The sequence below is a fragment of the Henckelia pumila genome, chromosome 1 (genome assembly GCF_033568475.1).
Source record: "Henckelia pumila isolate YLH828 chromosome 1, ASM3356847v2, whole genome shotgun sequence".
Lineage (NCBI taxonomy): Eukaryota > Viridiplantae > Streptophyta > Magnoliopsida > Lamiales > Gesneriaceae > Henckelia > Henckelia pumila.
Window position 1 is genome coordinate 134,945,019 of NC_133120.1, and position 72,089 is coordinate 135,017,107.

The 72,089-nt window shown below is 37.5% G+C and overlaps 3 protein-coding genes across 3 annotated transcripts in view; 2 read left to right on the plus strand and 1 right to left on the minus strand.

Moving 5' to 3' along the window:
- LOC140888628 (peptidyl-prolyl cis-trans isomerase CYP71) overlaps nucleotides 1-2,614 on the plus strand; it is a 9,062-nt gene extending 6,448 nt beyond the window's left edge. The window contains exons 9-13 of the mRNA XM_073296329.1: nucleotides 71-288; nucleotides 487-619; nucleotides 802-1,025; nucleotides 1,859-2,012; nucleotides 2,266-2,614. Of these exons, the coding sequence (XP_073152430.1) occupies nucleotides 71-288; nucleotides 487-619; nucleotides 802-1,025; nucleotides 1,859-2,012; nucleotides 2,266-2,349 (813 nt within the window). The 3' untranslated portion in view covers nucleotides 2,350-2,614. The remainder of the gene's footprint in view (nucleotides 1-70; nucleotides 289-486; nucleotides 620-801; nucleotides 1,026-1,858; nucleotides 2,013-2,265) is intronic.
- An 18,841-nt stretch (nucleotides 2,615-21,455) lies between these two features.
- Nucleotides 21,456-27,194, plus strand: LOC140875183 (UDP-xylose transporter 1). Its single transcript, XM_073278777.1, has 8 exons — nucleotides 21,456-21,667; nucleotides 22,037-22,158; nucleotides 23,989-24,173; nucleotides 24,742-24,809; nucleotides 24,926-25,058; nucleotides 25,167-25,328; nucleotides 26,581-26,853; nucleotides 27,058-27,194. The coding sequence occupies exons 2-8, from the start codon at nucleotides 22,038-22,040 to the stop codon at nucleotides 27,133-27,135; spliced, it is 1,020 nt and encodes a 339-aa protein (XP_073134878.1). The 5' UTR covers nucleotides 21,456-21,667; nucleotide 22,037; the 3' UTR covers nucleotides 27,136-27,194.
- Nucleotides 27,195-38,653: 11,459 nt separating this feature from the next.
- On the minus strand, nucleotides 38,654-39,160 carry LOC140874051 (uncharacterized). The gene has a single exon (XM_073277327.1). The coding sequence runs from the start codon at nucleotides 39,158-39,160 to the stop codon at nucleotides 38,654-38,656; it is 507 nt and encodes a 168-aa protein (XP_073133428.1).
- Nucleotides 39,161-72,089: the final 32,929 nt, after the last annotated feature.

Genomic DNA, 72,089 nt, shown 5'->3' on the forward strand with positions numbered 1-72,089 from the left:
ATCTGAAATAACATGTAAGGCCATTAAGTTTCACATCTTATACCTCTGTCTCTTCATGTTGGGTATTTAGGTTGTAAATCTACATACCAACAAAGTTGCTCGGATCCTTGGAAAAGTGGAGAACAATGATAGATTCTTAAGAATTTCCTTGTATCAAGGTGATCGAAGTAATAAAAAAGTACGAAAAATTCCTGCTGCTGCGGCGAATGCCAATGAAAGCAAAGAACCTCTGGTAGATCCTACTCTATTGTGCTGTGCTTTTAAAAAGCATAGAATTTACTTATTCAGGTAATCAATTCTTGTTATGCGTGAAAAGAATAGATAGAGTTGTAAAGAGGAAACTATCTGAGGATTTAGGAGCCTCAGAAGGAAACACGCCGCAAAGAGTATAAAAAGTTTTGCTTTTATCATATCTCTGCTTGAATTACACAATTTTTTTTTAAATTTCGGATCCCTGGTGCAAATGCTTATCCCGCTGTTTTTCAGTCGGAGAGAACCTGAGGAACCTGAAGACGCGTCTAAGGGCAGAGACGTGTTTAATGAAAAACCGCCCGCTGATGAACTCTTGGCTGTATCAGATATTGGAAAATCTGTGACGACGTCGCTCCCAGATAATGTGGTAAATGTCCTCATTCTTTGCAGTTCTTGTTGCCTCTACATTATTGTCCCTCTTAATGTAAATTATCCAGTGAAGTGCCAGATCAATGAAAGGCCTCAATCATTGGTTAGGAATTTGGTTTTCTGTTTTACCTCGTATAAAATAATTATGAAAATGCGGCCATGGCAATATATCTGTTTCAGATCTTGCACACGACCATGGGTGATATTCATTTGAGGCTATATCCTGAAGAATGCCCAAAAACAGTGGAAAATTTTACGACTCACTGCCGGAATGGTTATTATGACAATCTGATCTTTCACCGGGTCATTAAAGGATTTATGATACAGACAGGAGACCCATTGGGAGATGGCACTGGTGGACAATCTATTTGGGGAAGGGAATTTGAAGACGAGTTTCATAAGAGGTAAGATTGATTTATGCTTCTTTGCTAAGGTAATCGGCTTTAATCTCGGTCTTTCGTTTCTTGTGAGATACATACTCCCTGATGACTGATCTGAGGCTTTGATCACCTTAAAATTGTTGCAACTGGCTCCAGTCGTGAAGATGTATGTTTTGCTCCACGGAATATAACATATGGCTGACCTCGCTTTGTATTTAGCTTTGTGACTGGTGGATCTCACATTCAAATATGTACACTTATGTGTCGAATGAACAGTACTCCAGCTCCTAGACATTCGCAGTTGCTTAAAGCTTTAATGAACTTGCCTAATATTTAACTTGTCCTAAAGAGTGTTGACGGGTATTTTTCCCCATTGACCAATGCAACCTTCACCGAATCTGTATGGGTTACTTGTTAAAGCTCGAGAATAGTTGTATAATGAAATTTTCAGATTCAGTTGGTAGATCAAATAAATCCTTTAGCAAATGAAAGCCAATTGGAGTATTTTTTGCACAGAAATAAAGTGGCATCTATTTTTTTTTTTAATTTATGATGTGGGAATCAGCAGCTGTTACCTTTTGGTGTACACTGGGTAAACCCCCAGACTAACGCAATAGCCTGCAAACCCGCTAGTAGAGAGAATCGAACACCTGACCACTGACCAAGTGCTTACCCACTCCACCAACTTGGACACCCTCTTGGGGGCAATAAAGTGGCATCTATTGGTTCACCGTACACGTTACATTATTATTATAATTATTATTATCATTTGTTCTGATGGTAGGATTTTGGTTCCTCGATTTATCTTGGCCGTTGAGAAATCACTTTTTATCAGCTTGCTTGTTCACTTTCTGCAGTTTGCGGCATGATAGACCGTTCACACTTTCGATGGCTAATGCTGGTCCTGGGACCAATGGGTCACAATTCTTCATTACAACTGTTGCCACTCCATGGCTGGACAATAAGCACACTGTTTTTGGCAGAGTTGTCAAAGGAATGGATGTTGTACAGGTATTATGCCTTCACTAGTTTACCTATTTTGAATATTTGTGTAGTGTTGTGGTGCCTTGAATGGACGAGGATCGGACGGTCCTACTCGAAAGAATATTTATCAAATCGTTGGACCTGTTTCTTTGATTTGTCAGATCTTTCGAACCAGACCACCCTCACCATCTTTTAGAAAGGATTTTTATTTATTTATATTTATTTTTTGTATGAAGTGCATATTCAGTTTGATCATAATACAATTACAAATCTTGAACAGGTTATAGAGAAAGTGAAGACAGACAAGTCAGACAAGCCATACCAAGATGTGAAAATCTTAAACGTGACTATTCCAAAGTTGTAGATCAATTTTAGCAGATGTGGTTTTTCGGAAGCCAAGAGGGGAAGAAACGAAGGGACAAGAGCGAGTTTGAAGTTGGAGAAATGCCTAAAAGGTTGAATTATTCGAAATTGGACAACATTTGGCTAAACTTATTTTAAATAGCATATTTTTTGTGTTTGTCATCTGTAAGAATTATTTAAAAGTGAGGCGTTAACTTAGGAAATTAGATGACGAGGTTTAAGTGTTGATATATTTTTTTATTAATGAGATCTTTTTATTCTAGTGATACCCGAGAGAGCATGTTATTATTAAAATAATATAAATAGTTGATTTTGGGTCATTTTATGTATAATAAAAATAGTGTTTAGAATATTATCAACAATTATAGTGACCAGTTTATAGAATTTACTTTTGAAAGTTTAATATATTATTTTTTTTTGAATAAATATGCAAATAATGGTAAATTTTTATATTATTTTAAATAATTTGAGTGAAAATTACTAAAAATAATTGTGGATAATAATTTACTCGTGAAACATTGCAATGCACAAGCAAATGATTTTAAAATCCCTATCAACCATCCAATTTTTATTTTAATTTTCTACCCAAAATTTTCTTTGTTACAACTCCATAGTAGTCCCTAATTTTTTATTTAATAATACAATTAGTAACTAATTCTTTGTACGTGACATTATTTTTACCTATCGAACCAGTCAATGTCATGCACGAGTAACGATTACGCAAGATTTACAGCCGATATACTCTGGATTAGGGTCCAACATGCTTCCGTATCATGAATTTATCTTAGATACCTGTTTGACCAAAATGTCTTCGGGTCATATCTGCCAAGTTTTACGAAGTGTTCCTCACACTCCAATCACGCAGTCGCAATATATGGTTTCTGACACAAGCTCCTTCAATAACACTCAACACAGTCTTACTTCGTTTTCTACCTTAAGGCGTAGGGTATAAAAGCTTAATTATAAAATATGACCATAGAAGAACAAGAGATTTAGAAAAATTCATTCAGACATAATATTATTACATAAATCTACTCTTTTGAAGAGGAGAAGACAACTTGCTTAGTTATTCATAGTAGCCTATTTCTTGAAATACATAAAAAGAAAATTTATTACAATAGAGAGAGAAATATTACAATAATTTATTTGTAAGAAACGAAAGGGAATGATCGATGTCTTTAGCTTCCTTGAATGCTTGTATTTATAGTTATGGTTCCACTCGTTTCACCGAGAAACTTCAGGAAATCTTACAGTTATTTTTCTTGTCTTTTTTTTATGACATTATTGATGACATTTTTTGCTAGCGGATGAGTCACATGCCTGCCTTTTTCTTTTGGATTTATTCTCCTCACATGCTGAACTTTTGTCCGTCCCGAGCAAAACTAACCAACACAAAATCCAAGAAGTCATAACACTTATGCAAGCAACAAAAATCATCAAGAAGTACTATGGAGTAATGGCTTCAGCATTGATTTCAAAAAAACTTTCAAATCCAATCATATCAAACCTACTAACACTTGAAAATTTTAATACAAAACTAGCTTAACCGCACAAACTTATAAACTCCGCAACTCACATTTTAAAATACTCTTATCCAAATTTAATTCACACATTCACAGATCATGAGGACTTTTCAAGGTATCACGGGATCAAAGTTAAGAAACATTCAATCAATAACACTCACAATCGGTTTAATGCAAAGAATACAAGTGTGTGCGTGTTTTGATAAAAAATTCATACTCATTAAAAGTGTCTATCGATAGTCCATAGGCTAAATTTTCGCAACTCTTCTCCACTAGTATTGAAACGACCTCATAATTACTAATAATTAATTATTGAATAAAATACGAATTTTTCAAAAATTTTAAAAATTTCGGCATGACCTATTTGTTTATATAAAAATCCGCTTATCCCAAACAGCAAATAGAATAAAATAAAATAAAAATAAATACAACCGACAACACAAGTAAACTAGACCGAGCAAAGAACGAGAAGACCTAAGAAAGAGATTCGACATTCAAACATCCAAATGTTTAAAAAAAATCTAATATTTACATGACAAAGAACAAATCAAACAAAATATTACATATACATTTGAAAAATAAGCAAAATAAATGCTTCATAACATTTAAATTCGAGTAACTATGCGGAAAACTGGCATAGGTCGGAGGGAGGTGTCGTGCCTGCATCACAGTCCGCTCGATAGTCCTGCCCCTCACAATATCAATGATAACATATATCTGCACCAAGTAGATGTAGTGAGCCTAGGGGCCTAACAAGAATATGGTGAAAATAACAAGTAATATATACATACATGCACACGGAATTAAAAATAACTTGTACTAAAAATACTTTTGTGTCCTTATCTTTAAACAAAAAGACTTCTGAAAAGAAAGAGAACATGAATATAATATATGCATGGCTAAGTCGAACATAATCAATGTAACTGCATAAACTGTACTGAAACATAGTCTTATAAATTTTGAACTTAGATCCTTGAATTGTGACTCTGTACTTTCGATCTCGATCATGGCTGCAGTATATTATGCCGCAAGGAGGTCAGGATATCTCCCAACCCATCTTGCCCTATACTTGGTAAGGGAGACCAAGATTTCTCCCAGCCCCACACAAACACATACGGTGCTAAGGAAAGCCAAGATTTCTTCCAGTCCGTCCAAACCCATAAATTTTGGTAAGGAAGGCCAAAACGTCTCCCAGCCCCACACAAACACATACTTTACTATAGTCGCAACCATCTCACTTCGTACATAAAAATATTTTCTTTCATTTTTTATTCAGGGACTTAGCATGAATATGTAGATATAACGTACTCGTAAATATTTACTCGATAATCATGCAAGAGACTCAAATATGGATGACCGGGATGGTGATTTAGGGAGCAAACCAAGGATGATAATCTAAACCATAAATTTGTGCTTAGGAAATTTCGAGCAGTCCACCCGTAAAGCTTACAACTCACTCAATTCTTATTCAAAAAGAGTTCCGCTTGAAACCACGACTCCCACACACTTAAAACTAAATAAATAAGTCATCCTCAATGCACCCTTCTTTTCTTAACCAAGCTATAATTTCAAAATTCCGAACAACAAGCTTAAAAGTCTAAAATTATGCACATATTTATTCAAATGCCTAGAACGCAATCAAAACCTAATCGAATTAATCCTGGCTTGAACCGACATATTCCTAAAATCCTAGGCTAATTCCAGACCCGAGCCCTTAACCAAATTCTGAATTTAACCCTGCCTTAGTCATAAGTTTTCGGACAGCTCAAACATTGCCAAAATTCTGCTCAAGTCTTATTTTCATACTCAACCAAAAACTTAGCTATATGTCTCCCAAGTTCCAAGACACTAACCTATTATAAAGACCAACACTTAGGCTCATCTCATGTAACGCCCTGTTTTTATCTTAAATGAGTTTATTTGAGTTAATCAGAGATTACAGAGTTCTCGAGCCGGTTTGTTTTTGATCAGGGTCCTTTTTGCAAATTTTGGAAATTTCAGGGACTAAAACGCAAATATTGATTTTTATATATTATCTACACTTGGATTTGATTGGAGAAGCTTTCTCCTCCTTCCTCAAGCACGCCTCCTCCATTGTAGACACCACTTTTGAGCTTTTGAGATTTGTGATTTCATTCTGGGCTTGATCCGTCCGTTGGAAATTATTTCTGAAGGAAGATTATCGATCACTGCAGTGAGAGCTCTGTTATATCGTAAGTTCTCCTTCGATCCGATACATTCTAGTGTTTGGATATTGTTAGAATCGTTCTAGATTCGAGTATGTTGTTCTTGACAGAGTTTTGACCGTTAATTATCTGTCGGTTTTGAAATAGAACGACGTTCGGAATTGTTATGATTTTTGGAAGTCATTTTCGAAAATCATGGTTTTGAGATTTGTTGGGTTTGTCTTGTTGTTGTTGTATTAGCATTGAATTGAGTTGTTATCGGTATTGAACTGCCGTCTGCGTTACCGGTTTGTTCAGTTATAGCCGTTATGCCGTCAGTTTGAGTTTTGGGGATTTTGAACCGTTCTTGAGTTGTTGGAACTTGGCTTATAAGTTGATCTTGGTTATTGATCATTCATTTGTCTCCGTACAGATTCGTTTGGAGGTATCAAGCCCAGAGTTAGCAGTTGTTTGATCGTTTCCGAGATTTGAACAAAGAACGGTATAGAGCATTTCCTTGAACCGTTGCCTTGTTGTTGTTAGATTGTATAGTTGTTGATACAGTCTCTTTTGTAGCGTATCCAGAGTTGGAAGCTACTGCATTGAAAGGTAAAAGCAGTCATCGTAGCGGGATAGCATACTCGGGACTGTAGTTCTCGAGTTTTCCCTTTTGAAATCACGTACTTGCAACTACACTTGTTCTAGCATGAGGAACTTGTGTTTTGTTTGATTGTTTTGGCTTTTGTTAAATGGCTTATGTTTTATGTTTCTGTTATGCATTCATCTTGAGCCAATCTTGTTTTCAGCGGGCAGAACCGCCCTTTTTGTTTAGACGTTTGGGAACTATGATTGAGTGGCCTAGGTTGTAGTATTTCGCCTAGTGCTAGCATACTCATTATGGTTGCTCAAAAAGTCTAGAGGAGTGGGATACGTGGCACCACCTCGATTGGGAGAGTCGGTGAGTCGTTACGTGGCCTCATCCTCGGGATCCCAAAAGCAGAGCAGCACTCCCTTGTTTATCAGAATCGATATCCTGGTTTTAAAGACATGCATATCTTTAGCTTCGACTTGAATATGTTGTTGATAGCATGTTGTATATCCATTATTTGATATGTTGCTTTTACTGGGATTATCATTCTCACCGGTTTTTCCGGCTGTTGCTTTGTTTTGTATGTGTACTTGGCAACAGGTGGGACAGGACCAAGTCAGAAGAGGCATGATTAGCTTCAAGAGGAAGAGCTAGTAGTGAGACTCGGTTTAGAAGTCGTGTCAGCATGTTCATCTAGTTTAGATAGTAGCATGTTAGAATTCGAACTTCTTATGTTTGTATCCGTATTGTAATAGCCTTGTCGAGATATGACCGTTGCATGTTCTAGCCTTTTGGACATTTGAACAACTCTAGAACTTCATGTATTAGTTGGAGAATTCATGATTGTAATGCATGATTATTAGTTGATGGTTTTGGACTTGAGTTTTAGCATAAATTCTGCTGTTCTATTTCTGCTGTAGGAGGGCGCTCGAGCTGCTTTTTTTAGCAGCCCGAGCGCACCCCATTCCGTGTAATCCAGTAGCGCCAAGGAGTAGGGCGCGCTCGAGCGGCAGTTTATGGCCGCCCGAGCGCGGCCCCTTAAAAAAAAAAAATTCTTTTGTTTTGGCTTTGCTTTTAGTTCTTGAATCTTGTATGCTTAACTATTGTTTACTCCTTAATTAGATGTTTAGAACCGAGGTCTCACATTAAATGGTATCAGAGAGTTAAGATTCTTGGTCGAACTAGAGTGAGCGGGTAGATCGAGTCTGCGTGTATTGGCTCCTCGCATGTATTTGAATTATTTTAGCTGTGTATTTAATTCCATGCGAGCATGCTTTATTATTGAGAGTTATTGAATTACATGGTTTTGTGATTTAATTTATAAAGCATGATCTACTTGAGACATAACTATTTCTGTTATCGACTGGTATCCAGTATTCCAAGCGGTTGTAAGGGCACTGATTGTAGCGATTGAGATATCTCGTGTCCTAACCTTTGATTATCAGATGGGTCCTCGTCGAGTGATAAACAGAAACACACCGCCAGTTATCCCTGCGACTGAGCAAGCTAGCACTGAAGTTGATCAGTTGGATGCTTCAGCGACTCCTATGGAAACCTTGCTGAAGAGGTTTCAGTCGTTCAATCCGCCGTTGTTGATGGGTTCAGAAAATCAAGTTGACTGTGAAAGTTGGTTGGATGATATGGATCAGTTGTTTGATTCCATTGACTACACAGATGACCGCCGAATCAGGTTAGTAATTCATCAGCTGCGTGGTGGTGCTAAGAGCTGGTGGATCATGACAAAGAAAACATTTGAGAGTAGAGGTACAGAGGTTACTTGGACTCTTTTTAAATCTGAGTTTTATAAGCGGTTTTTCCCTATCTCGTATCGTAAGGATAAGGGAGCAGAGTTTGCAAATCTGAAGCAAGGAAATCTGAACATTGAAGAGTACGTGGCTAAGTTCGATAGTCTGTTGCGTTTTGCACCGCAAATTGCCGGAGATGAAGAAGCTAAGGCAGATCAGTTCATCAACGGGTTGAACCCCGATGTCTTCACATTGGTTAACACCAACAGGCCTAGCAACTTTGCGGATGCCATGAATTACGCAAAGGGAGCAGAAGTAGGCTTGTGGAGGCAAAGAGGTAATCAGGGGGCACCTCAGCAGCAGAGGCAGTATCAGAACCAACCATCTCAGTACCAGAATCAGCCACCTCAACATCAGAACCAGCAGCAGAGGTATGAAGGTGGTAGCAGTGGGGGAAGCAGAAAAGATCAGTACAAATCAAGAGGTAAGCAGTTTAAGAGGCAAGGAAACAGTTCGTCCAGTTCCAGTGGTTCGAAGCAATTCAGTTCAGGACCGAGTTCTGGGTCATCATCCTTGTACTGCAGCAAGTGTGGAGGAAGACACTCACCGGATCAGTGTGTGGGAGTCTTTGGTAATTGTAAAACCTGTCAGCAACCGGGACACTTCTCTAAGGTGTGCCCTCAACGTAACAGAGATAGAGCTCAGAGTGGGAGTTCGTCTAGACCTGCAGCTCAGCCTGAGAGGCAGTCTTCTGCAGTGCACTCTTTCCAGCCTCAGCAGTAGAACCGACAGGGAGGTAACTCTAGTGAAAATCAGCCTCCGAGACAGCAAGCACGAGTCTTTGCATTGACAGAGGATCAGGCTCAGGTAGCACCTGACGATGTCATAGCAGGTAACTGTTCGATTTTTGGTTATTCTGCTCATGTCTTGATAGATACGGGTGCTTCCCATTCCTTTATCTCTGAGAAATTTGTGTTATTGCATGCTTTGCCAACTGAATTGTTGCCTACAGTAGTAGCTGTTACTTCACCTTTGGGTGGAGGAATTGTTTCTGTCAGACTAGTCAGGAACTGTGAACTTTGTTTTGAGGGGAATTTGTTAGAATTCGACTGTATTGTGCTTGGGTTGTCAGATTTTGATTGTATTGTCGGTATAGATGCTTTGACCAAGTACAGGGCAACAGTAGATTGTTTTCTGAAGGTTGTCCGGTTCAGACCTGAAATGGCCGACGATTGGAAATTCTTTGATAAGGGTTCTCGATCTAGAATTCCTTTGATTTCAGTGTTATCTATGACTCGTTTGCTACAGAGAGGTGCAGAAGGATTTTTGGTGTATTAAGTTGATGTACTGAAATCTAGCCCAGCTTTGGTCGATATACCAGTGGTTAGAGAATTTGCGAATGTGTTTCCGGAAGATGTTCCTGGATTGTCGCCTATTCGAGAAATCGAATTCAGCATTGACTTAGTGCCAGGTACTCAACCTATTTTGAAAGCTCCTTATCGTATGGCACTTGTTGAATTGAGAGAGTTGAAGGAGCAGCTTGAGGATTTGATTGTCAAGGGATACATCAGACCTAGTGTATCGCCTTGGGGTGCTCCTGCTCTATTCGTTCGGAAGAAGGATGGTTCTATGCGACTCTGTATCGACTACCGCCAATTGAATCTGGATACAGTAAAGAACAGGTATCCTTTACCCAGAATAGATGACCTTTTTGATCAACTGCAGGGTTCTTCTGTCTATTCTAAGATTGATCTGAGGTCAGGCTACCATCAGCTGAGAGTGCGAGAGGAAGATGTTCCTAAGACCGCATTCAGAACGAGGTATGGTCATTTCGAGTTTATAGTCATGCCGTTCGGATTGACTAACGCTCCAGCGGTTTTTATGGGTTTGATGAACCATATCTTTCAGCGTTATTTAGATGAGTTCGTCATTATCTTTATCGATGATATTCTTATCTACTCGAAGAACCGTACTGGCCATGCAGAGCACTTGAGGACCGTACTGCAGATTTTGCGAGTTGAGCAGTTGTTTGCCAAGATGTCTAAGTGTGAATTCTGGTTAGATCGAGTTGTCTTTCTCGGTCATATTATTTCTGAAGATGGGATTTCTGTCTATCCCAGCAAGATTGAAGCGGTTATGAATTGGCCTAGACCGACATTAGTACCTGAGATCCGAAGTTTCATGGGTTTAGCCGGTTACTACCGTCATTTCATCGAGGGTTTTTTGTCTATTGCCAAGCCAATTACCCAGCTGACTCAGAAGAATGCGCCTTTTGATTGGACTCCAGATTGTGAGGCTAGCTTTGTTGATCTGAAGAGGAGACTGACCAGTGCTCCAATTCTTTCTATTCCGAAGGGTACTGGAGGTTTCACAGTCTTTTTTGATGCTTCTAACCGAGGCTTGGGTTGTGTTCTTATGCAGCATAAGCATGTGGTGGCGTATGCATCGAGGCAGCTGAAACCGCACGAGACTCGTTATCCGGTCCATGATCTTGAACTAGCTGCGATCGTCTTTGCTTTGAAGATCTGGCGTCACTATCTTTATGGTGAGTCCTTCGAGATCTTTTTTGATCATAAGAGTCTTAAGTACTTGTTTTCTCAGGCAGAGCTGAATATGAGACAGAGAAGGTGGTTAGATCTGTTGAAAGATTTCGACTGTGAGATCAAGTATTATCCGGGGAAGTCGAATGCAGTTGCAGATGCGTTGAGCCAAAAGCTTTGTTCTTTATCTCTTTCTACTATTGGTGTTTCTCAGTTGATCGACGATTGTTGCACTTCTGGTTTAGAGTTTGAAACAGATAGGGAGACTATCAGAGTGTTTGCTATTCAATCCGAGCCAGAGTTGTTTGTTGCAATCAGAGAAGCACAGAAGTCTGAGCCGAGCATCCAGATTTCAGTAGAGAAAGTCAGATCGGGTCATCAGTTTAAATTCCAGGTTAGAGATGATGTTTTGTTCGTAAATAACCGTATTGTTGTGCCTGATATGTCGGAGTTGAGACAGCGTATTCTCCGAGAGTCTCATTGCAGACAGTTTAGTATTCATCCTGGAGGTCGTAAAATGTACAACGATCTGAAGAACCAGTTTTGGTGGAAGAGAATGAAGAGCGATGTAGCGAGGTTTGTATCTCGGTGTTTGAATTGTCAACAGGTGAAAGCAGAACGAAAGCGACCAGGAGGTCTGTTGCACAGTCTATCTGTTCCTGAATGGAAGTGGGATCACATTTCCATGGATTTTGTCACGAAGCTACCACGATCCGTTCGAGGATGCGATGCCATTTGGGTAGTGATCGACCGATTGACGAAGTCTGCGTGTTTTATTCCGTACAGGATGACGTATCGTCATGATCAAATGGCTGAGTTGTATGTTAGCAATATCGTGAGATTGCATGGTGTGCCGAAGTCGATCGTTTCAGACAGAGATCCTAGATTCACTTCTCACTTTTGGCACAGTCTTCAGGGGGCACTTGGTACTCGATTGCATCTGAGTACAGCTTATCATCCTCAGACCGATGGACAGTCAAAGCGGACTATCCAGATGTTAGAGGATATGCAGCGAGCGGTAGTGCTAGACTTTGGCACTAGTTGGCAGGATTCTTTGCCTCTTGTCGAGTTTTCTTACAACAACAGCTTCCAAACGATTATCGGTATGGCGCCTTTTGAGGCGTTGTATGGTAAGAAATGCCGATCTCCGTTGTTTTGGGATGATTTGTCCGAGTCACCAGATTTGGGACCGGATATGCTTAGAGATATGGCAGAGCAGGTTAAGATCATTCAGACCAGAATGAAGACAGCTCAAGATAGATAGGCAAAGTATGCGAATGTCAGACGTCGACCTCTGAGTTTTGAGCAGGGAGACCGTGTTTTCCTTAAGATTTCTCCGTTCAGAGGCACCGTCAGATTCGGTAAGAGAGGGAAGTTATCTCCGAGATTCATCGGGCCGTACGAGATTCTCGAGAAGATAGGCGATCTTGCCTACAGACTTGCACTTCCTCCGTCTTTATCTGGTATTCACGACGTTTTTCACCTCTCTATGCTGCGAAAGTATCATCCAGATCCTTCTCATGTTCTTCAACCTGACGAAGCTGAGTTAGATGAGACTCTGAGCTACTTTGAGCGACCGATTCATATCCTTGATCGGAAGGAGAAACAACTCAGAACCAAGTCGATCCCGTTAGTGAAAGTGCAGTGGAGCCGTTACGGAGTCGAGGAAGCAACTTGGGAGACAGAGTCTAGCATGAGACAGCGTTTTCCAGAGCTATTCGGATGACGTGAGTTCTTCTTACTGTCTTCAGTTCTTTATTCTATGTTATGAGTTGTGGTTCTCATTGATTTCGAGGACGAAATCTCTTCTTAGTGGGGGAGAATTGTAACGCCCTGTTTTTTATCTTAAATGAGTTTATTTGAGTTAATCAGAGATTACAGAGTTCTCGAGCCGGTTTGTTTTTGATCAGGGTCCTTTTTGCAAATTTTGGAAATTTCAGGAACTAAAACGCAAATATTGATTTTTATATATTATCTACACTTGGATTTGATTGGAGAAGCTTTCTCCTCCTTCCTCAAGCACGCCTCCTCCATTGTAGACGCCACTTTTGAGCTTTTGAGCTTTGTGATTTCATTCCGGGCTCGATCCGTCCGTTGGAAATTATTTCTGAAGGCAGATTATCGATCACTGCAGTGAGAGCTCTGTTATATCGTAAGTTCTCCTTCGATCCGATACATTCTAGTTTTTGGATATTGTTAGAATCGTTCTAGATTCGAGTATGTTGTTCTTGACAGAGTTCTGACCGTTAATTATCTGTCGGTTTTGAAATAGAGCGACGTTCGGAATTGTTATGATTTTTGGAAGCCATTTTCGAAAATCATGGTTTTGAGATTTGTTGGGTTTGTCTTGTTGTTGTTGTATTAGCATTGAATTGAGTTGTTATCGGTATTGAACTGCCGTCTGCGTTGCCGGTTTGTTCAGTTATAGCCGTTATGCCATCGGTTTGAGTTTTGGGGATTTTGAACCGTTCTTGAGTTGTTGGAACTTGGCTTATAAGTTGATCTTGGTTATTGATCATTCATTTGTCTCCGTACAGATTCGTTTGGAGGTATCAAGCCCAGAGTTAGCAGCTGTTTGATCGTTTTCGAGATTTGAACAAAGAACGGTATAGAGCATTTCCTTGAACTGTTGCCTTGTTGTTGTTAGATTGTATAGTTGTTGATACAGTCTCTTTTGTAGCGTATCCAGAGTTGGAAGCTACTGCATTGAAAGGTAAAAGCAGTCATCGTAGCGGGATAGCATACTCGGGACTGTGGTTCTCGAGTTTTCCCTTTTGAAATCACGTACTTGCAACTACACTTGTTCTAGCATGAGGAACTTGTGTTTTGTTTGATTGTTTTGGCTTTTGTTAAATGGCTTATGTTTTATGTTTCTGTTATGCATTCATCTTGAGCCAATCTTGTTTTCAGCGGGCAGAACCGCCCTTTTTGTTTAGATGTTTGGGAACTATGATTGAGTGGCCTAGGTTGTAGTATTTCGCCTAGTGCTAGCATACTCATTATGGTTGCTCAAAGTCTAGAGGAGTGGGATACGTGGCACCACCTCGATTGGAAGAGTCGGTGAGTCGTTACGTGATCTCATCCTTGGGATCCCAAAAGCAGAGCAGCACTCCCTTGTTTATCAGAATCGATATCCTGGTTTTAAAGACATGCATATCTTTAGCTTCGACTTGAATATGTTGTTGATAGCATGTTGTATATCCATTATTTGATATGTTGCTTTTACTGGGATTATCATTCTCACCGGTTTTTCCTGCTGTTGCTTTGTTTTGTATGTGTACTTGGCAACAGGTGGGGCAGGACCAAGTCAGAAGAGGCATGGTTAGCTTCAAGAGGGAGAGCTAGTAGTGAGACTCGGTTTAGAATTCGTGTCAGCATGTTCATCTAGTTTAGATAGTAGCATGTTAGAATTCGAACTTCTTATGTTTATATCCGTATTGTAATAGCCTTGTCGAGATATGACCGTTGCATGTTCTAGCCTTTTGGACATTTGAACAACTCTAGAACTTCATGTATTAGTTGGAGAATTCATGATTGTAATGCATGATTATTAGTTGATGGTTTTGGACTTGAGTTTTAGCATAAATTCTGTTGTTCTGTTTCTGCTGTAGGAGGGCGCTCGAGCTGCTTTTTTTAGCAGCCCGAGCGCACCCCATTTCGTGTAATCCAGTAGCGCCAAGGAGTAGGGCGTGCTCGAGCGGCAGTTTATGGCCGCCCGAGCGCGGCCCCTTTAAAAAAAAAAAAAAAATTTCTTTTGTTTTGGCTTTGCTTTTAGTTCTTGAATCTTGTATGCTTAACTATTGTTTACTCCTTAATTAGATGTTTAGAACCGAGGTCTCACATCTCAAACCCCCAAGAACTCACCCCAACCAGCTCAACTTAACTTGATATGACAGTCTTTAATAACACCCAAAACCGAGCCCAATATCTAGCCAATTCGAAGTGTTCCTCTACTCCCACTTACAATCTAACTTCAAGTCATCCTAAGCACTACTATGTGAGTTACATTCTCACCCATGGTAGTTCCTAACTCACCATCCAAGAACCAAGAACAACACACAAATTTCGAGTCAAACCATATGCCAAAATTTTCTAAATTTTGAAAAGAACAAGACATCAATGCAATCACCATTTCAAATTCATACTCATTTCAATCATCAACAAGGCATCATAATATCATAATTCCTCAAGAATGAAAGTGGAAAAAATTTGACAGAAATATTCGAACAGGGAATTTCTGATTTTTCGAAAAACATGAAATTCAAACACAAGCCAAACACACGACATATTAATCTACAAGGTGAGAAAAGAAGCCCATATCCTTGCCTAAACTACAAAAATCGAAGGAAACAAAAGCTCAATGAGCTATGGCCGATGCGAGCTGCTATGAGCTCAAGTGAGCTGAAACTGAGCTGCAAAAAGAATGAACCAGCTCGTTCAGCCTGCTGTGAAGGTGCCTCGCTGGAGAAGAAAGAAAAAGGAGCTGCGGCGGCGTGGCTTGAAGAGAAGATGAAAGCCGATGGTGGTGTGTTGGAGAGAAATGGGAAATCGTGTATGTGTGTGTGTGTGTGTGTTAGGCGTGAGCATGGGTGAAATTTTAGGGGCTAGGGTTATGTATTAAGTTTGAGTGTGTAGGTGTGTGTATGTATAGATATAAGTATATAAATGTAAGTGTGTGAGTGTTATGAAAAAAGTGCTACGCACTTCTAAAAAGAGATATTCAAACTTAGCAAATAATTCTTTTTAAAGAAATTTAAGCACCATCATAGAATTAAAAATAAGTACTTTTAATGTTTTGATGTCGCAGCGAAGAGTAAAAAATTTTAAATACCAAGCAGAGCGATTAAAAATAATTTAAACAAACTAGACAAATGTTTAGAAGTAATTTAAATAAATACACAAGTAAAAATAAAAACCTTTAAAATAATTTGGATAATTAAAAGCATTTAATTAAGTAAGCTAGACATTTAAAATAAATTTAAAATAATTTAAAATAACTAACCGCTAAACTTAGGTTATTTAAAATAAATAAGTTGGACACTAAAAAAAATATTTGAACAAATAAGTTAAACAGTTAAAATCATTTGAATGAATAAACTAAACAATTAAAATTATTTAAATATGCAATTTTAAACCTTTAAAATATTAAAACAATTAAATTGCACAATAAAAATCATTTTGACACATAAACTTAAACAATTAAAATAAAAAAAACATTAATTAAATAGTTAGTATAGTAAAAACCATTTGAATAAATAATAAAATATTTTTTTAACACATAATTCACATAAAAAATTAAATCAATTAAACCTAAAAATAATAATCCTAATATTTATTAAATTTAATGCATGTGATTTAGTAAATTGGATTTTAGGCGCCACATTTCCTTCCCCCCTTAAACGAAATTTCGTCCTTGAAATTTGAGACTTACTAACTAGGTTCGAATACCTTAGACCAGATTAACACTAAATTTTTCAACTTTGCACCCACATGAGTTGGCCCAAATCAGCTTTCGCTGCGCACTTTGATGCTTATTGATATCTATGTCATCAAAGATCTGACTAACTCTTATTGCAATATAAAATTTACAGTCCCTACATCTTTCCAAGTGGTCTTATCCTCAATTTTATCACTCCTCGATTTACCTTCGATCTAAATTTATTAACTTAAAAACATCGTCCTACCGCACTGATAAGTTCTACAACCTACAAATTCTTAAATCTTTATGTTATTGCACAACCTACATTTTGCTAACTTTATATCCTACGTCGAAATTTCAAGCAAGAGAGTCCATATAACCAATAAATAATTTATGTCGACCTCGACCAAGACTTAAAAACTTTCTAACAACAAAACTACCCTTAACGTCTATTTACTAATTAAGCTTAACTCATATAATATACAACTCGAGCTCTTAAGAAATTCACAAGTCCTCAAATTATTTAGCGACTAAACACTAAATTCTTTTAAATAGGACAACTAAGGAACTATACAATTCTACCTCGTTAGGCCTCAAGATATGATATGAATCTGACTCATACTTCCCACAACAATTCTCTACAACATGCCCAAATCTCCTCAACAATCGCATAAGGATCGACAAAACGAGTTAATTTTCTATATACCCAAATCACTAGTATTACGGAACGATGATACCTTCAAGAATAACTTAATAACCGTTTTGAAATTTTAAAGGTCTACGCCACTTATTAGCAGTGCTACGCTTAATGATCCTGGTCTATGCTCAATCCCTTATTAGTTACTGTGACTCACAACGCTTCTAAGGTTAATTAAAAAATTTTCTTAAGCAACGACTCTAGTTCGGTTAACCTTCAAGCAGGGCAAATGACTCTCCTCAACTTAGGATTGATCGACCTATTTCTATAAATAAATCTAATCCAATCCTTGATAAGAAAAATGTAACCATAATATCTATTGTGGTTCAGTCCCAAGGTTAACGGATAATATATAGAATCCAAATAGGTGACTAAATAGATCCCAATTATCCATTCACCAATTTATACGTTCATCTCTAGCATCTTTGATTCTACCGAAAGTTCAATTCTTAATTAAAATTTCCCAACGGATTTATCCACTTTTCTCTATCTCAGATGCAACGACTAAGTAATCCATATTTATCCTTGAAGCCAAAACATACCACGAGCTATTATCCACTTATTGGATTAGATGGTCTCTAAGTACCAAACAATTCCTACATATCACCTGAAGACATATCTCAAACCCCTAGTTCAACTTGAAAGTAAGTCTGAAAATCCAAAAATTCCCAAATTATTATATGTACAACCTGAATTCATATTTCAAGAACTTAGTATACAATTGGATACCTCGAAGAGTTTGTAACCCGATCGTATATGCTTCCTCAGTGTTCCTCTAGCACCTTAGTATTTTGCTAATGGCTAAATATACAACTTATCCAGAAAACTACCTGAATATTCTATTCATCATTCTGTACCCATAATTGGTGCATTAGTCTTACCGGTTAACAATCACAAAATCTTAGAATGCAAATGTAAATTACTCAAAAGTATTCTAGAGACAGCTCTATTTCCCTATCTCGAGACTGATCACCCACTCAGCTTAACAAAGTCATCATTTTACTCTTAACGATCCTATTTAAAAATTGAAACCACTCATTCAACTAATTCACTAACTAGCAGTCTTCTCGCTAGAACTAGATATAATTCATAAACGTCATTCCTCAGAACACGTCGATAATTTAGGATTTTATCTAGTATTAATGCTAAATCCCAATGCTCTAAACGCTTACTAAGCGGCTACGAGCCAATTCTCTACACAAGAATTTAAAATAATAATTGAAATTATGATCCACCCAAATTCTCATCATGATGGATCATGAAAGGAAACAAAGATACAAGTAATGCTGCTTAATATGAAATGAAATAATGCAAGCATTAAAAACAAACGAGCTGAAAATAAAAATCTAGATAAGTGAAAACAACTCACTCATAATTCAATTATAGGGGGTGAATGAATAATAATGAAGGCTCCATGAATAATGAATATGAGCCAACAAGATACAAATCTCGTGATCATTCATCCATGAGTAATGAAATCATGCTCAAACAATCAAAGCACAATTAAGAGCAATCGGTGTGACTTCATTCGAGAGAAGTCCACACAAGTCAATAATCAGGGGAAGCAATGGTCTCAAGGTAAAATCAAATGCCGACACATCACAAGTAGATCACCGGAAAGAAAGACAAGGTAAATCTCACTCACATCAACATGTGGCTCTAGAACCGAAGAAAAATTTTAAAAAGTGTGAAACATTAACAAGATTTTACTAAGAAGTTCAACCAATGCCAAAGTGGAAGAATTCAACGCTGATTAATGTCATACGAATCCATAAATGCACAAAGAAAGTGCAAAAAAATCTTCGGATACTCAAAAGCATATGTTGCAACGGATTTAAGCACAAAAGGAGAAAAAAAATAACGATCGGAATAATAGTTCACATAATCGAAAGGCTCGTAGTAACCGACTCACTATTTTCAAAATCATATTTGACCAAATAACAAAAGAAAACTCAAACTATCCATAATAATATAAAACCAAGTTCGTATCCCAAGTCTTCACACGAGTTTGATTCATAAACTTAACTGACTAAACACATGTCTAGAAATTTTTAAATAAACTATTCACTAAGTTGTACCCAATTAAAAAGATACATTCATAATAGAATATTTTACAACAATGACATCCAAATAATATTTCCTAATGTATAAGTTTAATATTTTCTACAAACTTCTACAGTCCCATAAAAATTATTAGCACTACCTAATAACTCAAACAACATCCACGTGCTGTCTAAAACTGGAAGGAATATTGGTACACCAACTCCGTTTAACTTCAAACCGCATGCTATAAAAATAAACAGTCAAATGATATACTTTAAAATACTAAAAGAAATTTTTAAACAAAAATAAACACTGAGCTACATACTTAAACAAATTAAACACCTAGTTTTAGAAATTTTTTTTTTAAAAAAAATAACATCAAAACATTTAAAGTATCAATTCAGGTATGACTAACATATAAAACACATTAAACTTACAGACTTTGAGGCGAGATTTCTCGAGTTTCTTGTAACCGTCAGTAGACACAACCCAACCAGAACCATGCTCTGATACCAACTAAAACGACCTCATAATTACTAATAATTAATTATTGAATAAAATACGAATTTTTCAAAAAATTTAAAAATTTCGGCATGACCTATTTGTTGATATAAAAACCCGCCTGTCCAGACTAAAAAAATTAGTGACTTATTATTTGAGGAGCTCGATTTCTTAAATTCGACTCAAACTTCTGAAATCTCATGTACGGCAGTACACCTTTTTATTTCCATATTAATATTAATATATATAGTAACTCTTTCGACATAACCATTTACTTATATATGTTTTAAATACATGATACTCGTAAATTTGTTAACACCAGACAATAGAATCATAATGTAAAATAAAGAATCATTTTAAATAAAAATGAAATTGATGAAGCACTTCTCACCTTTTCCTTCACAAAATTTCACAATTACACTACCTAACCCCACGAAAGTGTATTCAACTAAGCTTATATGTTTCATCAATTTCGTTGTAAAATTTTGTTAAAAAAAAATGAAAATTATTTTTTAAAAGCTTTTCCAAACACTATTACCATAGGATATGACTAAAGTTTCTCTGTTTCACCAAACAAATTGATTTGTCGATATTTTGCTTACACTAAAAGAAGTGTCCGTTCCACCTCCCTATCGTGTGTCCTAAGATTCATTATTTAAAATTCTATCAGATTAATTAAATAAAGTTAGTTACCGACACTAATAAATTATAACTTCAATTGCACCCCAAAAAGGGAAAGGAAAAAAAAAACCTTAATTCCGTACAATAGTTCGGGAAGGCATCTTAAATTTATGATTACTCATTTTGTGTTGGGAAAATTATATTTTGATCCTATGTTTTTTTTTTTTTCGATTTTGGTCATCTATTCAGTCAATTTGTGTTTTAATAGCCTATATTCTCATTTTGACAATTTTATTCTATTTTTATTGAGAGTAACAATACATATGTCAACGTCACATCATCGTATTATTGCCACATTAACGCCATATCAAAAAATGATTAAAATTTTCAGCGTACTAAAACTGAAATATGACAACGTGGAGGACCAAAATCATAAAAACAAACAAACAAACAAACTATATGACAAAAAAATGTAATTTTCCCTTCTATAAATCTTGCTTCATAAGTAAATTTTATTAATATTCCTCTATATTTATTTGGTCATTAAGAAACTTGTTCAAACTTCGATGTTTTTTTTTTAAAAAAAAATTGAATCATGCATATTAAACACATGTTAGCTTGGGGGAAGAAATATAAATTTTTCTTTAGTGCAAAGATCATGCATTAATTAAGATTCTTGAATTGCTTCGAATACAATTCATGCATGTCAATTAAATTCTAGTACTAAGTCGAGATTCGATTCGATAAGATCAAGTAACAAAATCGACTCACGATCACAATTAATGATCAATATCTTTTGTTGTGTTTAAGTTTTTTTTCAATTATGTGATGTTTCATAGTATAAACAATGCATGTGACCATATGTTTTTGTTAGTTTTTGTCTCTCGGGAATTAATTAATGAATCTTGTGCTCCGATCCAATACTTTGTACAAATCAAAATTTCCAACAAGCTCTTGAATATGAACTTGATCAGCACGTGAAATGAAAGTTTAACGTAGGTAAAATCAATTTTCCAATGTCTATTATTTTGTAGAAATTCTTCCAAATTTAATATACACCAATACAAAAATTATAATTAATATTCGCATAAAACCATTTTAATTCTGTAAACAATAGTATAGGTGGTGTTGCCCATGCCGCTTGCTTATAATTGCCGTTAACGGAAGGTGTGACAAAACTAACGGCGTTACCACCAACCATATATATCATGATAACCAATAAAAGGCACTACATAATATTTACATTCTTGTATACAAATTTAGCTACATACCCTCCTCCCTCAACCACAGTACTTCCATTTAGCAATAATCCACCGCCACCACAAACGGCCTCCTCCACGGCCGCCGCTATCACATACTAGCTTCGATCGTCATATTTTTCTGGTTGGAGCTCCGGTGCTTATTATTCTTTGAAATTTGCTCCAAAATAAAGTAATCGTTCTTGTGTTGGAGAGCCTACTTAAACTCATTTGGGAGGTAATTTTATTATTCTCTCTTTTTTTTCCAATCAGTTTTCGACTTAGTATGGGGATCGATCCCTCGACCATATATATTTGTTAAGAAAATATTTTTCTTATCATACATATAGAAAGAAAGCACACGTTAATGCATCTTCAATATCAATGTTACAAGTGGAATTATAAATCTTGTACGTTTTCACAAAAATAAATAAATAAATAATGCACTATTTTTCACCTATTTTCTACTTAATGTTTAACATCGTTTGTTGTACTATTGATTCACACACACACATATGATATGATATGATGTGATGTGATATGATATGATCATATGTGTTTTAGTTATTAATCTGTGTTATTTAATTTTTGCAATTTTCTTGTTCAGGATGGGAGAAATGCAAGGGTTCCAATTGGGAGTGATAGGTGCACTGTTTCTATCTGTGGCATCTTCTGTGTCAATTGTTATATGCAACAAAGCCTTGATGAGCCATCTTGGCTTTCCATTCGGTAACTTATATTAATCTTGATTTTCAATATTTTTATACATCAAATTTTAATTTTAGAGTATTATTTTAAATTTTTGGTGAAGGGTCTGTTTCATTTGGCACATGAGTCTAGGAAACTTGTTTCTCAAACAAAGTAGAATCAAATGACTTTGAAACAAAGTCTAAGATTAATCCAACCAACTCCTAAAATAATTTAACTTTCTTTAATCGGATACCAGCCTGCTGGTAGAAGTTGCACACATCGTATATATATATTTAACGTTTATTTAATTATTTAATATAAAATCTTGTAAATTTTTAATGTTTTCCACTAAATGTTCGCGAAAAATCATGTGAAACTCATGGAGTGTTAACCAACAAATGTCTAAGACAACATAACATTATACATATATATATATATATATATATATATATATATATATATATATATATATATATAAATATCATTTATTGTAATCGTCATGGTCTTATTGGTGTGATACGTAACACAAGTTTGGTAAATGAGTTATTATAATTGTATAATGAAGTTATACACATGGTTACACATTATTTTTGAAATTACAAAAAAATCGCAAATGTTTTGTAATGAAAAGAACTTTCTTAAAAATACATCTATAATAATTTTATAATTTCAAAGAATTACAATATACACGCATATATATGACTTGCACATGCCCATAAACTCTAACATAGATAATTATTTTCAATATTATATAATATGGAATAATAAAGTTAACATGGAAAAATTTCAAGTCAAGGTAGAAAAAAATCAAAATTTAAAATAAATGCCGGATGATGATGAGATTTCCTATAGGTTCAAAGATATGTATAATAAGGAATTATATATATCTGTATTATATATAAAAGAATCTGTTTATTGGAAAAAAAATGACACTATTTTTTTTTGTCAAAATTGTTGTTATATGGTATATATATTACATTTTTTTTATTAATTTCTTTTGTTTTTTTAATTTCGACATTTCAAATTATAGTTCAGTCCCTCGATAATTTTTACAACTATGATATTACTCTTATTTGAATATAAATCAAGTTAATTAAAAAATATTATATAAGTACGTAACGCGTGCACCGATAGACTAGTATATATAAGTTATAAGAATCTATATCAAAGTTATATATATTTTGCATAGCTACTTATAAGCAATTCGATCAAAATCTGACTCGAGCTTAGCTCAAGTACTATTTTAAGTTTTCGATCTAAGTTTGATTATTGACAGTACTACTCGAACTCAATTAATAGTATTTCTCTAAAATTTTAAAACTTATGTAGAATATTACTTCATCCCTATAGTTCTTTTAACCAACTACACTACGATTGGTGCTCATAAAAATTGAAGTTGTCAACATAAAGTTTATGAAATTAAGTAGTTCGAAACTTATCTCTAAGTAAGAACTTGACTGCTTAAGCTATAGTACTCGAAGGCTACTCGGCCGGGTTGACTCTACTTGATTACATTTCTAAATTTTATCCATGCAAAGTAAATTCTATTTATACTCTATATGTATACAATTGAAATCAAAGTTAATTAATTAAAATTATGTTTTCGATTCTCATATATAAGGTGATGCAATTATTGAGACGGTGCGCATTGGGAACAATAAATGCGTTTGTTGAGAAAATAATCGAACATACATAGCACTTGTGCTGTTCTATGATTTACCTAATGAAAATTATTAAAGTATTTAGATGAGACTCAGACTATATATGCACACTATAATAATCACCAATTTAATATTAATATATTGTATTACTTTCTTCTTCTTCTTTTTTTGAGTTATTGTATTACTCATTCTGTAATTCATTTGCCAGCAACAACACTTACAAGTTGGCATCTGATGGTAACATACTGCAGTCTTCATGTGGCATTGCGCTTGAATCTATTCGAAAACAAGCCAATCGATATGAAAACCGTGATTCTTTTTGGCCTTCTCAATGGTGTTTCCATTGGATTCCTCAACCTAAGCTTGGGATTTAATTCCATTGGCTTCTATCAGGTATATATATATTTAACTATATGCATCAAGTAGATCAGTCGCAAGCTAGCTAGCTTGTTCCCTCGACGTCACATTCTTTTTAATTACACAAATTTATCCCAAAAAAAATTTATGTTTGGAATATCATGATCAGATTTTTTCTTTAATTTCTTCGTTTTTATATATATATATGATAGTATTCTAACTCATCAAATGTCGAAAATAGGTATGCCCCTAAACTGCTAAACATGAATGTGTGCGTATACATATGTATGTATATTGTATAGAAAGTTTGGATATTAATTTGTGAAAAAAAAAACGCATGGTATTTATCTCACACAGAAAGATGTTGAAAATCAATTAAGGCATATAAAAATATGAGTGGATCTCGGTGAGATGATCTCAATGATCTGTATTTGTGAGACAGATCGACCCGACTCATATTTACAATGAGCAATATGCTTTGAAATCGATTGTATTCATTCAAGGACATATATCATACCAAATTTCTCCAAATTCTCTTTCAAATTCAATGCAGAGAGGGCATCTGATTCCACCAACATGTATTTATTGGTCTTTAAATTTGCAGATGACAAAGCTTGCAATAATACCTTTCACTGTACTATTGGAAACCCTTTTCCTCAAAAAACAATTCAGGTTAGTGATCAAACACAATCACGATTAGAATTTTATAATATACAGTATAATACAAATTAAGAATCTGCAGAAACATTAATCATACTATATCATCCACCCCTTTTAAAATCATGCAGCCAAAAAATAAAGTTTTCCCTTCTGATTCTGCTACTTGGAGTTGGCATTGCATCAGTAACAGACCTTCAACTCAACTTCGTGGGGACGATTCTGTCGCTTCTCGCCATCATAACCACGTGTGTCGGCCAAATTGTGAGCCTCTCTCATGATTTTCTTGGATCGTTTTAAGACGAATATATTCATCGCTTTTCATAAACTTCTACTTTTTAATTAATCCTTAAAAATTTTGTACGTTCTCAGCTAACAAATACAATACAAAAGAGGCTGAACGTTTCGTCCACGCAGTTGTTGTACCAATCAGCACCATTTCAGGCAGCTATTCTGTTCGTGTCTGGACCTTTTCTGGATCAGTTCCTAACAGAAAAGAATGTCTTCGCCTACAAGTATTCCACTGTTGTATTGGTATGTTTGTTTTTATTTTCTACTTATTACTAGGATTTACTTCTTGTAGAATATCATAAAAGATATATAGTATATGTTGATAATATTTATTGAATATATACCAATACTTCGATTAAGGTCATCCATCATATATATCGAACGAAAATATCTAATATTGTTTAAAAGTTGTAATGAACTTTATTAAGGGAGTGTTTGCAAAAGTTTATATTTTTGTAGAAGTGATTAATAAATTTATAAATGGAAAAATTATTTTTTTGGTCCTGTATATTTGACACTTTGCGATTTCAGTCCTTTATATTTTCAGATTTCAGTTTTCGTCCGCTATCTTTATTTTTTTTTGGCAATTTTAATCTTTTTTCCGACGTGGCGCTGACGTGGCACCAATTCATTGCTGATGTGGAGCTGACGTGTACAGTGTCATGTAAGCATTTTCGAGTAAAAAAGACCGAAATTGCCAAAAATCGGAACATGCAGGACTAAAATTGAAATATAAAAACATAGAGGACCAAAATCGCAAAGTGACAAACATATAGGACCAAATTTGCAGTTTTCCCTTTATAAATTATAAAAAAGTTAAGAAAAATCAAAAGTTAATGGTAGTGTTTGGAAACAAATGTGAATCTAAAAAATCAAATTGGGTAGTGTTTGATAAATAAGTAATTAGAGTGATTTTATCGTCATTGACCTCTTAATCACTTTTGGATAATCATAATCATCATATGACTATATTTTGGATTTCAATTAAGTTAAACATAAGTTAACATATAATTTGGGTTATAGAAACACACAAAAATGATTTTTTTTAAGTCAAAATCTAACAATCATTTTTTTTAGTGATTGCAAACACTCCCTAAAATTCATATCCAACATTCCAGCTTGAGTCAAACAAAATGTTTAGTTGAATGTTTTCATTTGGGAAAAGTGCATTTTTCATCCGATATATTTGTTTCTTTGTAATTTTAGTTCTCTGTATCATTAAATTTTAGTCTTAGGTAGTGTTTGAGAGAACTTTTAAGAAGCACAAAACAATTTTTTCTTCACAAACAGTACTACCTAAACATCTTACTGATCCATTAAAAAGTTAACAATGTACTCTCAAATGCACAAGAAGAGCAGTTTTGTTTTGAAAACAAATAGAGATTGCGAAAAAAAAATATAATTCAAATATGCGACGCATGAACGAAACAACACTAGCTGGATTTCTCCCTAGAAAGATTTTGATGTATACACATATAAGTTTGTATGTTTGCAGGGATTCATAGTACTCTCATGCTTGATAGCTGTATTTGTGAACTTTAGCACATTCTTGGTAATTGGGAAGACATCACCGGTGACATATCAAGTTCTTGGCCATCTCAAAACATGCCTTGTTCTTGCATTTGGCTACACACTCTTGCACGATCCCTTCACTTCAAGAAACATTATTGGGATTCTCATTGCCATTGTTGGAATGGGAATGTACTCCTATGTTTGCACCGCTGAGGCCAAAAGGAAACAAGTGGGAGACCTCTCTTCTTTGTCTCAGGTAACTTAATTCATCTTTTTTTTTAATTGATATAAAGAGTGATTGAGTAATCAGGTTCGTACTTGAGAAATATTTTTATATGAATCAAATATCATATTTGGTTAAATTTTAACAACCCCGGCCTTCCCTAGAGTTGAATTTGCTCTCTTGTTCATACAACCGAAATTATTTGCTTTAATTTTTATTTTTTAAATTTGATTCCAGATGAAAGAGAGAGATACAACACCCCTACTTGCAAGCCATCATCAGGATAAAGATCAATCCAAAGATTCTATCGTTTAAGCTATATATATGTGCTTGATTACATTTTGGTAGAAGTTTTGTCAAAACATTCTTTGGCATCGGAAAACTTTAATGCTACTTAACTTCTTGATTGATTCTTTAAAATAAAGCAAATCTTTGATCACATTAATTAACTATCGAAAATCTGCAGCTATTATCATTATGTGCGCATTATGTAAATCCTCAAGTATGTGCGACATGCTCACCCGAGAAGGTGTTGGCAAGTGAATCAAAATTCTAACCATTTGTCAAACGTTCACTCACTTCATTAACTTGGACACCTCTTTAAGGACATTTTTTAGCATTTTTATTGCGTGGTTTGGTGGTTTTGAAAAGGAAAAAATACCATAAGAATATAATATAATCAGAATATGTCTAATTATTTCAAGATAATTATATATATTTTGTGCTCATACGATAGGGACTTTAATCGTGTTTAAACTAATTCTAGTTAACTAAATAACTTGAATAAAATACGTAGAATATTTAAAATTAATTTTAACTATTATTTATTATTAGGTTTTTTTCAAAAATCTATAAATTAACTTTATATTTTAGATTTTTACTTTATTGTTTGCACAAATTGGTTGGGCCGTGCATAATGTGAGCCAAAATACGATAAATTTGCAGAAAGATCCAACTTATATATTCTCAACCGAACCGTCCATTATAATTTTCTCGGTCAGACATAAAAATAAAAAATAAAAAAAAACTGTTGTGAAAAATTAAAAATTTATGGTAAAAAGTAAAAACTCTAAAACTCAAAATATATCAAATTCTACACTTCACAATATTTTTCTCTCTCAATTCAATTTTGTATTTCTTCACAAATGGAGAGACCTATTTATAGATCTCATTTGTAGATTAGTCCAAAAATTAATACATCATTATCTACATCATCACACACTAATTTTCAACATTTTACAACTCAATATTCAACATTCAACTCTAATATATATATATATATATATATATATATATATATATATATATAATATTTTCAACACTCCCCCTTGTGATGATGATCGTGATATGATGACTGTCTTTATTACGTATTTTTGCACTGCCTCGTTAAAAACCTTACTAGGAAAAACCCAGTAGGATAAAAATCATAGCAAGAAAAAAAGAGTGCAACCACATAAACTCCCTCTCATGTTAACATGAGTGATTCTTCACATATTCCGTAGATTGCGCATCCCAATGTTATATATATATATATGCTTTCTGAATATTGCCGTAGGAAGCACCTTTGTGAAGAGGTCTGATGAGTTCTCACTTGATTGAATGTAACAGATATCAATATCTTTATTCTTCTCAAGCTCTTGAGTGTAAGCAAAGAACTTTGGGGGGATATGTTTTGTTCTGTCACTTTTGATGTATCATTCTTTCATTTGAGCAATACATGCAGCATTATCTTCATACAACGTCACAGGCTTCTTGTCTACTGATAATCCACAAGAAGTTTGGATATGTTGTGTCATTGATTTTAGTCAAACACATTCACGGCTTGCTTCATGTAGCGCAATAATCTCAGCGTGATTTGATGAAGTTGTTACGAGTGTTTTCTTCTGTGAACGCCAAGAAATCGTGGTGCCTCCACGAGTAAATACATATCCGGTTTGGGAACGTGCATTATGTGGATCAGATAAATATCCAGCATCAGCATAACCAATGATACTTTGATTGGTGTCTTTTGAGTACAAAAGTCCCAAATCTGTCGTTCCTCGTAGATAACGGAATATATGTTTAATTTCGTTCCAGTGCCTCTTTGTTGGATATGAACTGAATCTTGCCAATAAATTTACAGCAAAAGATATATCAGGTCTAGTGCAATTTGCAAGATACATAAGGGCACCAATGACACTTAGATATGGTACTTCTGGACCAAGAATAACTTCATCGTTTTCACATGGACGAAATGGATCCTTTTCTATGTTTAATGATCTTACAACCATTGGAGTACTTAATGGATTTGATTTATCCATATTAAAATTTTTAAGGATCTTTTCTGTATAATTTGTCTGGTGAACAAAAATTCCACATTCTTTTTGTTCGATTTGCAAACCCAGACAGTATTTGGTTTTTACAAGATCCTTCATTTCGAATTCTTCCTTCAAGTACATCATAACTTCTTTAATTTCTTTATTCGTTCCAATGATGTTTAAATCATCAACATATACAGCAATAATTACATATCCGGATGTTGTTTTCTTGATGAAAGCACAAGGGCATATTGGATCATTTACATATCCTTTTTTCATCAAGTGCTCACTTAGCCGATTATACCGCATTCGGCCGGATTGCTTCAACCCATATAATGATCTTTGCAATTTTACAGAATAAAATTCTCTGGGTTTTGAACTTTGTGCTTCAGACATCTTAAATCCTTCAGGGATTTTCATGTATATATCACTATCAAGTGATCCGTATAAGTAAGCTGTAACAACATCCATAAGACACATTTTCAAATTTTCAGACACTGCCAAACTAATCAAATATCAAAACGTAATTGCATCTATAACATGAGAATACGTTTCTTCATAATCAATTCCAGGCCTTTGAGAAAAACCTTGTGCAACAAGTCTAGCTTTATATCTTACTATTTCATTTTTCTCATTTCGCTTTCGAATAAAAACTCATTTGTATCCAACAGGTTTCACACCTTCAGGTGTGAGGACTCTAGGTCCAAAAACATTGTGTTTATTTAGCGAATTCAATTCAACCTGGATGGCATCTTTCCATTTTGCCCAATCATGACGAGTTTTACATTCACCAAAAGATTTTGGTTCATGATCCTCATTTTCATTTATGATGTCACATGCCACATTATAAGAAAATATCTCATCAATATCTTCTATATCTTTTCGATTCCATATTTTTCTAGTATTAATTTAATTGATAGAGATTTCACGATTCTCGTCAGTTTGTGGTTTTGACAGAACATTTTTATCATCAGATGTTTCTTCTGGAACACCATTTTCTATTTTACGATCATCGTGTTTCTCTATGCCTTTTCTTTTCCGAGGATTTTTATCCTTGGAACCGACTGACCTTTCACGCTTCAAGCATTTTATGACATCATGAGTGTCTTCAATTTGTTTTTTTTGAAATTTCAATTCGAGCAGGGGCATTTACAGCATGTATATATGATTTTGTTACCCCTTTTGTGTCTGCAAATGCATCTGGCATTTGATTTGCAATTCTTTGCAAGTGCACAATTTGCTGTACATCTTTCTCACATTGTTTGGTCCTTGGATCCAAATATAATAATGATGGTATATACCATGTGATTTTTTTTCGATGTGTTTCTTTTCTCCCCCTAACATTGGGAAGATTTCTTCATTAAAATGAAAATCGGCAAAGCGTGCTGTAAACACATCGCCTGTGTGAGGCTCAAGATATCGAATGATTGATGGGCTATCATAACCGATATAAATATCGATTTTTCTTTGAGGACCCATTTTTTATCGTTGATGTGGTGCAATAGACACATACACCATACATCCAAAAATTCTGAGATGAGAAATATTTGGTTCTTTACCAAATGCAAGCTGCAATGGGGAGAATTTATGATATGCACTTGGTCTGATGCGAATTAATGCCGCAACATGTAATATTGCATGTCCTCATATAGAAATAGGGAGTTTTGTTCTCATAATCATTGGTCTAACAATCAATTGTAGACGTTTAATCAATGATTCAGCTAATCCATTCTGTGTATGAACATGAGCAACAGGATGTTCAACAGTAATTCCCATTGACATACAATAGTCATTGAAAGTTTGGGAAGTAAATTCTCCAGCATTATCAAGTCTTATTTTCTTGATTGTATAATCGGGAAATTTATTCCGCAATTTTATTATTTGAGCCATTAATCTTGAAAATGCCACATTCCGAGTTGACAATAATCATACATGTGACCATCTGCTAGAGGCATCTATCAATACCATAAAATATCGAAATGGTCCACATGGTGGATGAATTGGCCCACAAATATCACCCTAAATACGTTCAAGAAATATGGATGATTCTGTTTAAATTTTAGCTGGCGATAGTCTTATAATAAGTTTTCTAAGAGAACATGCTTTACATTGAAACTTATTATTCTTAAAGATCTTCTGGTCTTTCAACGGATGACCATGCGTATTTTCAATAATTATTCCAGCATTATTGAACCAGGATGTCCCAATCGATCATGCCATTTAGTTAATATTGAAGAACTATTAACCACCATATTTGATTCGATTGGCCTTATATGTGTATAATGCAATCCAGTAGGGAGCATTGATAATTTTTCAATCACATATTTCTTTCCTGATTTTTATGTGGTAAAACACATATATTTCTGATTTTCACCAGTTATTTTCTCAGTATCATACCCATGAGAATATATGTCATTAAAACTCAACAAATTTCTTTTTGATTGTGGTGAATATAAAGCATCATTTATCAGAAATTTTGTACCATTTGGTAACAAAAATTGTGCTTTACCACAACCTTCAATCAAGTCTACAGGACCTGATATTGTATTCACCATTGTTTTTTGTTGGTTTTATTTCCAAGAAATATCTTTCATCTCGCAAAATAGTGTGTGTTGTACCACTATCCGATATGCAAATTTCCATTATATTATTTCCATATTTGCTCATAGCATTTTCCATATCAAACTTCACAAAAATGCAATAAAAAAAAATTAAGTACAATACAAATGCAAAATATAACATGCTTTATAATACAAGAATGCATGAAAAATACAAATTTGTTACAATCTAGTCCCACCAATATTTTAATCAATGTTTTCGAAATCATTCAAAAAATCTGCAGCATTGAAACTAGTTGAACCAATTAAATGGTCACTATTTTCAACAAAATTGGTCTCTTTTCCTTTTCCCTTTATCGATTCTTTATAGAGCTTACAAAGGTGCTCAGGGGCTCGACAAGTACGTGACCAATGTCCCGGAGTGCCACATCTATAACAAATAGAGGTGTCAAAATGGGCCAACGGGGCGGGCCGGCCCACAACCTGTCATAACTCACCATTAGGCGGGGCGGGGCGGGGCGGGCCAGCCCATCTTTTAGGCGGGTTGAGAAAATGCCAACCCAACCCACCTATTTTAGGTGGCGAAACAGGCCAACCCGACGGGCTCACGTGTAAATTGGCGGGTTTTTGCGGGCCAACTCGCAACCCACCATTAGGCGGGGCGGCCCACCTTTTAGGCGGGTTGGGAAATTGCCAACCCAACCCACCAATTTTGTATGGCGGGGCGGGCCAATCCGACGGGCCTAGCTCATTTTGACACCTCTAATAACAAACACTCTCAGTTCTTTTTGAGTGATTTTCATTTTCACTCCTGTTTTCATGTTGCCTTTTTGGTGGGTGATTTGTGACGTTCTTTTGAGATGAGTTATTTAAGTAACTATCTCGATTATATCCACGGCCTCGACCATGACCGTGATCATTTCTACGTCCACGACCATGCCCACCTTCTCGTCCTCGCCCACGACCAAAATCTTGTTTATGCCTTTGATTTTGGTTTTCATTTTTCATTACGACATTTGCTTCAGGAAATGTCGTTGATCTAGTGGGTCGGGATTGATGATTTCTTATTAACAATTCGTTGTTCTTTTCTGCCACAACAAGACATGCAATAAGTTCAGAATATCTCATAAAACCACGCACTCTGTACTGTTGCTGTAGAGTTATATTTGATGCGTGAAAAGTGGAAAAAAGTTTCTCAAGCATTTCCATCTCTGTGACTTCAAGTCCACAGAATTTTTATTGCGAGACTATTCGATACATCGCAGAATTATAATCACTGACTTTTTTAAAGTCTTGGAATCTCAACGTATTCCATTCATCACGGGCGGTCGAAAGTATCGCTTCCCTTATATGCTCAAATCTTTCTTTCAACCCTTTCCATAAAATCATTGGGTCTTTTTCTGTGAGATACTCATATTTCAACCCTTCATCAAGATGTCGGCGTAAGAAAATCATTGCCTTTGCTTTATCTTGTGAGGTTGATATATTAATTTCTTTGATGGTATCACTTAGGCCCAATGACTCAAGATGCATCTCTACATCGAGAGTCCATGGAATATAATTCTTTCCAGTGATATCGAGCGCAAAGAATTCAATATTTTTCAAATTTGACATGGTGGTACTAGAAAAATAACAATGCATTTTATTAGTTAATTTTCATTAATATGACAATACAAAATAATGGAAGAACGAAGATTACAAGTGCTTGTACAAATAGAGAAAAAGTATGTGGTGGAAAATCGCTGGTGATTACAAGACTCGTGAGCATGATGATCATAATCGTTATGAAAAATAGCCTTAGAAATGCCATCATCTTCATCTTTGAAAAACGAGAAAATATTCTGAGAGAAAGAATGAATTTTGGTGTGATTAAAAATGAGTTTGAGTGATCATATTTATAGGCAAAAATCTAATCGTTTATGACCGTTTGTGACCGTTGGGGGTAAGAAAAAAAATGATTATGTGTTGAATAAAAATTTGTGATAATCATGCGATTCATATAATGATAATCATAATTAAATAATTATGTATATCATATCACATTATTATAAGGTCGGCGCTGTAGACATCCTTTTATATAATATTGTGAAATTATACAAATATAATTAGTATAAAGTCAGGTATAGTATATCATATCACATTATTATAAGATCGGTGTCACAGACAACCTTTTATATAATATTTTGAAATTATAAAAATATAATTAGTATAAAGTCAGGTATAGTATATCATATCACATTATTATAAGATCGGTGTCATAGACAACCTTTTATATAATATTGTGAAATTATACAAGTATAATTAGTATAAAGTCAGGTATAGTATATCATATCACATTATTATAAGATCGGTGTCATAGACAGCCTTTTATATAATATTGTGAAATTATACAAATATAGTTAGTATATATACATAATAAATATATATCATATCACGTTATTATAAGGTCGGTGTCATAGACAGCCTTTTATATAATAACATGAAATTATATATTAATATATACACAATAAAAATATATAAACAGTAAAAATGAATATTCTTACTTGTTGAATATTTTTGACTTCTTCTTGTATTTTGGAGCGTCGAAAATTATAGAGAACCTTCGAGCGATCGTGCTGATAAAGTGTTGTGAAAAAGTAAAAATTTATGGTAAAAAGTAAAAACTCTAAAACTCAAAATATATCAAACTCTAAACTTCACAATATTTTTCTCTCTCAATTCAATTGTGTATTTCTTCACAAATGGAGAGACCTATTTATAGATCTCATTTGGAGATTAGTCCAAAAATTAATACATCATCATCTACTTCATCACACACTAATTTTCAACATTTTACAACTCAATATTCAACATTCAACTCTAATATATATATATATATATATATATATATATATATATATATTATTTTCAACAGAAACTAATTTATAAAAGTGATGAAAATTGGGCTAGCTAGAAATTCATTTTGTTATATAAAAAAAAGAAAAAAACTAACAAAAGAATAATGCAATAAAAGTAAATTTTCAATATATCAAAAGTATTACATGGGTGATATGTGATGTTGTACGAAATCGTGTAACCCTAAATAAGAGTCTCCGTGTGACCAGTCTATCAGGTTGGACACTACCTTTGATAGACCACTGCTCCTCACGTGCTTAATCCAGTAAAATTAGGGTCATCACATGAGTCACGAAATGAGGTTAGAGGCACCAGGGGATGTCCGGCAAAAACCCTCCGATGCTCAAGTCAGCGATCAACTCAAAATATGTACTCAGACTAAAGAGCATTTAGAGCATAAATTGATATATGAGAATGTTTACCTAGAAATGAAAAAATTTCCTATTTATAGAATTCCTCAAGTTGGAACATGAACTTGAAAACTCATGGGCAATTCTTTGGACTAAAGATTATTCAATTATGAGCCCACTTGTGGGCTTAATTATTATGTTATAATTCCAACACTCATGATCGTATCTTTAGTTGCTTTTAATTTGTTTTTACACTAATATATATCAGAAGCCCTCCACTCTCGATCGACTAAAATTAATTGAAGGTGATCGAGAGTAGTACTCCAGTCCTAATAATAATAATAATAATAATAATAATAATAATAATAATAAATAAATAAATAAATAAATAAATAAATAAATAAGTGAAAATATATCCATGAAACTGGCTTTCAACGAAATGGCCACAAGCAAATATACTTTGCTTTGAATTCTCAGTTTGTAGCTTTAATCCACTCACCTCTTCTCTATAGAAAGGCCCCACAGGCCACAACTATCACTCTCCTCACGACACACTCCGCCGCAACGTCAAGTCACTAGATTTCTCCATATAAAACACTTTGTGTAAAATTAATAGCATCTTAGACTCTTTGTTTTAAAAAAAAATTAACATAAAAACTCCTATGAGAAGATATAAATGTGTCCGAGATTGTATAATATAAGGGTGAAATGTGCTACATTTTAAAAAACTGAGGGATGCATTAGCCTATTAATATTTTTTAGGAAGTTTTATAATTTTTAAACTTTTCACAGGGGAGATAAATGCAATTTGCCCTACATAATTATATATAATATACATGTTCATAATTGCGTTGTTTGAATGCCTATATTTTGCAAGACTTTCTCCTTCCTTTCTGCTTTTTTTTTTAAGTTCTGGAATCGAGAACTCCATTTTTTTTTCCTTTTTCTTCTTCTTTTTTTCTTGCTTCTTGTTTCTTGGTGGGTGCTTTGTGAGTGGGCCGAGGAGTGACGAATGGGTACGGTTTGGCGGTGCTTGGTCGGAGCTATTTTTGGGCGGCGGCTTGCTCCCTCTCCCCTCTTTTTTTTTTTAATTGTAGTCTCTTGAACTCCAGTTTCTTGTTCTTCGACAATCATGAATAGACATGATTTTGCCCAGGGTTCCTGTTTTTTGTTTTTGTGTTTTAGATTACCCAGTAATGGTGTTTCGATCATCTTGACAGCGAGCTGCGCTGGTTCAACCGAGGGATATAATGACTCAGGTTAGTGGGGTGGATGGCTTGTTGACAGGGCTGCCAGATTTTTGGATACTAGAGTTTGACGATGACGAGTCCAGGGGTATTCACTAGAGATTTGAGAGGATTAGTGGTGATGGTTGGGGTTTGGGCTGGGTAATTGATGGATTGCATGTGTGGGTTGGGCACTATCCGGCAGACTGATGCAGTGGTTCCGCCTCTTATTTGCGGCTGCCGTGATTTGATTAGGGATCTTGATTGAGAAGGTGGTGGGTATAATTTTACCAGTGATGGCGATCAGGAGATGGGTTTGGTTTTGCGTTGAAGAATGGGATAGATTTGGGTTTCTATTTGGTTTATGGATCTCGGGCTTTTGGGCTGCGGAATTTTGGGTTTTGGTGGGTTGATCCTTGGTTTTGGGTATGGGTCTGGGTTGGTTAGGCTGGTTGGGTTACGAGCCTGTTGATGAGTTAGTAGGGTTGTGGGCCTGGGTTATTTTCTGGTTGGATAATGGGATGGTCGGGTTATGGGCCTGGCGGGTTGGGCATGGGTTTGGATTTTAGGTTTTTGGACTTGGGTTTTTTGTTTGTTACGAGATTTTTTTGGGAATTAGGCTAGTGAGCCCTTAGTTTAATGAATTGGGTTTCGGGAATTGGCTAAAATCTAATTTGTCACTAGGCTAACTCTATGATTCGTGAATACCTTTCGAACGGGTCCTACACCGCAACATTGCTTCTTATGAGTAGCTGATAGATTAAAACAATTTGCAGGGTGCGCACCTCGTGGGAAAGAGTACTCCTTATTAATGGCTAGTCATGGGCCAACTCCCATTGTGTTATTAGTTTTAATGATGACGAAGCTTCAGATACTTGCTTTTATTATTCTGACAGTCTCTTCCTTCTGAGCGACCTGAATTCTTTGGGTGATATGTCCTTCTTTTGTGATTTGGGTTCTCCGAGTGAATGTGGGTCTATGGATGCGCTAGGGACTTGCATACGTAACGGGGACGCCTCCCTCTTGGAGCTAATAATTTTAGGAACTTGCACATGATCTAAACCAGGTTATCCGAGTAGTCTATGGCATGTTCAAAATTCGACAACTCTTTTCTTCGGGGTAAATTTGGTTCTCTAGGTTATTTATACCCTTCAAATGATATACTTTATGTACTATCATATGGATAACATTATCCCTGTGATTTTTTCTCTCTAGGAGGTTTAGGCTCTTTGGTGGCTCAGATCCTCTTGGAAGCATTCTTCAGGGGACTTAAATCTCTTAGGTGATTTTGTTTTGTGATAGTCCTGTTCTTCTAAAAGTGACATGTTTATCCGGATTGTCTTATTCTCTTGGAGTAGCATGTTCAACCGAATTGACTTGTTCTCCCATTGATTTACGAATAACATCGTGATGCATAACATGAAGGACTTGGGAGTGGATCAGACTCCCGATATTTTGTCTCACGGGAAGTCCTAAACCTACCTCTTGGTTGGTAAGTATCCCAGGACTTAATTTATTGTCGTGATCTCTTACAAAGTCGGCATTTTAGTTATCCTGCAGGGCTGGTCTGGCCTCTTATGCATGAATGACTTTTACTGAATTCACGGGTCTAAATTTTTAGTTAAGCATCGCGGATAGGAGTTAATGTTTTTACGCATGTTGGGGATTTGTTGATAATGCAGACTGAAAATTTCATTGAACTCGTAACAATGGAGGCTACATTGCACAACCTGAAATAACTAAAGAAAGAGGAAAACATTTAGGCAAAACATGAAATAGCTAAGGCCAAAGTCAATAATTATCTATCCAATTTTGCACTCTGGTAGATGAATTGTTTACGATTGAGCTGCTTCATCCTTGATTCTAATTAGAGATGGCCTAGAATTTATTCAATGAGGTTCCAGTTTTCGGTCCTCTCACTCTCTACGAAATCCTCTTAAACCCCAAGACACTCTCTCGCAATGCAACTTTTGCCTAATACTTTTCCTACTCCACATGGGGTTGGGAATTTCAACTTTGCGGCTGAGAGGTGAAAGCATGCATGAGAGAATGTCCTCCTTACACAACTCTAAGAAGATCTTTTTTCGCATTCGCCATGTCATCACGAGCTAGCCCCGTAGTTATCACCACAATTACTCCTCCAATGGACATGTGTTATTCCCAAAGATCTTTAGGATGCATGTCATCTCGTTGCTGGTTATTTTTAACAACAAAGTCTCCCAAGTATCCTTTTTCAATCAACTTCTCTATTTCAACTCGCAAGTTGTGGCAATATTCTGTCGTGTGCCCTTTATCTTTATGGAAATCACAATATTTGTCAGATCATTGACACTTTGAATTTTCTTTCATCAGGTGTATGGGTCTTAGTAAGCCTTGTTGTTCAGCTATAACAAGAATGTCGGACAAACGAGCTTTCAATGGAGTGTATTGAAAGTGTGTGCTATTAGATGTCTTTTTCTCTTCTTCACTTTGTACTTCTTGTCTTTTTTCTTCTCATTTTTTGTTTCCTACGCCAGGTTTTCCTCGTGTTTTCTCTTCATGAGATAATGAGGTTCTATAGTCTCTTCTACACGGATACATTTCACCGCCATTTCTAACAATTCTTCCAGAGTATTTGGAGGTTTTCCGGCTATTGATTCTTTGAATTTACATTGACGAAGATTCTGTTGCATGATCCCCTCCAGCAAGTCATGATTATCATGCGGAACCTCATGGATGGCCTGAGTGAATCGCTGTATGAATTCCCTTAGGGTTTCTCCTCCTCCTTGGACTATCGAGAACAAGTATGCTGCTATTTTTGAATACTTCCTATTAATGAAAAATTTGTGAAAGAAACGTCTAGTAAGTTCTTCCAAACTTCCTATCTTCCCTGGGGGTAGCTTTTTTAACCGAGTGAGGGCTTGTCCTGATAAGGTGGTTCGAAAGATTTTACAGTACGCCACATCGCTGATGTCATAAAGGTCAGCCTTTGCGTAGAATCTGTCCAAGTGATCCTGTGGATCCCCTTGTCCCATTAAATTCAGATAGGTTTGCTATTTTGACTCCTGCTGGCAATACCTCTGTCAAGATAGTGGTGTGAACAGACTGCGATGAGCGGACAAAATGGCTAAGGAGCCATCAGCTCCCTTGGCACATCGCAGCTCCCGAGGTAGGGGTGGTGATTAACTGTCTCATCTTCTTGAAGTTCAGTCCATTTTTTCATGTCACAAATGGAACTTCGTTAGTTCCAAATACCTTTTTTTCTTGTGGGACCCTCTCCGAGTGGTGTGAATGCACCCTTTTGCTCGGAGAACCCCTATTCCCACTGCCATGTTGTTGAGACACCAGGTACTATGCCATAGATTTAACTATATCCCTGGATGTTGCTTCCTCCATCAAGGCCTTCAGGACCTCTGGGGTGATTAGGAACTCTTGATTTTGCCGAGGAGCTGGAGGTGGGTGATTCGGTTCCTCTTCTGAATCATGAGTTGCATGTGATTGTGTTTGCATTCTCAGTGATGAGGTGACTTGTAACGACCCACTGTATCAAGACGGGTCTTTCCAGCGTGCTTATGTTCTCACTCACACGCACCCAAAGAAACTTTCCAGGGAGTCACCCATCCTAAAATTGCCCCAAGTCAAGCACGCTTAACTTTGGAGTTCTTATATGATGAGCTTACGAAAAGAAGATGCACCTTCTTGATATGAGTAGTACATATGAAATCTTTTTAAACTCTCCTCAAATATGTAGTCTCATACCTACATAGTCTCAGAATACCTCTCATTCCAGCAGGATCGGTTCATTCATGTCTTCCTCCGTCTAGAAGCCTACCAGGAGTTGCTCATTGTCTGTGCAACTTCTTGGCACCGGCGATCGCTCCTTGCCCCCTCAGCCTCGGGCGTTACATGCCCAATAGCTTCCGCTTGGTTCGTCCCTGAACCATACCGCACTAAGAGAGATCGTCTCTGATACCATTTGTAACGACCCACTGTATCAAGACGGGTCTTTCTAACGTGCTTATGTCCTCACTCACACGCACCCTGAGAAACTTTCCAGGGGGTCACCCTTCCTAAAATTGCCCCTAGTCAAGCACGCTTAACTTTGGAGTTGTTATATGATGAGCTCCCGAAAAGAAGATGCACCTTCTTGATATGAGTAGTACATATGAAATATTTTTAAGCTCTCATCAACTATGTAGTCCCATACCTACACAGTCTCAGAATCCTTCTCAATCCGGCAGGATCGGTTCATTCATGTCTCCCTCTGCCTAGAAGCCTACCAGGAGCCGCTCATTGTCCGTGAAACCTCTTGGCACCGGAGATCACTCCTTTACCCCTCAGCCCCGGGCATCACATGACTCGTTCCTATAGACGCGCCAAACTGATGCTGTACAAAATCTTGTAACCCTAAATAAGAGTCTCCGCGTGACCAGGCTATCAGGGTGAACAATAGTTTTGATAGACCAATTGCTCCTCACGTGTCCAATCGAGTAAAAATAGGGTCGTCACATGCATCACAAAATGAGGTTAGAGGCGATGGGGGATGTTTAGCAAAAACCCTCTGAAGCTCAAGTCAGTGATCAACTCAAAATATGTACTCACAAAAACTAAATATCTTTTAGAGCATAAATTAAGAGAATGAGAATGTGTACCTTAAAAATGGAGAAATGTCCTATTTATATAATTCCTCAATGGACCATGGGCTTGAAAGCTCACGGGCTATTCTTTGGACTAAAGATTCCTCAATTATGAGCCCGATTGTCAGATTAATGATTATGTTATAATTCTAACACTCACAGTCCGTATTTTGTACTAAAGATTCCTCAATTATCAGCCCCAGGCGTCACATGTAACTGTTACGTCCCGTATTTTTGGACATTTTCAAGAATTATGATGCAAAAAAATGTGGAATACATTTTTTTGTAAAACATGCATTGTGCTCATAGGTACAAAATATCATGCATAAAATTAAGTTCAATCAAAGCAATTCAAAATCTCATGTTTCATAACTCGTTTAAACTATCATTATACAAAGATGATGCTAACTCAAACAGGAACGCCAAAACTTCTTCACACATACAAAATTTGAAACTGTAAAATGCGCGATCACAAAATAACGTGTTTACAACAGGATTTGAATATTTAAATGACTTGCTAAAACATGCGATCAAATAAACGTGCATAATATTAATAAAATGTCTACGCTTCATGGACATGCTTGACATAAGGTTCTCGGACGTCCGTGCAATGCAAACTCTTCTCTCTTTTTCGACTACTCGGCCCCATGATCAACCTTTAAATATTTAATTTCTTCTTTTACATCTGCACCATACAAGTATAATAAGTAGGGATGACAACGGAGCGGGTTTGGGGCGGGTTTAGGAAAACCCGAGACCCGCCCCGCCTCCCCGTGGACCAGACCTGCCCCGCCCTGTGGATCCGGCGGGTCCAATCCGGGTTAGACCCGTTGGACCCGCCAAATTAAATACAATTTAAATTATATTAAATAAAATTTTAAATAAGTTAAAAAATTAACAAAGCATTATTAAATTTATTTTCCAAATTTATATTAATAATATTTAAGATAAAAAAATGTTTTTACAAGTTAAAATATATCATTTTTATCTAAATAATAATTAATAACTAAGGAAAAATCATAATAATATATTTTCATATTAAAATTATTTAAATCCAAAAATATTATAAACTCAAATTAGGGACAAAGTATTGATTATGTAATATAAATAATATAATTATATATTGTTAATATATAATTATATTATTTATATTTATATTTAATATATATATTTTTTGGCGGGGCGGGTTCGGCTAAACCCGGGATCCGCCCGGACCCGCATCTGGACCCGTTTGGCTGGGTCTAAACCCGTCCCGCCGGGCCGGGTTCAATGCGGGGTCGGTTTTAGACCCGACCCATTGCCATACCTAATAATGAATCTAAAGACTCAGCAAAAAACCTTCATTACATAGCTAATAAATAATAAAAATCATCATGTTTTGGACATGCAATACTTAAACATAAACATCATGCATAAAGACATATATGATAAAGTTCTTCATTTTGGGTGATGAAAAATGTGTAAATGTGGCAACCATTAGAGCTCTTGGGTCCCGTGATCACGGTCGTTTAGATCTGGCTAAGGGCCGGGTCAAACCCAAACCCGACCCGAAACCGGCCCGTGGTCAACGGGCCGATAACCGGATCAATGGGTTTGACCCGAAACCGTGACCGGTCCCGATCACGCTTTTTCATTATGAAACCCGCTGGCCCGGGTCGGCCTATTTTTAAATAATATAATTATTATTTTGTTAAAAATTTAAATAATATTATATAATATATTTAATACTGACACATGTTGAATTTGAACCCAAAGACCAAATGGTATTGAGGCACCACTCTTGCCACTAGGCCAAGAGATCATTTGGTATTAAAATGTGATTGAAAATAATTAAATATAATAAATTTTGTATACAAGATGTTTAAATTGAAATGTAATAGATTTTTTTATTGAGATAGATATAGTTTTTAATATAAGATGTTGAAAGTTGAAATATAATATATTTTTTATTGAATAAATGTAATATTAGAAGATGTTAAAAGTTTAAATATATATATTTTTTATTAAATAAATTTATATATTTTTTATTGAGATAATGAATGATAGAGTTTTTAAAAGTTCAAATGTAATTTTTTTTAAAAAAAATTATTTTTTTAAAAAAAACAAGGGTTGACCCGGACCCGAAACCGGCGGTTAACCGGATCCGGACCGGAACCACCGGTTCACCAACCGAACCGGAACCGGCCAAGGACGGGCCGGTCCGACGGATCCGACCCAGACCGGACCCGACCCGTGGCCAGGTCTACGGTCGTTGTACAACAAGCATATAATTGGTACAGCCCATATCATCCTTATGCCAATATGCGTACCGTCTCGGCCTTGTGCAGCTTAAAATTTCATTCTTTTGAAAAGGCCCTCCCCGGACCTCATTTCGGTACGCCAATCCCGTATTTTCTACCCCAAGTCCACACAAGAAATCAGAATATTTACATGCATACATAACATCATTCATCATCATAACTTTGTAAACTTCATAATGCTTTCTCCTCATAAACATCATAATTATAAACTTTCTCATAAATTCATAATTCTCATCATAAAACATTTTCATCATTCATCAAACATACTTAAAAACATATTTAAATCATAATGCCATCATGACTTGAAAATAACTTGAAACTTGATATGTCATGCATGCTCTTTGAATTCATTCATTTTTGAAAATCATGCATGCTAAATAAAATAAAGATAACACGTCCGTTAAAATTTCATAACATTTCATGTTTTTATAACGAACATAGCTTTCATAAAAACATACTAGCATATAATACATTATATAACTAAAACGATTCACGTGGGTCGTTCTTTCCGTTCTTGACATCACAACTTGAAACTCTTCCCATACAACATCTTAAAAATTTTTAAAATACATTAAAAGATAATAAAATTTAATTAAGGACCCTAAATTTGAAAAAATATATATATAAAATTGCTTCCCAACCCACGCAGTGGGGCACGCTCGAGCGCCTCCTGACGTGGGTTGTGTACAAAAATTTCTGCACGGCCTGCTCTAAATCTGCAGGCACCAAACTCTTTCAAATGCATAACAATCGACATCCAACCATGAATGGACGAGAATGGAGGTTTCAGGAGGGAGAAGAGAATGGGGTAGGAGGCATGTGAAGAGAGATAGTGAAAGAGGAGAATTGAACGTCTTCTAGTTTGTAACTAATGGTCTTGGAAGTCAGTCCATCAGTTGCAAACAATGTATTTTAAAATTTGCATAATATTACTTGGATAGTGGTTCAAAGATTGAATAAAACTTTCTTTTTCTTGTTTGGTATGGGAAATCCAGAATCCGAGAACACGGTCCTAGCCTTCTCTTGAACGAGAGACATCAAAATCTTCTAGAATGAAGGAGTGAAATTTTGAAAATATTTGGGATAGGGGAGAGGAGGGTGAAACGTGAGAAAAGAGAAAAGAAGAAAAGGATTTTGACGCTAACTTTTGATTGCGTCAAGTTTGGACTCTAATCTTGTTTCATGAAAATGTCTATGGCTGCAGGTTGGCCCATGAAACAAATAAAAAGAAATACAGTTTTTGAAATATTCCTCCCTAAACTTAAAATAAATTAAATATCATGCACCACTTTTAAAATAAAAATCTGCACAATACAGACTTGAATTAAAATTCTTAAACCTTGTCATAGACTAGTCTCGATTCCCTTCGTCATCGGAATTAAATACATACTTGGAAAACATCAAAAACTAACTTTTGCATAAAAATTCATAATTTAAAATTTTAAACACATAATTTTTCATAATAATTAATTAAATTCTCATGAGTAGATTTTATGGATTTTCGGACATTACATCAACCGTCATTCATATCTAAAATCATCTTGAGCATCTTCACCCATTCTAGCATGTGCCTAATCTCCATGGAGTGCATGAAACTGAACCTGCACTCGATACTGCTGACTACCTTCAATATGCATACCTTGGGTACTTTGTTGTACCGACTACCGACACCTCAGAAGGTCAACTACTCTGAGATCCCATCCTAGATCCTTGACCAATAAATTTCTACATTTGGGACAATTTTTCTTGATATGATCCAAACCACCACAAAAAAACATGCTCTAGAAGCAACACGACAATTCTCAATGAGATGCAAACTCCCACGGTGGTCATAGAACAATTCCCTCTTGTTCGACATACGAGCCTCACCAGATCCTGTAGATGAAGAATATCTAGACTTCTCGAATGACTCGCCTTTTACTACTAGAACACTCGGAGTCCTACCAACCTATAAAGGCATCCGTATCGCAGTACTGATCTCAACTTTCTTACACTGATTTACTAAACCCTCGTAAAAATTCGGATTATTGCAAACAGACATGCGATAAAAAATTCTCTTGAATCAACCCTTGAAATGACAATTATACCCCTTGCTATAACTGTGCAAAATATCAAGACTCAGGTAGCCTCCCCCAATAGCCTATCTGAAATAAACTTCCCAAAAAACACCGGCGTAGGTCGCACTTCCTATCCCATCTTGAACAACCCTGCATAGTTCTCAGCACCTGGTATAATCTATCACTGAATCTATGATGAAAATTCATCATCAATAACCAATTACCTTAACACTGAGTCATCTCAGACACTATGTCAAACCACTGAATTTCTGAATCGTTTCAGGAGAAAGCCTAAAACTGATCACCAGCACAACTCTAACCCCTTGTTATGCAAATATCTATTAATTCATCACCGCTGAAAATTAATCATAAAATACTTGGAATTAACTCCAAAGAATCCCAAATCATAATTCCACATAATTTTCAAATTACAACTTATTACCATTCTGTTATCACAAAATAGAACTATCAAACCAACTCAAATACATCATCCGTCAAAATCATTATGAGCGTCATCATTATTTTCTGACTGCGTCTGAGCTCCCTGTAAAGCATATATCTGACCCTGCATCCGAGACTGCTGACCATCTCCTAGATGCCTACCCTGGGTCCTCTGCTGCACTGATGCCTCAGACTGTCTACTAACCTGAGATCCCATCCTAGATGCTTGTCCACTCTGTCCACTACGCTTGGGACAATCTTTCTTGAAGTGATCAACACTTCCACAGATGAAACAAGCTCCAGAAGCTGCTCTACAATTCTCAGTAGAATGATTTCTCCCTCAATGATCACACTGTTACTTATTTTTGCCTAACTGATGAGTCTCACCAGATCCTGTAGATGAAGAAGTTCCGGATTTCTTAAATGACTGAGTGCGTAGACCCAAAGAACTCGTGGGTCTAGATGAGAGGAAAGATCTGTTACGGCGAATACTGTCCTCAGCCTGATGAAAAAAACTCACAAGTCCCTCGTAAGTCATGTCATTTCCCACAGCAACCCGATCATGGATCTCTGGAATAAGACCCTGGGGAACATATTATACTTCGCCTCCGTGCTATCAGAAATCTGGGGGGAATATGGCAGTAACTCAAAGAACTTCAACTCGTACTCCTCGATCGACATCGATCCCTGCCGCAAAACCAGCAACTCACTTGTCTTCGTCTGTCGGAGAGCAGGAGGAAAATACAGCTTATGAAAATTCGTGCGGAACTCATCCCAGGTAGCAACTCCTCGGGCTGCAATAAAAGGGGCAGAAGTAGAATCCCACAAACTTCCATACGTTGTAGCCAGTTCCCCGCATCCTTCGGTGACTCTCCTCCGACTAAAGGTTTTGTTCCCATCTGCATAAACCTATGCATGCTGAAATGCCTGTGATCACCATGGCTATGGTGATGATGGCCCCGACGATGCTCCCGATTATCCTGATCACCCCAGCGTCCACCAACGCTACTATGACTACTTTCGTCACCATGAACAACCATCTACACGATGATTAAAGGTTAAACCAAATTCCAACAATCTAGATTCCAAGATTATTATGCATGCTCTGATACCATAAATGTAGTGACCCGCATCATGATCACCTAATAATCAAAAGCTTAAGCATGCATTTAACTTAATTAAAGAATCATCAGAAATTAAACAGCGGAAAAAACATAAATAAATCCTCACATAAAGATACAACCAAATCGAATATCCAATGTATTAACCCAAATACAACTGAAACAAAATCCTAGAAAAAAACCCTGCTGGTCCTCCATCGCCTAAGCTCTCCTGGAATCACCCGCCTCATCCAGCCGCAGACCTGCCCCATGGAATAGGGTGTCCAGATACAAAAAAGTACGGGACGTGAGCATGATAAGCTCAGTACGAGAGTATGAGTATACGGTGTTATGTGTGCATGTATGCAAGTGAACTGGGTACCAAGACTCTCAGGTCAAGAAACAAGCTCAAAGACCGGGCCCATGGTATATAGCACGATGCGCCGTCGCATCAGGAGGTGGCTCATATACCCAATGGATAATGGTGACCTGATACTAGTACATGTGTCCAACCATAAAGGTGACCTGACACAAGACTTACGTATCCAACCATCCACAAACTCGTAGGGTGAGCGCCCCACTACGTGATACTTCTAAGGTAAAAACTCAATATGCTCATGTATGCAACATACAGTCATGACATGCTGTATATAAAGGCATATAAAACATGCAATCACATAATCCATGAAAACACATAATACATGCATACTCAATCTGGATATCTCGAATAATACTTTCGTACCTCATAAACTAGGCAAGCTAGACCAGCACTATGTCCAAGCCTATAATCCGCACTACAATGCAAAGTACTCATGCATTATAATCTTATTCTAAAAGCATTAACTATGTTATAGCATACTCCCTATTTACTATAAGAAGCCAGAGCTATACCTGCGTCCGTCGTCAGCCCGCTGATGACGACTGCCCCAAAACTTGGGCACCGCTCCGCTGCAACCCCGGAGCACCTGGCCAACCTCCGGACCAAGCATAGGAAGGCTGGAAACACCCCAAAACTACTAAAACTAAGTAGAAACCGAGAGAGAAGAGATGATTTTGGTGTGAAAATGTGGCTCTCAGAACCCCTATTTATAGACGGAGAACGTTGCGTCTGTTCTAGGAACATTGCGTCCGTTCTCCACCTGTCCCGTCACACGTCGATCCAATTTCATGCAAATCAAACATCTGTCCCTGACAGGGAACGTTGCGTCCATTGGTGGTTTTTTGCGTCCGTTTGGCATTGGACGCAATGTTCTGCTTTGGATGCAACGTTCTCGTTTGGATGCTTCTGGACTGTTTGAGACCCCCAGGACCTTTCCTACCATTTTGGACGTTTCGGATCTGATTTTCCACTTATTTTTACCAAATAATGACTCATTAAACATGTTTTGTCACTTTTAAAATTATATGACATTTTCTTAACATGTTTAAATCACTTAATCTTGTAAAATGGAACTGGGCTACTACAGCCTTAGCCTGACGGAGTGCTTGAGGAAAATGCAAGTCCAAAAATTTCTTGCAAAAATCTTCCCAAGTAACAACCCTCCGCTCATGCAAGAAATAGAATCATATCTCCACCACTTGCGTGCTCTGCCCTGCAATAGAAACTCAGTAGCCTTCATATTCGGCTCCTCCGAGCAGTGGAAAGAACGGAAACAATGCTCCAATTCCTCTAACCAATCCTCGGTTACCTCGGGAGTCTAATTGATAAGTGCATTTTATGCAATTAATTTGCATATGATTTGACTTGAATTTTGTGATGTATCGAGTGGATTTTATGCGTATTTCTTGTTTTATTGTTATATGCAAGGATTGGAGGAAAAATACCAATAAGAGGTGGAAGAATGAATTACGAAGCTGTAAGTTTACAAAAATTATTGGAGCTGCTAGAGACATCCAAATCCGATCTCCACCGTTCAAACTTAAGTTTAGATGTTTAAAGATGCTATCAAAATTTCAGCTCGATCCGATGGCTAGAACTCGATATATGATTTTTACAAGAATGTTGCGCGCTGGATACAAGCATATGAGCCCCAGCGCTTCAAAAGTGGCGCTCTAGTACTAAAGAAGTGCGGAAAAAAAAAAAAAGAGGTTGAAGGAGCAGCGCACTTGCGCTATTTTGGCAGCGCCCCCGCGCTGCTCTATGCGAGAAGTGTGCAGATTTTTGCAATTTTAAAACTCTCGATTTGTCGGGCTTTATTCGTCGGGCTTTGAGGACGTATAAAAGGAGACTTGAAGGACACAATCTAAGGGGGGGCAGCCGCATGCATATTAGAGAGAATTATACACACACAAAAAGGAGATTGATCGAGAGATACAAGGTCTTAACACAGTTGAAGAATTGGAAGCATGGATCAAGCACGAAGGCGAAGACGGCGCAATCTGGGTACAAAGACGCTACTTTAGATTCGTTCTTCTTGTTTTTTCTTCTTAGACGCTACTTTGGATTCGTTCTTCTTGCCTTTTCTTCTTAAATTCTTGAATTTAATGTCTAGTTTAAAAAACATGAATTGTTTTTGCACTATTTTGATTATGAACTAAATTTCTAAGTCTAGAGGATGATGTAGCTTTGTAGAGACAACTTCTACGACTTTTTGATTTTATCTGATTGAATTTCCTTAATTTAATTGTGTTTTCTAGAATTTTTGTCTTTCAATTACTTGATCAATAATTGAATTTTCATATTTATTTGGAATTGTTGCTCGGGAGAGAGGATTTTGAATATGACCATTAGAAAATATACTGTTAATTATTATATAGCTCGAAAAAGTGTATAACTTTAACAGAACTTGGGTAAGAACATTGTTTAACACATATCATTAAGTCTAGATTTTTAATAGGGATATTGGAATCGAATCTTAATTGATACATTTTATTTGTTGCTCGGGAGAGGGAAATAAAAACACTTAAGTGTTCTTGGCTATTAAATGAAAAGAATTCTTGAGCGTTAATTAATTAGAAGTAGTTGTTGTCGAAACTAAATGAAATAAAATCCTCTAAACATTCTTCTCTCAGTGATATTTCTCTAAAGTTTGCGAGTTTTTTTTATTAATTTTCTTGATTATTTAAGTTTGAAACAAAATTCTCTTATTTAATTTTCTAGATAAAATTTAGCCTATTTTAATTACAAGCACTAATATAATTTTCAAGCATACTCCTCGTGGAAACGATACTTTATTCACTTTATATTAAAACTTGACAATCGTGTGCTTGAGCAAAAATTACGCAACACTCGCCACCAGTAAAAGGCTTAGGTCCAATCCGGATGAACTTGTGCAAGTCGAACCTATGGAGACCATCCTCTTGCCGATGATGGTGACCTCGGGGATATCTTTGGGCATCCTTATCATCCCAACACCCGTCATTTCCATGGTTGTTTCCACCGTCCTAAACAGCCATATAAAAGAAACAACAAACTTTAACCCAATTCTGTAACAACTATGTCCCAAAAAAAACTCATGCATGCTCTGATACCATAAATGTAGTGACTCATCTCGGGTCACGTAATAATCAGAATCTTAGGCATGGAATTAAATTTAAAAAATAAACAAAATCAGAGATAATTGTGGAAATGTAATACAAGTACTAACCTGACATAATACAATCAGAACAAAATTGGATACCCAAGATACTGAATGTAGCGACCCGACCCGGATCCACTACCTAATCAGAGTTAAGAGTATAATTAAGCGTGCATTAAATAAAATCGCTGCGAAAGACTTAAATACAAGCAGACCGGCAAAATACAACCGGCTAACAAACTCGATTTATACAACCCAATCGAATTACTTAGATAAAAACCTACAGCTAAATACTGTTGTCTTCAAGGTCGCTGGCTCCTCCAGGCTCCTGGTGCTCAATCTTGCACCTACACCTGCCCCGTCGAATAGGGTATACAGATACACAGAAAATACTGGACGTGAACTCTAAGCTCAATACGAAAGCACGGATAAACATACAAATATGATGCATGCAAATGACAGGGTATCCATATCTGGGATAACTGTATACGAACTGCTCAGACTGGTGCCTGGGATATAAGCTCGTCACATCGGGGTAGCTAACCACTGTGTGCGACCACTCATTCCCGAATCACGGACGCGGACCACGGAGTCCTCGAGGTATCAGTACCTAAGGGTACTCGATATCAAACGTCCTAACAGGGCTGAGCAACCCTAACTGGCTCATCTCAAAAGATATACAGATGTTCAGGCACAAGATGATATGCACATGCCGTATAACAATAATAACATGCAAACACATAAATGCAACATATAAGCATGCATATCCGCTGGCAATTTCAGTCAGTACCTACGTACCTTTCTAAGGCAGTCCTAGTAGTCCCACTCTAGGTTCCAAGCCTATCATCAAGTCTACAATGCAAATACCCATGCATCATTCAATAAGCTCTAAAAGCCTTAATTAAGCTATTGCATAATCCTAAATAATTTAAGGAGACCATAGCTATACCTGCGTCCGTCGTCAGCTCACTGGTGGCGAATATCATGCAACTTGGGGTACACCCCTGCTGCAGCTCCACAGTCTCAAGCACTGCTCCGCTACACGAGCACGGCTCAGCTACTATGTCAGACACTGTCTGACTATACTAAAACAAATATTCTACTCCAACTCTAAAATAAGAGTACCCAAAGCCCTAAAATAGAGCCACGAGGGCAAAGGAGAGAATTCGGAATTGGCAAGAAATGAAGGCCTCGGACCTTATATTTATAGGCATCGATCGGAACCTCCGATCCTCGATCGGAACCTCCGATCCTTGATCGGAACGTCCGATCCTGCCATCGGAGCTTTCGAACATCCTCATCTGTCACGTGTCAAAATCTCACTGGTTGACTTCGGATAGGGGTGATCGGAGCTTCCGATCAACCACGCGTCATGGATGACGTAATTTGATCGGAGCTTCCGATCGTTCATCGGAGCTTTCGATCACCTTCGGAGCATCCGATCCTAACTTCGGAGCTTCCGATCTCTCTGACCCTCCGGACCATTTCTGATCATTTTGGGTCTATTTCCGGGCTCCGTTAATCCATTTAGAAGTCTCCTTAATCACGTTTTACTAAATCTAACATGATCACACGATAATTACTCATTATCGTTAATTCTGGATATGGGTCACTACATTCCCACCACCTTAAAAGGATTTCGTCCTCGAAATCTAAGGTAAACCTTAGGACTATAGTATAAACCATTCGTCCAATTCATTAGTAGTTCCGGTTCAAAACATCTGGTCAAATAACCTTCGACAATACCAAACCTCACTAAACCTGCAGGGTCTGTTCATTCACTGAACCACATCAAAACATAAACTCGATTTATAATTCACACTGATTTCAAACTCGCACGCTTTTAACGATCACTCTGGAAATCACTGCCTTCTTATCAGCAATCCTACGAGAATCAAGTAACACTACTGACTATCGTTAGTTATCCATCGATAACCGCAACAACACGGCACCTTCGGTCCAAATAGCCAACTGTATCAGCCACACTGCCTACAAATCTTAGCGATGACACTCCTGCTAAGATCGTAACTAGCCATCAGCTATTCTCTAGACATGCACGAACTCCATCGCTGCCCACGATAAAACCAGATACAACACATTGTATTTCACTGGTCTAACGGTAACATCGCATCCCTTGACGTTATCGCAAAGTTCTAAACAAATTGATCTAGATTTGACTTTCGGTCAAATCCTAGATATCCTTATTCCAAGAACTCATGTGAGTTACTCTTTATCACTAAGGATAAAATATTTCTTCCCAAAACAGTACCTTATGCGAATAGAAATGGCAACTACCGGCCACCAGTTCGCAAAGCAATCGCATCACTGCCACACTCTAACCATCTGAAATCCTCAGACTAATTGCGATAAACCTTGATCCGTATCCCGCTATCGTAGATAACATCTACTCGATCGCATTTTTCATCCTTCCATGGATAACAACCAAATCCTGAAAATTCCTGGCATCATAGTACGTACTTTCAGTACTCACTATGTCCGATGAATGTTTCCCAAAGAACACCAACTAAGTAAACAGATGACAAAATCTTTATACACAATTTCTTGTCTAAATGCATCCTTCGAGGTCGTCGCCTCGAAATTCACTACCATCCTGCTGAAACCCTCAGATGGACCAACACCTCCCTCAGCATTAGTAGCCTATGTCGAATGCTTACTTCTATCTCGGAACTAGAGATAGTATCGATGAAAACGATTCCGGTTAATCCTATTCCAGATAAACCAAATCATTGGCTCCCTAGCGGGGATAACCAAACTGATTCACCTTGATCCCGCACAAAATCTATCAATACTAGTGGCAATTACGTTATCTAATCCTGTCAATGACACAGCATATCAGAACGCACTGGGATATCAGTGACAACAATCCTACCAGACTCAGAAACACAAGTCTCAGCTGTTGTCTCATCCCATGAAACAACTAATGCTAACCTGCTAATGCTCATTGAAATCCATAAGAACTTGCCGGATCGTCTCTCAAGAACAACTCTCGAGAAATCTGTTGGAAGCACTCCAAGAAAAACACTCTGACCTACAGTCCCCAAAATTTGTCCACTGACAATCCTGGGACAATCACTGAATCCTATTTCCGCAAACTGGATAAATCATTGCTAAAACCAAGCAATGTTCAGATCAAAATCCGTCAATGGTAATCTCAGTAATGCTATTAACTAGAAAATGATCACAAGAGTCATCCTATGGCTACTCTCGTGATCTGCAGAATCCAAAAAGCCCCGATTCTCGCATCCCTGGAGATTCCTTAGCGACTAAAAAATTTCCTAAATGCACTTGAATCTCTATATCAAAGCATACCATACTTATAGTACTATTCCCAGTACTTCTTGATTCACTACATCCCAATCAGTACCGATTGGAATAATCTGATCGATCAAGTTGATCTACTGTAGCTCTCGCTCTGCCTGACGATATCAACCCTAATCAGACAATCACAGATCAATGAAACTCTCATGGCCGATCAATATCGATGATCTCACTGCCACACGTCCGCAGATCCCAAATACTTGGAATCAAAAGAATCACAGCTGATTCAATCACTCATCTTTGACAGAGTCAGACAACAGTTACAAGTAATCACTAGTGCTAAACCTGCACCAGTCTAGACATACTATCCACTGTCTATGTTCATTCAAGATGATCGTTAGGACTTGCCAAACACAAGACGTGATACCAGTCCGAAAGATTCCAACTATCGTGGAACATGCTCCTGATAACTATATTTCTTGCTAAGACTGCAACAAATCGAGACTGAGGTAACTTGCCATGGTGTCCCACCTGAAATTACCACCAAGTGTACACTATCATAAATTACGCTATCTTCACGCCTCAAATAGTCATGTACAATCCTTAGCATCGGATATAATCTATCACTGAAAAAAACCATCATTGCTGAAAAATACTCATCCCCGAGTCAAATGTTCCATACAGTTCACAAAGCCATCTCTTGGATAGCCCCTATCACAAAAGCATCCATACACCGACTAGATCCAGTAGTCTAGCAGTATCCAATTGAAACATCTACTACTAATAATAAATGCGGATTTTTTTTTATTACTTACTAAATAAAGATATGTACATACATGCCCATACATATATGCACAGAATAAATAGATTTAAAAATAAATAAATTAAATAAAAATGCAACCTTTAATAAATTAAATATCTGAGTCATGCGTTTAAATAAAAATGTTGTTCTAAACAATTAAATAAAAGTTTGCATGCACTGAAAATATTTAAATAAAAATAAGTACTAGTACCAACCACTGAAAATGAATAAAAAAAGAACGATAAGTTTAATATTTCATAAAAACATAAACATAAAGACTCAGACGACGGCCGCGGAGGATCATTGCATGTCCACTCATATGTCCTCTCCACCGGTGGGTACTATGTCCTCTACGTACTCACCTGCACCATACCAGTGTAGTGAGCCTAGAGGCCCAACATGCTAACATAACAAGGGTTTAAAATAATTTAAATCACTTTAATACTAATACATAACATATACATGAATGAGCATGCTTAAAATATCATGAACATAACATAAACTTAAATTAAACTTGAATATCATAATAATACATAAACATTGTTGAGCAAAGTATTTTCTAACATCGCATGGTTGTATCCATAGTGTAACCTTAAATCATACATTAAATACTGATCAGCGTGGAAACCATCGTACGTGGCGGTGACGAATCACCTCTTAAATTGGCAGTAAACTGCCCTTCAATAGTTCACATATGGGGACGAGTCCCCCTTAAATTGTCACACTACTTCAACTTCCAACATAAAATATTTTTTTTTGCTCAACCTTAAACATTAAATCATGCATAAAAATTATTTCATGAATGCATGTACTTAAATAAAATGTGTGTCCTTCATATATATTTAATTTAATTTCATACTAACATATAAATATAAAAAAATAACTTCCATGCATAAAAATAATTAAATATATATTCAGGACACATGCAATTTTTCATGGGTTGTACTGAACTGCTGGCCCTAACACTCAAGCCCATTTTCTTAAATTCTGGCCCATTAACATTGAGACTGACCCATTAACATACTTAAGCCCATTAACACCTTTCTAAGCCCAATAAATCAATTAAAGCCCATTAGCACATACTTGGCCCAATAACAACTTAATCTGGCCCAATGGGCCTAAAAGCCCAAAGATTGGCCCAATAATTTCCGTGGGCTCCAAAGCCCATAAAAATTATTGGACTAACTTAAAATAATTAATCAAGCCCATTAAGAAACTTAAATGTAGCCCATTGCCCAATTAAAACACTTTAACTTAATAATTAACTTAAAAATAAAATACCCGAGCCCGACTAACTTAACCCAGACCCGGACCCACTAGACTTGACCCATGACTTACTGAAACCGACCCGGACCCATGACCCGACCCGGAAAGCACCTAGAACCCTAAAACCCGAAACCCTATTTCCCTTTGTGCTGCGGCCATGAGCAGCCCTGAGCGGCTTTATAAAAACTAACCGTGCTGCCTGCTCCGGCCACCTTTGGCCATGAAACTACCGCCCATACTTAGACAACATCAAGACAGTTCTAACCCCACAAACTTTACCTCAAACGGATCTCTGTAGAGGGAGAACGAACCAAAACAATCTACCCATAGTTTCTGCTCACGCGCAGAACGCGACCAGAGGCTTCAGGCCATTCGGCCGCTCATCTCCAGCAACCACCGGCCGGAAAATTTACCTTTAAAACCTTCCCCAAGGTCTTGGGGTTCTAACCCAATTGGAATCACCCTCAAACTCGTCTTCAACACTGCACACGAACCATTCTCCTAAAACCGCTCAAACTGCAACCTGTTGCGCATCAGAAATAGATGGCTTCGGTTACAGCCTGTTACACCCATAAAACCTGACCAATCTCGACCCTAGGGACCCTAACACACCCACCTAGACATGCACCAGCAGTTGGTCGTACCATGTTGGAAGAAAACGTGAGTCATGATCAAACAAATGCATAAACATGTCATGAACATCAAAACCGATTCTTAAATCTGAAAATTTGAAGAAAAATCGATGCTACACAATACACACTCTATAATATCTGATAGGTACAAAAATTTGGAAGAAAAACATGCCTTTCACCGATGTTTGAAGAGAAAAAAGGCGAAGGTGACGATTTCGGGACGACGGGACGACGAACAACCTAACTTGAAGCTTGAACAAACGAGGCTATGGAGTTTTCTGTGGGAAGCCGATGAAAAGATTGAAGATTGGGGTGGGAGAAGAAGGGTTGTCGGCTGATGGGGTTTTGGGAATAGATTAGGGAGTGATTTAGGTTTAAAATATTGGTAGATAATTGAATAATAATAGATATTACTCAATATAAAGATATTATACCTTAACAAAATATTTTAAACTCTTAAATAAAAATAACAATCTGATAAAATATCTCAAATCTCTAAATATTAATGTAGGATAATTTTAAAATTTAATAAAAGTCAATAAAGGGACTAATTTTGACTAAAAATCAACCCTTAATTAAATATATAAATAAATACTAAAATTTTCTTGACAAAATATCTTAAAATATTATTTTAAGGCTCATAGAACTCATAAATTATTTTTGGCTAAATATTTTGGTATCTCGTCCGTCCACGGTCCCGTCTCCGCGATCAAAACAATTAAATTTTCATAAATCATGAAAATCACTAATTATGGGTTAAATGCTTAAAATAACTTAAAACATGCAAAAATAATTTCACATAATTATTTAACCCATAATCTAAAATTCTAAATAAATAAAATCCATAATTATGCATGCGAATTTACATATTAAAAATTCCGGGTGTTACAATTCTCCCCCCCTTAAATTGGATTTCGTCCTCGAAATTAAAGTACTTACCCGAACAACTCCGGGTGGCGAGTCCTCATGTCTGCCTCGGTCTCCCAAGTAGCTTCCTCCTCCGAGTGATTCAGCCACTGGACTCTGACCATCGGTATGACCCGCGTCCTCAATCTGCGCTCCTCCCTAGCCAAGATCCGTATAGGCCTCTCCTCAAATGCTAACTCTGGTGTCAACTGAAGAGGCTCAAAATCCAACACATGCGACGGGTTAGAGACATATCTCCGAAGCATGGATACATGAAAAGTGTTGTGCACTGCTGCAAGCCTTGGCGGTAGAGCTAAACGGTAGGCCAACGTGCCAACTCTCTCCAAGATCTCGAATGGCCCTATATATCTCGGATTAAGCTTCCCTCTCCGGCCAAATCGTGTCACTCCCTTCATAGGTGACACTCTCAGAAACACGTGATCACCTACTGCGAACTCCAAATCTCATCGTCGAGTATCTGCATAACTCTTCTGACGACTCTGAGCAGTCCTCATGCGATCCCGAATCTGAGTCACAATGTCAGCTGTCTGCTGCACGATCTCAGGACCCAGTAAAATCCTCTCACCAACCTCATCCCAATGCACAGGAGATCTGCATCTCCTCCCATACAATGCTGCATAAGGAGCCATACTTATAGACGACTGAAAACTGTTGTTATAGGTCAACTCCACTAATGGCAGTCTAGTCTCCCACGAGCCCTGAAAATCGATGACACAGGCTCTCAGTAAGTACTCAAGAATCTGTATCACTCTCTCTGACTGACCATCTGTCTGGGGATGAAAAGCTGTGCTGAACAGTAGTCTAGTCCCCAATGCTGTGTGCAAACTCTTCCAAAACGCATACGTAAATCTCGGATCTCTGTCTGATACTATGGACACAGGTATGCCATGCAATCTAACAATCTCCTTGATGTAAAGCTCTGCATACTGTGTCAAGGAGTAGGTAGTCCTCACCGGCAAGAAATGAGCTGACTTGGTGAGTCTATCCACGATCACCCAAATAGCGGTACACCCTCTAGTACTCCTCGGAAGGCCAACTACAAGGTCCATCGTAATGTTCTCCTATTTCCATTCCGGAATAGGAAGAGGTCTAAGAAGTCCTGCTGGACGCTGATGCTCTGCCTTGACTCGCTGACAAGTCAAACACTCTGACACCACTCTCCCGATGTCTCTCTTCATCCCGGGCCACCAATACAATAACTGCAAATCTCTGTACATCTTCGTACTTCCGGGGTGAATGGAGTATGGAGATGTGTGAGCCTCTGCTAAAATCTCAGCTCTCAACTGATCGACGTTGGGTACCCACATCCTACCACGGTACTGAACAATGCCATCCAAAACTGTATAAAGACGACCACCTTTGGCCTCATCTCTCTGCCTCCAACGTTGTAACTCCTCATCAGTAGTCTGTCCAACTCTGATCCGATCTCGTAGAATCGGTTGCACCGTCAACACTGACAAGCTCGGTGCATGACCACTCGAGTAAAACTCCAAATCAAACCTCTGAATCTCGCTCTGCAGTGGTAACTGCACTGTCAAACACGATACCACTGTCGACTTCCGACTCAAGGCATCGGCCACTACATTAGCCTTACCTGGATGGTAGCTAATGTCGCAGTCGTAATCCTTCACTAACTCCAACCATCTCCGTTGCCTCATGTTTAACTCCTTCTGAGTGAAGAAGTACTTGAGGCTCTTATGATCCGTGAAAATCTTGCACTTCTCGCCATACAGATAGTGCCTCCAGATTTTCAAAGCGAAGACCCACTGCTGCTAACTCCAAATCATATGTCGGGTAGTTCTGCTCGTGAATCTTCAACTGCCTCGACGCATAAGCAATAACCTTACCGCACTGCATAAGTACTGCGCCTAAACCTAGCTTAGACGCGTCAGTGTACACCACTAACTCCTCGTGTGGTACTATCATTGCCAAAACCGGTGCGGTAGTGAGTGCTTCCTTCAGCTGACCGAAGCTCCTCTGACAGTCTGGACTCCAAATAAACTTCGCATTCTTCTTGGTTAAGGAAGTCAAGGGTACTGCAATAGAGGAAAAACCCTTGATGATCTTTCTATAGTATCCTGCCAAACCCAAGAAACTGCGAATCTCCGAAGCATTCTTTGGAATCCCCCAATTCTGAACCGCCTCAACCTTCGACTGATCCACTGCAATCCCATCTCTCGAAATAATGTGGCCAAGAAATGCCACCTGCTCAAGCCAAAACTCGCACTTGCTGAACTTGGCATACAAACAATGCTCCCTCAAAGTCCGCAAGGTTGTCTGTAGATGCTGCCTATGCTCCTCAATGCTCCTAGAGTAGATCAAGATATCATCAATGAAGACTATGATGAACTGATCGAGATACGGCTGAAATACCCGGTTCATGAGATCCATGAAAACCGCTGGAGCATTGGTCATCCCAAATGGCATCACTAAGAACTCGTAATGCCCATAACGTGTCCGAAAAGCAGTCTTGGACACATCTGCATCTCTAACTCATAGCTGATGATAACCAGATCGCAGATCGATCTTGGAGAACACTGAAGCTCCCTACAACTGATCAAATAAGTCCTCTATCCTTGGCAGTGGGTACTTATTCTTCACCGTGACTCTGTTGAGCTCTCGATAATCGATGCACAGTCTCATACTGCCATCCTTCTTCTTCACAAATAACACTGGAGCTCCCCATGGAGAAAAGCTAGGACGAACAAAGCCTTTCTCTAATAACTCCTGAATCTGCTCCTTCAACTCTTTCATCTCGGTAGGAGCAAGTCTGTACGGTGCCTTAGAGATAGGCACGGTGTCTGGCAATAAGTCGATACTGAACTCCACCTCTCTCACTGGTGGAATTCCTGAAACATCCTCCGGAAAGACGTCCGGAAAGTCACGAACCACCTCTATCTCTGATAATGATCTGCTAGATGGTTCGAGGCCGTGACAATACTCGCTAGAAAACCTTGGCAACCCCGTCTCAACAACTTCCTCGCCTGAATAAGAGATATCACCTGAGGAGTACTACTACTCTGAGATGCATGAAAAGTAAACGGGTCGACTTCTAATGGTTTCACTGACACTGTCCTCCGACGAAAATCAATCGAAGCTCCATTGACTATCAACCAGTCCATACCCAAAATCAAATCAAACTCGTTCAACGGCAAAACCACTACATCTGCGCGAATGGAGTGCCCCTGTAGCTCTAACTCCAGCTCTCGGATGACACTAGAGGTACTAATAATCTGTCCTGACGGCATAGTGACATCATAACCATTGTTGGCAATCTCAGGTGTGATGCCTATCCGTCTGATAAACGCTAGGGAGATAAACTAATGCGTAGCCCTTGAATCTAGCAACGCAAACGTGGAGTTTCCTCCTACTAGAATTCTCCCAATGATTAAGGAGGTATCTGAAAGAGTGGGTGCCCGGTGAGCCAACTTGTGGCTAAGGGCTTTGATGACTCTTTGTATAAACAATCTTTTGTTTAATATTATTTACACTTTTATTAATGGCAATGACTTTATCTTTCTTCATATTGTTATATTGTGATATACTATTGTTGTTTTGATAAAGACCTTGAATATACTATAGTGTATGTAAGATGTGGTAGAACATGGGGATGTCTATCATGAAACACATCTTATAGTCACTGTATATTCTAAACTGTTCCTAGTCGATTGAGCCGTCCGATAATAAGGATAAGGATCGCTCGAGTTTGAGACTAGCATTTGCGATGCAGAGTACCACGTTTCATTGGTAAGGAACATAGAGATGTTCGAAGCATGCAAATGGATATTCATACGATGAATGATCGAACTACCCTATCCGGACTTTCCAAGTGGTTATCACTTATCGAGTGGATAAAGTCCGCGGTTTTGGTTGTACACCATTAGTCCTTACTACTTGAAACATCATTGAGACTCTATATGCTTGTACTGTGCTTTGACTCGTTTACCGACTCTATTGGGGTCATCAGGTGTCGGGATTGGGTACAGTTACAACACATATAGGAGTCGATGCTTTGTTGTCAAGGATTCACCACATACTTGTGAGTGTGGATATCCTATGCGATCTGAGGAGATATTAGTGTGACGAATCTCTGGCCAGAGTACATGATGTGTTTTAAGAAATGGTTTCTTAGTAACACATGCGATGTCACTATTTGATCTTCAAGATGTATTGCATAGTTATCGAATCTCGAACGACTCTCGATATACCAATGGTTGTTGATTCGATCGGGATATATGGATGAAGGGACCGTACTGTACGCTAACCAAAATCTATTGGTTCTTGCAGGCACTATCAGTGATACCTAGGGAATCATGGGGCGATGTTGCTAGGCGCTCTTACCATGATTCGATGGGCAAGTCGGAAATTGTTGTTCCGAGTCACAAGGAGTTGTGAGCCCACGGCTAGCTGTATCCCTGAACCATTGAGGGTCACACAGAGTAATGGATTTTTAATCCCCGTTGAGATAGTTAAATTTAAAGAGTTAAATTTAATGAACAAATAAGTTGGACTTCTTATTTAAGAGTAGAGGAGTAAGATTTCCTAAAATGACATAGGGATGGGCATTTTTGGAAATCACTGAATTCGGATTCAGAAAAATTTATCTTGACTTTAAAAGGTGCAGAAATGGTTTCTGTGCACATTGGTGAAATCTGTTTATTAATCGGAGTCATGATGAATTTTATATTAATTTCTGAACATGCGGGCTTTGCTTGTCGGGCTTGAACTTATGACTAATGGGCCCTAAGCTGTTAGCGGCCTACATTATAAATAAGTTATTGCAGTACAGAAATTACACACAACAGGTCACAAAATTTTCGAAAAACCCTAGTGATTTTCCTCTGAAGTGGCCGACCCCCTCTCCCCTCTGCTCGGTAAAATCCAGTCTGTGAATTTTGAATTACAGTCTGGTTTAACGGATCAAATTCGTTAATCTCTTCGTAGAAACTTCTGATAGATTTTCTAGTGCAATCTATCAGAGGGATTAAATATCCGTTCGTGGACCTGATTGAAGAACAGTTCGTCCATCAGTTCCAGGGATATACAACAAGAGCAGAGCAATCTGTTGGTGTCCAAAATCTCGATTCGAGATTGAAGGTAAAAATTTATAATTGTTATTTAATTTTTACACACACAATTTAATCGTAAGGTTTTGATACCCACTATGGAATCGTTCCATATAAAATTTTTAAACTTCCGCTGCACCGGGTATCAATCCTGATTGATCTGATCGCCGCGTTCTCCAACAGTGGTATCAAAGCCAGGTTGCTCAGATCAAGCGATTAAATTAATCGATTGTACAAAAAAACGGCGCTGCCCAGGGCAGCGATCGTCGCTGCCCTAGGGGCAGCCGGGCAGCCCGGCCCGAGCCCTATGGGGCGCGGGCAGCCCGGGAATGTCCCGGGCGGCCCGCGGAAAAAAATTAATTTTTTAATTTTTAAATTAAATTTTAATATGTTAAAATTCTATTTTTGGTCCGATCGAAAATTGTTTTTGATTGGTCCACGAGGCATCGGATCGAATTGTTCGAGTCCGAAAATTTTAAAATTGATTTTTGGATAAATTTGAATTTTTGGAAAATTTAAATATTTTATCCGTTAAATTGAATTTTGAAATTAATTATTTTTGGTACAATTGATGATAAGATATGATCTTATGGATATATTGAATAAAATATGATTTTATGTATAAAATTGGATTTTATAGATAAAATATGATTTTATTTGATAAAAAGATAAAATATGATTTTGTATGTAAAATAAGATTTTATATATGAAATATGATTTTATCCTTTTAAATTTAAATTGCCATTGCATGTTATCCAATAAATTAATTTTGAATTAAATGTTATTGGATAAGGATGATCGATTGCCATCACCAATTTTGTAGGTGTATGTTAGGAATTTACATTTGTTTTTATTGTTGTTGGATTTATTAATGGGTCTGGTTTATGGCCCAATATGAATTGTCATATGTAATAAAAGTGGGCTTGGTTTATGGCCCGTTCCCACCCCTTAAAAATGTATCCCCTACTTGTCATTGTTATTTATTGTAAATACATTAGATTTAGTGGGAGATCAAGATTTGAAGATGGAGGTGGGCCCAGCAGACAATAAAGACAGAAGAAATGTAAATTGGAAGCTCAATGTAATAGGATTGCATTGCATACTGCATATTACCTAGGATTGGACTAAGACTCGTGATTGGCAACCACGGTTCGATTAGAAATGGAATCGATCATCCTATATAATATGTGATATTATTGTTGTATGCATGTTTTAGACAATATTGTGTGAATCCGGCAAGCATACAAAATTTTAAAAATGATGAGACAAATTTTTATAATTAAAATCCCTCATTTTAAATATGATTTAAAATTGATATCAAGATAAATAAAGGAAATTTAAATTTGTTTAAATGTTCCTACCTTCCATCAACGATCAATGTATGAGATGCTACCCGCGGATACGGTCTGGCTCATATTATTGGGGGGGCCCGTTCGTCGGAAAGCTGTACATTGGATCGACACATGTTGTAAGTTGGGTGGAACTCCCATGGGATCGGCTCATATTATTGGGGGATCCACATGGCGACCGTCCATCACAACTTAATATTGATGGGTCATCTTGACATGTCACAATAAACGGCGTAATATTATTGGGCCCTTATTGGACATGAGGTAAAAACATGGAGGTTGCTTTGGAAGCAATTGGGCTCTACCTTTTGAAAATTATGGTTGGCTGATATTATTCGGGACCATAGATTGTCAATTGGACTCCATGTTCTCACTAAGGAAAACAGTTTCCCCTTTTCACTAGAGGGTAGTGAAATCGTTAAAATAGTGGGAGTGAGATTCATAAAATAAATTTCGCCTATTTTATGTCTTAGTAAATTACTTAAACAATCACTGATATTTGTCTGTTTCTTTTCAGTATTTCATAAAGATGAATTCGCGTAATCCACTTTTCTCGATCCTCGAACAAAATAAACTGACTGGCGCAAACTATACGGAATGGTTCCGTAAGTTGAAGATTGTCTTGACTTCGGAGAAGATGCTCTACGTGTTAGAAAAATCTCCTCCGAAGGAAGCACCAGCTGACATAAGTCCGGAAGAGTTAGCCAAACTTGATACATGGTGGGACCATGATATCAAGGCCAAATGCTATATGCAAGCCTCGATGTCTGATGAACTCCAGAGGCGATTTGAGGACACCGTGAATGCTGCTGACATTCACGTACAACTCAAGGAACTTTTTGGGGCTCAATCGAGGGCTGAAAGGTTCGCTACTGTAAAGGAGCTAATGACGTGTCGCATGCGTGAAGGGACTTCGGTCCGTGATCATGGGGTACGAGTGATTTGGCTCATACAGAAGTTGGTAACCCTTGATTTGGTGTTGGAGCATGAACTCAACGTGGACTTACTACTTCTGTCTCTTCCTTCTTCGTTTGACGGATTTGTGGTGAATTTCAATATGAACAAGATAGAGGCCTCCCTTGAAGAGATGGTCAATATGCTTGTGACATATGAATCCACATTAAAGAAGGATAAATCGGCTTTCTTGGTGGGCTCCTCTTCTTCTGCTAAGAAGGGGCCAAGTACAAAGGGTAAGAAACGTTCTGCCCCACCCAAGAAAATCGAACCAGAGAAGAAGTACAAGACAAAGGCTTCAAACATGGAAAAATCCAAGGATGTTTGCCATTACTGCAAGAAGCCCGGTCATTGGAAGCGTAACTGCAAGGAATATCTAGAGCAGTTGCGAACTGCGAAGGGTATGTTCTATATTGAAATAAATGTTTCACTTAATACTACTTCTTGGGTATTGGATACCGGATGTGGATCTCACATTTGCAATGATTTGCAGGTGATGACAAGAAGTCGCAGGCTTAGAATGGGTGAGACCCAGCTGAGGCTCGGAAATGGTTCCAGAGTTGAAGCTAAAGCTGTGGGAGATATTTATTTAATTTTGCAGAACGGTTTTAAGTTACTTTTGAGAGATGTTTTATTTGTTCCGGATTTGATTAAAAACATTATTTATGTTTCTATGCTTGATAGAGATGGTTATTCTTGCAATTTTGTGAATGAGATTTGCAATATTTACAAGAATGAATGTTTGATTGAAAATGGACAACTTGAAAATGATCTATATAACTTAAAACTAAAATAAGTTCCAATAAATTATGTTGATAAACCGGCAACAACAAACAAAAGGAAAATCGATAGCCAAAACCCGGCAAACCTTTGGCACGCTAGGCTAGGTCATATTTCCTTAAGGAGGATGAACAAGCTAGTGGGAGAGGACATGTTTGATATGTCTAATATTAACTCTCTACCTACTTGTGAATCCTGCCTAAAAGGAAAAATGACTAAATCTCCTTTTAAGGGGAAACCTGAGCGTAGTCAAAATCTGTTGGATTTGATCCATACAGATGTTTGTGGTCCATTTAGAGTTGGTACTCAATATGGCCACACCTACTTCATTACCTTTACTGATGATTATTCTAGGTATGGGTATTTATATTTAATGAAATATAAGTCTGAAGCATTTGAAAAGTTCAAAGAATTCAAGGCTGAAGTAGAAAACAAGCTAGGTAAAAGTATTAAAGCACTTCGATCGGATCGAGGTGGAGAATACTTAAGTACCGAGTTTTTGGACTATCTGAAAGAGAATGGGATTCTCTCTCAGTGGACTCCTCCTATGACACCTCAGCTGAATGGTGTATCGGAGCGTCGTAATCGAACTTTGTTGGACATGGTTCGATCTATGATGAGCTTCACTGAGCTTCCACCTTCGTTTTGGGGCTATGCGCTTGAAACGGCGGTATTGTTGTTGAACAACGTCCACACTAAAGCAGTGGACAAAACACCATACGAGTTATGGAATGGCAAAGCTCCTAAGTATTCGTACTTGAGGATTTGGGGATGTCCTGCTTACGTGAAGCGGACAGTGGGAGATAAGTTGGATAGTCGATCCACCTTATGTTATTTTGTAGGGTATCCGAAGAATTCAATCGGATATTATTTCTATTATCCTGCTGAAACAAAGGTGTTTGTTTCAAGGAATGCCACCTTCTTGGAGAAGGAGTTCTTATTGGATAAGAAAGGCGAGATGATGGAACTCAAAGAAATTCGAGAAGAACCCGAAATACAAAATAACGATCCTACACCTCAGGAACCATTGATAGACACGCCTGTACCTAGAAGATCCGAGAGGACTTCTAGACCTCCTATTCGATATGGTCTTTTTCTTGAAGGGGATCAAGATGAACCCGATGTTGGATGTGATCCAAGAAACTTCAAGGAAGCAATTTCTGATGCGGATTAAAATTTATGGCTTGAAGCTATGCAGTCGGAAATAGATTCGATGCATACAAACCAAGTTTGGTCTTTAGTAGATCCTCCCGATGGAATTGTTCCAATAGGGTGTAAATGGATCTACAAGAGAAAGCTTGGGCCTGATGGTAAGGTATTGACCTACAAGGCGCGATTGGTGGCGAAAGGTTATACTCAAAGACAAGGAGTTGACTATGATGAAACCTTTTCACCAGTTGCAATGTTCAAGTCCATAAGAATCCTTATTGCCATAGCTGCTTGGTATGACTATGAGATATGGCAAATGGATGTGAAGACTGCTTTTCTTAATGGAGACATTAAGGAAGAAATCTATATGAAGCAGCCTGAGGGGTACACATCCATGGGAAGCAAGCATAAGGTATGCAAGCTTCAGAGATCAATTTATGGTCTAAAACAAGCATCAAGAAGTTGGAACCAGAAATTTGATGAAACAATAAAGGATTTTGGTTTCATCAAGAACCCGGAGGAACCATGCGTATACAAGAAAGTAGTTAAGGATGCTGTGACATTCTTAGTACTTTATGTTGATGACATCCTACTCATTGGAAATGACGTAGGGATGTTGCAGTCAACAAAGATATGGTTATCAGGTAGATTCTCGATGAAGGATTTGGGTGAGGCATCCTATATTCTAGGGATACAGATCTATAGAGATAGATCTAAGAGAATGATAGGACTCACTCAATCAACCTACATCGACACCATATTGAAACGGTTTTCAATGGATGGGTCCAAGAGAGGACATCTACCCATGTGTCATGGAGTTTCTCTATCCAAGTCTATGTGTCCCAAGACTGATGAAGAGATAGAGAAAATGACACATGTACCATATGCGCCAGCCATAGGTAGTATCATGTATGGGATGATATCTACCAGACCGGATGTAGCATTTGCTATAAGTGTCACGAGCAGATATCAAGCTAATCCCGGTCAAATGCATTGGAAAGCCGTGAAGGACATTCTTAAGTACTTACGAAGGACTAAGAATATGTTCATGGTATATGGAGGAAGAGAACTAAAATTGGAAGGCTATACCAACTCTAGCTTCCAAAGTGACGTGGATGACTCGAAGTCAACCTCTGGATTTGTGTTCATGCTCAATGGCGGTGCTGTCTCTTGGAAGAGTTTCAAGCAGGACACCACAGCGGATTCCACCACTGAGGCAGAATACATTGCAGCATCAGCTGCTGCTAAAGAGGCCGTTTGGATGAGGAATTTCGTCCAAGAGTTGGGCGTCATTCCTGAAGTTTTTGGTCCAGTCCCGGTGTACTGCGACAACATGGGTGCCGTTGCTCAGGCAAAGGAACCAAGGTCTCATCAAAGATTCAAACACGTACTGAGGAAATACCACATCATCCGGGAGATTGTGGAAAGAGGAGACATCACTGTCGAAAGAGTGGCCTCTGCAGACAATATCGCTGATCCACTTACTAAGCCCTTGCCAGGACCATTATTTGACAAACATCGCGAAGCAATGGGTCTACGTAGTATGACTAGTTGGCTATAGGGCAAGTGGGAGATTGAAAGAGTGGGTGCCCGGTGAGCCAACTTGTGGCTAAGGGCTTTGATGACTCTTTGTATAAACAATTTTTGTTTAATATTATTTACACTTTTATTAATGGCAATGACTTTATCTTTCTTCATATTGTTATATTGTGATATACTATTGTTGTTTTGATAAAGACCTTGAATATACTATAGTGTATGTAAGATGTGGTAGAACATGGGGATGTCTATCATGAAACACATCTTATAGTCACTGTATATTCTAAACTGTTCCTAGTCGATTGAGCCGTCCGATAATAAGGATAAGGATCGCTCGAGTTTGAGACTAGCATTTGCGATGCAGAGTACCACGTTTCATTGGTAAGGAACATAGAGATGTTCGAAGCATGCAAATGGATATTCATACGATGAATGATCGAACTACCCTATCCGGACTTTCCAAGTGGTTATCACTTATCGAGTGGATAAAGTCCACGGTTTTGGTTGTACACCATTAGTCCTTACTACTTGAAACATCATTGAGACTCTATATGCTTGTACTGTGCTTTGACTCGTTTACCGACTCTATTGGGGTCATCAGGTGTCGGGATTGGGTACAGTTACAACACATATAGGAGTCGATGCTTTGTTGTCAAGGATTCACCACATACTTGTGAGTGTGGATATCCTATGCGATCTGAGGAGATATTAGTGTGACGAATCTCTGGCCAGAGTACATGATGTGTTTTAAGAAATGGTTTCTTAGTAACACATGCGATGTCACTATTTGATCTTCAAGATGTATTGCATAGTTATCGAATCTCGAACGACTCTCGATATACCAATGGTTGTTGATTCGATCGGGATATATGGATGAAGGGACCGTACTGTACGCTAACCAAAATCTATTGGTTCTTGCAGGCACTATCAGTGATACCTAGGGAATCATAGGGCGATGTTGCTAGGCGCTCTTACCATGATTCGATGGGCAAGTCGGAAATTGTTGTTCCGAGTCACAAGGAGTTGTGAGCCCACGGCTAGCTGTATCCCTGAACCATTGAGGGTCACACAGAGTAATGGATTTTTAATCCCCGTTGAGATAGTTAAATTTAAAGAGTTAAATTTAATGAACAAAGAAGTTGGACTTCTTATTTAAGAGTAGAGGAGTAAGATTTCCTAAAATGACATAGGGATGGGCATTTTTGGAAATCACTGAATTCGGATTCAGAAAAATTTATCTTGACTTTAAAAGGTGCAGAAATGGTTTCTGTGCACATTGGTGAAATCGGTTTATTAATCGGAGTCATGATGAATTTTATATTAATTTCTGAACATGCGGGCTTTGCTTGTCGGGCTTGAACTTATGACTAATGGGCCCTAAGCTGTTAGCGGCCTACATTATAAATAAGTTATTGCAGTACAGAAATTACACACAACAGGTCACAAAATTTTCGAAAAACCCTAGTGATTTTCCTCTGAAGTGGCCGACCCCCTCTCCCCTCTGCTCGGTAAAATCCAGTCTGTGAATTTTGAATTACAGTCTGGTTTAACGGATCAAATTCGTTAATCTCTTCGTAGAAACTTCTAATAGATTTTCTAGTGTAATCTATCAGAGGGATTAAATATCCGTTCGTGGACCTGATTGAAGAACAGTTCGTCCATCAGTTCCAGGGATATACAACAAGAGCAGAGCAATCTGTTGGTGTCCAAAATCTCGATTCGAGATTGAAGGTAAAAATTTATAATTGTTATTTAATTTTTACACACACAATTTAATCGTAAGGTTTTGATACCCACTATGGAATCGTTCCATATAAAATTTTTAAACTTCCGCTGCACCGGGTATCAATCCTGATTGATCTGATCGCCGCGTTCTCCAACAGTATATGGGTCTGCCTCCTCAGCCTGCATGACAAACACCCGCCCAATGGTGTTCTTCTTCCTTGGGCAGTTGTATGCCCCATTCCTTAGCTCCTTGCAGTGGTAGCAAACGTTGGAACCGATCAAACACTGACCTGTGTGAGGCCTCTGACACTATGGGCACAAGGGAACTACTCCTGTCTTAGGGGCCCCGCCCCTTTGCTGTTGTCCCTGCTGATTCGGGCCCTTATACGGTCCAGTAAACTGCTTTTTCGCAGAAGGCTGCGAAGATGTTCAATAAGCTCCTGGCTGGAACTTCCTCTTGCCTTGCTGTTACCTCTGCATCTCTCGTCTCCCTTCCTCAGAACGCAATGCTCTGATAACTGCCGCCTCGTAAGTAGTGACATCCAACATGCGAACGTCATGCTTGATGTCAGCCCGCAATCCATCCACAACTGTCTCAACTTGTCTGGTACACTCAGCAACAAGAGGCACGAAGCGACACCCTCTCTCGAACTGGGTAATGTAATCCACCACATGTTTCTTTACGTAAATCGACATGCATAACTAAGTACTTAAAAATTTTCTGCTAACATAAATGCTTAAGTCTTAAACATGATACTACTAGATCATACTAAAAGCAATTAAAACTTACAGACCGGTAGCGTGGATTTCTGAGCTCGCATAGCAGTGATGACCCCACCAAGAACGCGTCTCTGATACCAATTGAAACATCTACTAATAATAATAAATGCGGAATTTTTTTTTTATTACTTACTAAATAAAGATATGTACATACATGCCCATACATATATGCACAGAATAAATAGATTTAAAAATAAATAAATTAAATAAAAATGCAACCTTTAATAAATTAAATATCTGAGTCATGCGTTTAAATAAAAATGTTGTTCTAAACAATTAAATAAAAGTTTGCATGCACTGAAAATATTTAAATAAAAATAAGTACTAGTACCAACCATTGAAAATGAATAAAAAAAGAACGACAAGTTTAATATTTCATAAAAACATAAACATAGAGACTCAGACGACGGCCGCGGGGGATCATTGCATGTCCACTCATATGTCCTCGCCTCCGATGGGTATTATGTCCTCTACGTACTCACCTGCACCATACCAGTGTAGTGAGCCTAGAGGCCCAACATGCTAACATAACAAGGGTTTAAAATAATTTAAATCACTTTAATACTAATACATAACATATACATGAATGAGCATGCTTAAAATATCATGAACATAACATAAACTTAAATTAAACTTGAATATCATAATAATACATAAACATTGTTGAGCAAAGTATTTTCTAATATCGCATGGTTGTATCCATAGTGTAACCTTAAATCATACATTAAATACTGATCAGCGTGGAAACCATCGTATGTGACGGTGACGAATCACCTCTTAAATTGGCAGTAAACTGCCCTTCAATAGTTCACATATGGGGACGAGTCCCCCTTAAATTGTCACACTACTTCAACTTCCAACATAAAATATTTTCTTTTACTCAACCTTAAATATTAAATCATGCATAAAAATTATTTCATGAATGCATGTACTTAAATAAAATGTGTGTCCTTCATATATATTTAATTTAATTTCATACTAACATATAAATATAAAAAAATAACTTCCATGCATAAAAATAATTAAATATATATTCAGGACACATGCAATTTCTCATGGGTTGTACTGAACTGCTGGGCCTAACACTCAAGCCCATTTTCTTAAATTCTGGCCCATTAACATTGAGACTGGCCCATTAACATACTTAAGCCCATTAACACCTTTCTAAGCCCAATAAATCAATTAAAGCCCATTAGCACATACTTGGCCCAATAACAACTTAATCTGGCCCAATGGGCCTAAAAGCCCAAAGATTGGCCCAATAATTTCCGTGGGCTCCAAATCCCATAAAAATTATTGGACTAACTTAAAATAATTAATCAAGCCCATTAAGAAACTTAAATGTAGCTCATTGCCCAATTAAAACACTTTAACTTAATAATTAACTTAAAAATAAAATACCCAAGCCCGACTAACTTAACCCAAACCCGGACCCACTAGACTTGACCCATGACTTACTGAAACCGACCCGGACCCATGACCCGACCCGACCCGGAAAGCACCTAGAACCCTAAAACCCAAAACCCAATTTCCCTTTGTGTTGCGGCCGTGAGCAGCCCTGAGCGGCTTTATAAAAACTAACCGTGCCGCCTGCTCCGGCCACCTTTGGCCATGACACTACCGCCCATACTTATACAATATCAAGACGGTTCTAACCCCACAA

What these genes read in the sequence shown, in the direction of transcription:
- LOC140875183 (XM_073278777.1), top strand. Translation starts at nt 22,038, where the DNA reads ATGGGAGAAATGCAAGGGTTCCAATTGGGAGTGATAGGTGCACTGTTT. An exon ending in TTCCTCAAAAAACAATTCAG is followed by an intron (nt 24,810 to 24,925) that starts GTTAGTGATCAA and finishes AAAATCATGCAG; the next exon opens with CCAAAAAATAAAGTTTTCCC. An exon ending in CCACGTGTGTCGGCCAAATT is followed by an intron (nt 25,059 to 25,166) that starts GTGAGCCTCTCT and finishes GTACGTTCTCAG; the next exon opens with CTAACAAATACAATACAAAA.
- LOC140874051 (XM_073277327.1), bottom strand. Translation starts at nt 39,160, where the DNA reads ATGGGACAAGGGGATCCACAGGATCACTTGGACAGATTCTACGCAAAG.